The 71,630-nt window shown below is 44.0% G+C and overlaps 1 protein-coding gene and 1 long non-coding RNA gene across 5 annotated transcripts; both read left to right on the top strand.

Moving 5' to 3' along the window:
• The first annotated feature begins 14,001 nt into the window (after positions 1 to 14,001).
• LOC308188361 lies at positions 14,002 to 20,311 on the top strand. Of its 3 annotated transcripts, none has more exons than XR_013945447.1 (4): positions 14,002 to 15,828; positions 16,251 to 16,327; positions 16,642 to 16,760; positions 20,105 to 20,311. It is a non-coding gene; the product is annotated as an uncharacterized lncRNA (long non-coding RNA). The 3 variants fall into 3 exon arrangements; XR_013945448.1 differs by having other exon boundaries at positions 15,704 to 15,714; XR_013945449.1 differs by lacking the exon at positions 14,002 to 15,828 and having other exon boundaries at positions 16,164 to 16,327.
• A 15,047-nt stretch (positions 20,312 to 35,358) lies between these two features.
• Positions 35,359 to 48,048, top strand: SHOX (SHOX homeobox). 2 transcript variants are annotated; one of them, XM_080590260.1, is made up of 6 exons: positions 35,359 to 37,009; positions 37,522 to 37,890; positions 40,669 to 40,877; positions 45,138 to 45,195; positions 45,285 to 45,373; positions 46,267 to 48,048. In XM_080590260.1, the coding sequence occupies exons 2-6, from the start codon at positions 37,617 to 37,619 to the stop codon at positions 46,510 to 46,512; spliced, it is 876 nt and encodes a 291-aa protein (XP_080446386.1). In that variant the 5' UTR covers positions 35,359 to 37,009; positions 37,522 to 37,616; the 3' UTR covers positions 46,513 to 48,048. The 2 variants fall into 2 exon arrangements, with proteins under 2 accessions (XP_080446386.1, XP_080446385.1); XM_080590259.1 differs by having other exon boundaries at positions 35,359 to 37,890.
• The last annotated feature ends 23,582 nt before the right edge of the window (positions 48,049 to 71,630 follow it).

The following is a 71,630-nucleotide window of genomic DNA, read 5'->3' as shown; positions in this document are numbered from 1 at the left end:
TTATTTGCAAGCAGTTTTATTGGCCCCATGAAGTCAATAGCATTCAATAAGCAGAATCGTCTGTCTTCTCTCCTGACAGCTGAATTTTTGCCCATCAAACATTATTATTATTTTGCAATTGGCAAATGGAACAATGTAGGTTTGACCACAACATATTTTTTTGCTTATGTATTGGGAGAAGTATGCAGGAGGTCTGGCTGAGATATTTATTTCTAATGCAGTTGCTTCCTACTGCAAAAGAAATGTCTTTAGTAGAAAACTTGCCATTCAATAAAATGCATGTTTTCGCATTAGTTGATACCTCGAATTAAGGGTGAATGGAGAAAATTGCATAATGTTATAGAGGTCAGAAAGGGACAGGCTGGATTTATGCAGCACTTTGTTAGCAACTCTGAGAAAATTGATGACCAAGAACATAATAAATAACAATAATAGCATTTAATAAAACAAACAAAAAGAAACTTGTCTGTTCATTTTCAGTTTATGGCAGCACTCCATAATCTCATAGCACCCAATTATTATTCTGGCAAGAAGCGATGTGCCTTTCGCTCCCCAGACTCTCATGCACCAAAAAGAGCCAAACCCTGATCTCACTGTAGGCAGTAATGATTTCCCCCTGATACAGTGGCTCTCATGTTAGATGGAAGCCTCTTAGCATTGATGCATATAGGCTGTTAACGCTGTAAGGCAGTGTTGCATATGTGAGCAGAAGGTCAATGTTTTCACTTGCCAGTTTTCATCGGCACACTGGGATTCTGTATGACATTATCATAAGCTAATTAAATAAAACCAAAATCTCATGATGATTGATCAGTCAGAGATGATACAAAATCATCAATATATTAATTATTATGCTTAGCTTTTCCTTCATTTCACTCCTTTTTTTTTTCCCTCTCTTTAATGTTTCCTCACAATATGTGCAAAATGGGAAATGATTTTAATTTAGCATTACTGTATTAATTGCAGCTAATGGAAAAACACTCTCTCAGACACATAATGGTAATTATTCCACTTAGCCCTCCTTTTTTTTTTTTTTTAAATGAGAATTTATTCTGTAAGTGTATTTGCAACAGTGAACTATAATGGATGGTCATTTCAGTGTTGTATTCTTTTTTATTGTGCACATAGATAATATGTTCTTTCCTTCTGCACTCTTTCTTCTTATGTTGATAATGCATGTCTTGCCTAGTTGATTCAAAGGATTATGAGAACCAGGAAAACCTCCAAATTACCTCATTTTAAAGTGACATATTGGCAATTTGGGACTTTTTATTTTATTTTATTTTATTTTTTTTCTGGTGAGGAAACCTACCATATCTGGAAGCACTTTCTAAATTCTGAGCAATATCTACAGTGTTCACACTGGGCTTCTTTGTTTCCCTATTTTCCTGTTTTCCCTATTAAAAACAGCAGATTAAAAAAAAAAAAAAAAAAGAGAGAGAGAGATTTATGAGGCTTTATGAGATTCCAAATTACTGAATCAGTGGAAAAGAGGCCCCTAGGTGTCTGTGGGGATCTGGTCCTAATCCGTACATGCTGGCCACCCTGGCTCCAACTCTTGTTCTCCAGTTTCTGTTAGAGATGGGTTTCTACTTGGTTCACTTGGTTCCTGCCCAGTCCCCTTCTCCGGGCTACCTGGATGTCCATATGTGCAGCAGTTCCTTTAGAAGATGACAAAAGGCAGTCTTCAGTTTCCCCAGCTGACATCTACTTTGCTCTTGTTTTTGTCTTTGCAGGCATAAACACTACCTGTTTGCCTCTCCTTTACCCTTCAGTCTGCGAACAGTCCAAGGTATCTTCTCAAGGTCTACTGGTTAGAAAGCAAGACAAAACAAAATCAATTTCTGACATTCTTTTCCACCACCAGGATGTACATCCTGCAGGCAGCTTCCGCCCTTGCACCAAAGTCAGCAAACAGAAGCTGCAGCGCCGCACCTGACTGATGAGACTATTTTGCCTGAAATATAAATTCATTGCCCCTCTTCTCCTAGCCCTGTTTTTGAAAGTGTCAAATATATTTTCTCTGCATATCGTGGTTTATGGACAAGTCATTTTTGTTATTTCTACTAAGCTTGGTTCTTCCAGGCACCAACATTTCCTTGACACTGTAAGTACAGTAGAAACAGCTTTTCTAAATTTCAGTCTCATACAGGACTTTTGTTAGCTACATCACCCAACAGTTTCTTGTTTTATCAGTTTTGCCAGCTTGGAAACACTCAGCCCCCTGGGAATAAACACAATTTTTCCATGGAATTCAAAAAAACCCAAAACAATACAAAAACATCCTCGTAGGTAACTCAACCTAATTTCCCTCCATTTTTGTTATCCAAACACATGCCTTATTTTTCAGATGCTGAAGTTCATTTCAGTTATCTGGGTGGGCTGTTTTTTTTGCTCATCTTGAGGGGTCATGACTATGGGTAAACACAGAAACAGATATTTAACAGGGGTCTCTTGGCTGATGCTCCTCAAATGACACATGCAGCTTTACCCCTTTGGCCATGTGCAGAGCTGACAATAGGTTTGGGCATTTAAATAGTACAAACATTAAATAATGCAATTTGGCAAAATTATGGCACAGTAGGGAACCTGGGAAATTGAAATTATATTTTTGGCTCAGTTGTAAAAAGTGTAGAAGATTCTGTAGCTTCCCACGGCCTCAGTTTCTCCATCTGTAAAATGTTCATGTGAAAGCCCTGAGTAGACCACCTTGGTAAAAGCAGGTGAAAGTATATGTAAGAGACAGGTGTTACAGCATTACTGCTGATCTCTGTGTGATTGGGTCTAAGCCCTACTGGCCGTGGGCTGGTGCATTCTGGCTTCAATTCCTGTGGTATTGAAGTGCTCGGGGGTCAGATTTGTGGCTGGCACCGGGTAAGGGTTGCGCAGAGAATATTCCCCTTTGCTAGCAGTGGTCAGCCAGCTGTGTTAAAAGGAGACACTGTAGTTATTTTTTCCCAAGAACATCTATGGGCACTCGTCACTCTGCAAAGTGTTGGAGGAGGAGGAGACCTGTTTTTGTTTGTTTGTTTGCTTGCTTGTTTGTTTATTTATTTTTGTTTGTTTGTTTTTCCGGTAACTTTTTGCTGAGTATTTAGCAGTATTTGGGAAAGAAACACTTTCATGGTTTCTTTTCCTGAAGCCTCCTCCTGTCCCAGTCCTCATTTCCTATTTAAAAAGAGACAGAGCAGCAGTTTTTAATGTCTAAAGGGACTTGCCCCATGAGTAAGCAGGGCTTGTCAGTCTTTGGATTGCAAAATCACCCCTTCTGTCCTTGGGAGCTGGCTATGCTGTGCAGTTTCTGGAAAGAAATGACTAAACAAAACTGAAAGCTGAAACATTATTATGATCGTCTTATCAAGCACTAAAAAAAACCCCAAACACATCATGTTGAGACAGAGGAGCCACACTGCAGACCACCCTGCAATTGCCATACCCAGGAAATTGGTAACCATCCCAAGAATAAAAGAAAGGAGTCTAACCCTAATAAAGAACACAAATCACCAACATCCCAATTGCAGGATAAAACAGTAGATGGACAAGATATGCAGAAACTATTTCTGGACCACATAAAATATACAGATTCAACAAATGATGCATTAAAAATGACAGCACAAATATAAGTTGACTTCCCTTCCAATGCCTCCCTTACCACACTGTCTCTCCCTGTAATACTTTCCTTCACTCTACTGATATAATAAATGTATAAAACAAAACAAAACAAAAAAACAGAGAGGGCAAAATGAATCTGGGATTCAGCTCTGCTTAGCAGGAAAGTTAGTGGTGACCAGCAGAACCAAGCAATTCTGAGTGGCACAAAGATGACGGTATGGGAAATGCTAAGCAGATAAATAGCAGAAAGAAGACAAATACAACTAGAGTGATCTTAAAGTATAGACTGACTGTTGTGTAGGTGAACAGACAGTGAAGAAAACTTTCTGCACACTAAGGAAGGTCTCATTTGGACTTGCTGTGCTCCATATGTGCCTACCAAAGAAAGCCCTTAGTTCCAGTGTGAGCTGTAAGGCTGCAAAGGCAGTGAGAAGGGATGGCCTTGTGGCCACTCTTCTCTCTGAGGGTTGCAATGAGCAGCCTGGTGTCCATCTGTCTCAGCTGAGCCCTGGTTGCCCCCCAAACCTTCAATCTCCCCTAGTCCAGCACAATAGATAGAGTCGGTAATCCCAAATGGCAGTAGTTCTTAATGGTCAGGCCATTAAGTCTTGTCTTTATACTCTTAGGAAAACGGGGGGTGCAAAACCCAACTTTTTTCTTTTTTCTTTTTTTTCCCCAAAAGAGACAGATTTCAAAAAAATCTAGGCTGGATGGGTTGGATGTCACTGGAGGAGAGTGTGCTGGTGGAGGGGTAGCCCTCCCTGATGACTGTGCTGTGATTAGCATTAGAGAACCAGGGCTTCGTGGTGCCCCACCAGTTGGCAACAGCTCCAGAGATCATGGATGGACTAAAGATGCACCCAAAAGAGGAACCAAAATGGAAGTGGTAAAATATGAAAGATCGAACTCTTTAAAAATGTTTTATGAATAATCCAAGATCTAAAAACCTAAAGTCAAGAAAGACGGTTTAAAAACAGCCAGGTGCATATGAAAAAAAAAGAAAGCATGCATAACAATTAAAACCCCGTACGTAATATATGGAATAAAGAAATGTGGATAGCAGTGTAGATAAATTATGAAATGTGAAAAGTTGCTGAAGAAAAAAGATACAAAGGGAAAGCTACAGCCAGAAGAATTTAAGACAGTAGAAGGATTTTTGGGCATCTAAAGAGCAAAAGGAATCCCAATAAAAGTGTTGCTTCACTAGTTAATCATGGCAGAACTGTCAATAATAAGCTGAAATATTCAATAAATCTTTCTGCAATGGGGCTGGAGGAAGAGAGAAGGAGAAAATGGAAAGTGTATTAAAGTCATGCAATAATGATAAAATATATCCCCCTTCCACAGTAACTATATATGGTCTTAAATTACAGATACTAAACAGGACCCTTTCAAATCATCATGTTGGTGAGTTTCAGTCTGTGAGCTGAGAAGCTTTTGGTGGATCATTAATAATGAGTTTCAGTAAATTCTGGGAAATGAGAAGACTTAATAAAAAAGCAGATGCACCCATATTTAGAAAAAGCAGAAGAGATACCTCAAGTAACCAAAGCCAACTGATAACATTCCCTGACAAAGTAGCAAAATAGCAGATGTGGGACCAGATTAATAACAATTTAAAGGAAGGAAATATTGCTAATAATTATTTGTAGAAAAGAATCTTGTTGAACTAGCTTAGAATAAATTTTAATGTGATTACAACTTTGGTTGATAGAAGTAGTAGTATTTGCAATGCAATAAAATCCTGACATTATTGCATATGGGGCCACACATCTTGAATAACAAAGCAGAATGTTATAAAATCAATGTCACATTAAAAAGACTGAGAATGTGTTCAATGGTCTGTTCAAATCTGATTATAGACAGGGAGTCTCCATCAAGATGGTCCAACAGTGATTTTTCTTCCCGTTTTCCATTTTAGCAATAACTTAAGGGGCTAGGATGGAGTTCCTCACAGCTGAGACAACAGTTTCTCACTGAAACAGAGAGAAAACACGGGACCTGGTCAAATAAGTATTTTAGGGTGGCTGAATACAAAATGAACCAGTCTGGGAACAACACATGTAGGTTGCATTTCCATGGGCTCTCTGCTTGTGGAAGGAGAAAATTTGGGAAACAAATCTAGTGGTCAGGATGAAAATCACCTGAGCACGACCTTCTAGCATGTCACTATGGCCAGAATTCAGTCTTTGCCTGTATAAAAAAAGAATGAAGAGTTTGTGAGAGTATTTCTATAGTTGTCAGTACTGGCACTGTGGTCTCTGGTGTCCCATGTCCAGATCTGGCACCCAAACTTCAGGAAGGATGCAAAAAAAATTGGACTGAGTTCAGAGAGGAGCTCTGAGAATAATTAAAATATAACTAAGAGTAAAAGATTTAAGTAATGGCTAAGAAAGAAGGTTAACAGTGACTTGATCATACCCTGTGAGTATCTCCACAAGGAAAAGATTTAGGTAATACAGAGCTTTTCAGTCTGCCAGACAAAGGTACAATGACTAATAAGACCAGTGGCTGGAAAGTGCACTGAGGCAAATTCAGACCAAAAAAGAAGGCACATGTTCTTAACAGCAAGGATAATTAATCATTTGGAATGATTTACACAGGGTTGTGCTGGATTCTCCATTACTGGAATTTTTTCAATCAAAATGAAACACTCTTTTAAAAGAGCTGCTCTGCTGCAAGCACAGCTTTTAATCTTAGGGCATAAATTAATATAAGAAAGTTGTAGAGTTGTATGGAAAGTAATGAAACTAGTGAGACAATCACAACAATCTTGTTTGGCTCTAATATTGATCAGTTTAAGAATCTACATCAGTAAGGGGTTTATATGTTCCTTTGCGTAACACTTGGAGGGTTTTCTTCCTTTCCTTTCCTTTCCTTTCCTTTCCTTTCCTTTCCTTTCCTTTCCTTTCCTTTCCTTTCCTTTCCTTTCCTTTCCTTTCCTTTCCTTTCCTTTCCTTTCCTTTCCTTTCCTTTCCTTTCCTTTCCTTTCCTTTCCTTTCCTTTCCTTTCCTTTCCTTTCCTTTCCTTTCCTTTCCTTTCCTTTCCTTTCCTTTCCTTTCCTTTCCTTTCCTTTCCTTTCCTTTCCTTTCCTTTCCTTTCCTTTCCTTTCCTTTCCTTTCCTTTCCTTTCCTTTCCTTTCCTTTCCTTTCCTTTCCTTTCCTTTCCTTTCCTTTCCTTTCCTTTCCTTTCCTTTCCTTTTTTTTTTTTTTTTGTGATGAAATCTGATTTCTTACATATTCACAGGATTCCAGGTGTCAGAGCTTTAAGAGCCATAGTGCAGCAGAGGCAAATGGTTGTATTTTCAAAAGCAGAAAAAGTTGAGATCAGTCACAGGATGAGATTCAGTTTTAAAAAACAAATCTATCCAGACCTGAAGCACTTGTTATAGCCTTTCATTATAAGATTTTATTAGTTTAAGCCCCTTAGGAATGAATATTCCTCATTGGCCTGATAAAAATTCATAGCAACAAAGTTAATAAAATATCTCTTCACCTGACAAATACAGCAGGGAGTATTTTTTAAAAAACTTCTGTTACAAAATAATCCTCCCAAACCCTTGTGTACATTGTCAAAGAGTTAACTTTAAATAGCCAGAAGTGGTGACCCATCTTTTGGTCATCCTGTGTGCCAAAGGTGACCCATTAGACTTCAGAAGAAGGGAAAAAGATAGGAAAATGGTTGTTGATAAGTGAAATGACAAGAGAAAGAGAACTCTGTGCCTCTGATTCTCTGAATCTATGATTTCATTTCCTAAAAATCTTTTTCCTTTCACTAGCACTTATTAGTCAAAATATCTCCTAATTTCAGTGCTGTCAAAAAAGGCCAGATGCCACCACTAGACCCAGAATTTTCCTTAAATTAAACTTGTCCTCTCTTGTTTCACCCAAGAGTCTTTACCATCAGTTGGATGTAACACCAAGTTCCAGCTCAGGGATTGTTCCCTCTGTGCTCTGACAGACATTTAGGGACCTGTGTGGCTGAGACCTTTGTGGAAGAGACCATTTACCTGCACACTCACATTTACATTTGCAGATCCTATAGATTTGCAGGCACACTGGGTCATCCAATGTACCACCAATGCCAGGCTGAATGTGTGGCTGTGCACCCCAGGGATGGGTTATGTGTGCACCAAGTCTACCTAAGCACACGTGTTTCCCAACACAAGAGACCCCTTACATCTTGCCTTGCATGTGGGACAGCGAGGCACAGTGAACAGAGGATTTATGACATGCAGGCTCTGCAAAGGACTTTTCCTTAGATGTGCCTGAATTTATTCCACTCTTCATTGGTGAGCATTCTTTACTGCTGGGGCTGTCCTGCTCTTGTAGCTTGCACACAGAGGAAGCTCCCAGAAAGTTTCAGACTGAGCTGAAAATTTCTCCCTTGTAAAAAGAAGTGTCTGGCTGAAGAATACTGAAAAATATCATCTGTGGGATTATGTAGAAACTGTCTTTTCCTGAAGATCTGAGAGGGTCATTTTCCTTCATTCCGTACTGCACTGTAGTGAGTCATGAGTTCTTTATTCATTTTTTTGTTAATACAAAAATGATTGTGTAATTAACTTTACAACATCTGGGAGTAAAAAAAAAAAAAAGACTATATCAAAAAAACCTTGCAAATGGGAAATAACCAGGAACATGAGATCATCTTTATATCACTGCAGACTTTTATTAATGTTTGACTCAAAGGGATCATTTTCTCTAGATTCTTTGGAATCCAATTCTTCATTTTCATCAACATTCTGGTAATATATTAAGCATTTTCATGCACTTAGTTCTAAAGTTAACTGTTTTCTCCCTCAACCCCCCCCCCCCCCCCTTTTATCAGTGACTTGTTCTTAAATTAAAAGAACAGAGTTCTTCCTTTTACCTCTGTACAGAGCATCTCAGATGTGACACTTGGATGCATTAACTGGCTTGGCATAATTCTCTGGTGGTGCAGAGCTGGGCTGCCTGTTCCCTCCCACATCTTCTCCTGCTTGGGTGGAAGGGAGGAGAATAGGAAAATGCATTTTGGGACAGGGTGGGGCATACCTGAACTTGCCTAACACTCAGCTGTCACACAGCTTCTTACAGTTTGAAACCACCTGATATAAATTACAGCTGTTCCTCCTTAGATGCAGGGGGGAAATCTATGTCAAAAGGTACAGATTTTGTGTTATTTTAAATTCTATGATCTGATGGTTAATGGGGATCATCACAAGAAGAGGAGAGGAACAGATCATGTCCCATAGTAACATGAAGTTTTGATTTGTGTCAGTCTGGAATGGCCACTTAACTCTTGAGTGATGAAATCATGGTAAAGGTATGAAGCTCTTCTCACCAATAGTTTATACCATATGAGGACATGTTTTGCCCATGCCACTATCTCAGAAATGGCATTAATTTATTTTGCTAAGGAGGTGTTGAAACTTTCTCTTTGTATATTCTGTATCTCTGCAGATAGAGCCCTGCAATCCTGCTCAGCAAGGTTTTTCAATGTATTAAAATCTGCTTTGCCACAGAATCGAGTACATTTGTCAGCCGAGAAGTATTCAGAGCTTTTCAATCGAAAGGCATGCTTTGGAGGGCAGATGAGGCAGTCATTCAATAGCAGGGGCTATGCTTGTCCAGAAAACCTCTGCTGACTCTTAAAGTCTCCTTGGTTTTGCATTTTTCAGCCCCAGACCCAGCCTCTCTGACCACCTCTGGAAGTTCCTGGACCTCTTGGGCATTGTACATCCTGTTACCATCCTTGTTCCCCTTGAAAGGGGCAAGGTCATGAGGGAGCCATCAGGGAGCTGCAAGGGGAATAGGTGCACCTCAGTGTAGCCTCTGACAGAGCCCAACAGAGCCCCACTTCAGGACCTAACTCTGCTGCTGTCTTTGCACACTGATACCTATGTTTTTTCTTTCAGCAAGACAGAGGGCAACTGTTTATAACAAAAGCTATGGCTGCTGCTCTATCCTGTTGTAGTAAGCAAAGGGTGTATGTTTTTCAGCTTCCTGAGCCCATTCATGCAGAGACAGCACTAAAGATGAATAGACTCCAAGGTACTGCAACAAGACCGAAAACTAGGAGCTTTTTCTACTTAACTGCAATGTTGTTGGAGTGACAAATATGTGGTGGACCAACTTGCACACCTGGAGTGACTGTGGTGGACAGGTACAGGCTCTTCATGAGAAGACAGAGAAGATGAGGGAGCAAGGGGCTTGTTTGTGCAAAGTAACAGCTTGGGTATAAGGAGCTTCTCAGTGGGGTGGATGATCAGCTGGTCGAGAGCTTGGAGGTCAGAGAAAAGACAAGTAAAGGCAACATTATGGTGGGGATGTGTTAGAGGCATCCCATCAGGGTGAGCAAGTGAAATAAGCCCTCTTCAAAGCCTCTGAATCACAGACCCTGGTTCTCATGGAGGAGTTTTTAACCATCCTTGATAGCTGCTGGAAGATCAGCGTGGTGGGACATGAGCAGTCTAGGAGGTTTCTAGAGGGTGTCAGGAATAACTTCTTGAAACAGGTACTGGCTGGGCCAACCAAGGGTGACCCACACCTGCATCTGTTCTTCACTGATATGGAAGAATAAGTTGAAGACGTGGAAATCAGCAACAGTCCTGACTATGATAACCATGAAATGGCGGGGTGTAAGATCCTGAGTGCAGTGAGGAAGGAGAGCAGCAGAGGGCAGACCCAGGTCTTTGAAAGAGTGCAAATAAGTGGGATGCCAGGGGAAGAAGCTTTGAAGTGCAAAGTTGCTCAGGAAAGCTGGCAGACCTTTAAGGACTTGCATGCCCAAAACACAAGAACAGCCCGTTCCAGTACTCATGAAGACAAGCAGATGTATCAGGAGAGTGCTTTGGCTGAGCAAAGAGCTCATGATGGAGCTCCAATGCAAAAAGGTATCATGCAGTGGGTGGAAGCAGGGACATGCTACACCTACATTTAGAAATATTGCCCAGGCATGTCAGGATGGTGTCAGGGAAGCTGAAGCATGCCTAGACCTAACGCTTCCAAGTGACATCAAGGGTAATAGGAAGGGCTTCTACAGCTCCATCCATTTTCCTTGTTGAACGAGGAAAATATGGGTCATTGTTGAATGGGAGGGGTAGATTAGTGACAGTGGACACACACAAGACTGAGCTAGGTGTCCTCTTTGCCTCTTTGCTAAATGTGACCCTTGTGCTACTATCTATGCTAATAAAATAGGTTGCTATGAAGTAAGCTGTCACATTCATGAATTGTGTTATTGTTAAAACATTTATGTTTACCATTTTTAAAAGTTCTTGTGTACTCATAAATGTAACTTCTGGAAACAGGAGGAGAAGAAATGGAAAAAAAAATTGCTATTTTTATTTTTACTCCAGTTCTTATTCTCTCAACTTAGATAATAATAGGAGTGGACTGAAGTTCAAGCTGTATTTCTGCATTGACAGAAAAAAAGTACAAACATGCAGGGGCTTCCTGGTGATGGCTGAAACTCTCCCGCTTGTGGAGATCAATTTTCCACTGAAATGTTTTATCGAGGGCAGAACCCTTTACACAACAACACCTCATTGTTTCTCTACCAAGATCCAACCCTGCAGCCATAAGTGACTGCAAGCCCACTGAATTCCTTCCACAGAGTTCAACGGGCTTCGAAGTAGACCCTGGAGCTTTAAGTAATTACAGTTGGCTTTCCTGAAAAGTTAGATGCTCCTCTTCCCCTCTCTGAGCCTCCCACTTCTCCTACGCGGATGCTGGAGGATCCCAGTTCAAGCACTGTGGGCCAGTCCTGAAAGCAGGCATACTCCGGGATAATGCGAGGCGTTCCTGCTCTGGCTACAGTGAGGCATTGACCCAGCACTGCACATCTGTGCACACCTCATGGGCTTTGTGGGGTGACTGCAGTGGGTGACCCTGAGTGCATTGTCCCTACTCTGTGCACGGGAGCTTTGCAGGGGGAGAATGGAGTCCCTCAGATTCAAGAATTCAGGAGGAAGCAAATTAGGGAATTAAAGGAGATTTTGCAAAGGAGAAGGGGAAATATTTGGCAGATAGGAAAAGGCAGAAGTACTCCTCCAGGTGCGAGGTATGGGATGAGAAGCGATGCAAAAATGAGTGGGACAAAGTGTGAGAGGCCATGAGCCTTGCAAGCTGCTTGCTCTGATGTCCCATGGATGTGTCTTGCCTTTAAATCTCTTTCCACTTCCTGAGCTGCGAGGAGTGAGGTCACTTTCTTAGAAAATTTCCTAGGACTACAGCCCAGCACATGAAAGTCCTGTTAAAATATACAAGCTTGCTGCACTAAGACCATAATTTTAACAGGTCGGTTGGTTTAACAAGACCTATTTCAGAGTGCAGACCTATGTTCTGAAATATGTTTTGGATTAGTGCGGTGGAAATGCGTTGGTTTTATAGGTCAATTCTCTACTGTAAATTGCTTCTCACTTGTAATGGATTTTTATCCTCTAGCAGGTTTAGTCTTTTAACAGGAATTCATTGGACGGACACACAAGTCATTCAGTCTCATAATAAAAGCTGCTTCACGATACTAACAATAATAGAGGACTTTATGCTAAGGGCTGGATCCTCAGCATCAGTAGAGGGGTTATTCTCACTGCATTGCCACCCTACCTCCAGTCACATGCCAAGCCTGTGGCTGGTGGACCCTTGCGGTTGCTCTGCATTACGGTTATCTGGAAAAGCCCTCAGAGGAGGTGCTCTGCATCAGGGCATAGCAGGTATATATTTGCCCATGCCCCTTTCTTCCCTATGTAGCTGTATTAAGACCTTATATATCCCTTGGAGGATGTGCTTGCTTCCTTAGGGCTCCCCACTTTGCTGGTCACAGCTGCTCTGGGCTGCAGGAAATGGGTGAAACAAGGTTGAGGGAACTTCATCCTAAATACTTAGCTCTGGGCCAACACGGTCCTTGCTAAAGTTTTCCAGGCTGCAGGTGGATGGGGATGACATCACCTAGCTCAAGTAACCTGCATGTGAGATGCTGCCTCGTGGCAGCAGCAGGGACCCCAGTAGGTGACTGACCCTCCCCACCTGCCTTAGGCTCCTGCCTTGCGGTATGGAGTGGCTTGTTCTCAGGAGGAGCTTTATTTTTCTCCGTGGTCTACAAAACACAACTTGATCTGGACATCCAACCATAAGTAGTCTAACGTTAACCAAAACGAACCCCATCCTCTGCTGTTGGCCTCTCACTCCCTTTTTTTTGTCAGGGACTTTGGCATCTGTCATACGAGGGGTGGATTTTTCTGTCTGTGGTAGAATTGCAACTGGGAATTCGTTGAGGAACAATATTGTATGGACAAGTGGTTCACAGGCAGTTCCTTTACCTCTTCAAAACTCTTGCAAAGTGTATGATTTGATATGGGAGCATTTTACGCAGACACCTTTCAATTATGTCTTTATCCCTTTACATTGTGTTTACTGTACATCACTAATGTTTTCCTGCAAGTACAGATTCTCTGTGTGAGTGGAATGTTTTTGTGGACTAATGAAATTGTTCCAAAAGCCCAGATGCAGGGGACTGAAACTATTTACTCAATTAAGACAAAGCAAACAACCTCCCCACCCCCAAAATATAAAGTGCTAGTTTCTACCACTTTGGAAGCAAGATATTTCAGCTTCTCATTAGGAAATGACATTTGGAATGTTGGCTAGTATTTATTAAGAATGGAAAAAAAAAAAACAAACAAAAAAACAACAGCTTCAGAACCAGGAAAAAAAGTTTTAATTGCAGGTTAGATGGAGCATTCTGCATTGATACAAAATAAGCTTTCTGTTTTGGTTAGAAGATTTTTTTTTCTCTTTCTTTCCTACTTTTTTTCTGATTTGGCCACTGAACCAAAAAAAAAAATCTGTTGTGCCCTGAGCTCAAGTTTATATGTCATGAATGCTAATGGCCGCAGGAAGAATAGCTCAATGTAAATAAGTTACGTTTTCAAAATTAATGAGGTCTGCTAATTGAGTTTATCCAGGTAATAAAATCCATCTAATAAAATGTATCCATCAAATATAATTCTTCCAGTTCTATAAAAAATATATGTTTCTTTGCCTGTATATCATCTGTGTGGAGATAATGAATACCTTGTGACATTGGGGTCATAGGTCAAATCCCAGACCTTATTACAAATCTAGGGAAAATTACCTTTTTGCTGACCTATAGTACGACCTAATAGTCTAGGAGGAGTTAAAGGCCAATTGTTCATTCAGCATTGCCAAATAATATATATATAAGTGTATATATATATTTAATAACACTGATGCAATGAAAACTTACTGCTGTAGATATGGATTTACAGCACGTCCACAGGGATTTCTCATGCAGATCTCAAGATGTCAAAAAACAACATAACAGCAACACTCTGAAGTGCATGTTTGAAATGAATGATGACAGACCTTGGCGTGTGGGGTAGGGTTTTATTGTTCCTCCAGTGATTTGCAATAGACCCGAGAAGTGCATCTTTAACAGCTCAAGACGACAAGCCTCTCTCACACGTTTAAGGATGTGGGTTAATTGCAGCTACTTTTGCTGGCTGCAGGGAGAGGAGGTGCTCAGGGGTGCCGCTACATGCAGCAATGCCAAAAGCCCTTCCAGGATATCCCAGCTCTCCCTTGCTGCAGCTTCCAGGTGGTGCTGGAGCTGGGACCGGGCTGCAAGGCTGAGCCAGGGTTCTTCAAAAACCCTTGGAAAGGAGGACCTGGAGCTGTGTGTGTTCCTTACTCTGCTTTACAGCAAGGGCCCTGTGGTGGTTTTACTCGGGTGGGTGGCCGAGCTTCACCACAACCGCTCTCACACTCCCCCTCCTCAAAGAGGAACGGGGAGAAAATACGACGAAAAGGGCTCAAGGGTTGAGATAAGGACAGGGAGATCACGCAGTAATTATTGTGACAGGCAAAACAGACTCAGCATAGGGAGATAGTAAGATTTATTACCTATTACTAACAAGCTAGAGAAGTGAGAAACAAAGGAAAGAAACCAAAAGCACCTTTCCCCCCATCCACCCTCTTCCACCTCCTCCCCCCAAGCGGCACAGGGGAACGGGGGAATGGGGGTTATGGTCAGTCTATAGCACTTCTTCGCCGCCGCTCCTCCTCAGTCACTCTCGTCCCCTGTGCTGTGGGGTCCCTCCCACGGGATGCAGTCCTTGCTGAACTGGTCTGGCGTGGGCTGCCCATAGGCAGCAGCTCTTCAAGAACTGCTCCAGATATGGGTCCGCACCACGGGGTCCATCCCTCAGGAGCAAACTGCTCCAACCTGGATCCGCCATGGGCAGCAGCTCCTGCCAGGTCACCTGCTCCTGCGTGGTCTCCTCTCCACGGGCTACAGGTCTGGCCCAGAATCTGCTCCGGCAGGGGTCTTCCACAGGCCGCAGCCTCCGTCGGTGCAGGTCCACCTGCTCCACCGTGGTCTCCTCCACGGGCTGCAGCGTGGAACCCTGCTCCACCGTGGTACTCCATGGGCTGCAGGGGGACAGCCTGCTTCACCATGGTCCTCACCACAGGCCGCAGGGGACTTCTGCTCTGGCACCTGGAGCACCTCTCCCCCTCCTTCTTCACTGACCTTGGCGCCTGCAAGGCTGTTCCTCACTCCTCTCACTCTCCCAGCTGCTGTGTGGCACAGCGTTTTTTTTTTTTTCCCTGTCTTAAGTATGCTCTCACAGAGGCACAAAACTACATTTCTTATTGGCTCGGCTCTGGTCAGCAGCGGGGCCCTTACCTAACATGGGGCAGCTTCTAGATTCTTCTCACAGAAGCCACCCCTATGGCCCCCTGCTACCAAAATCTTGCCATGTAAACCCACTACAGCCCCTCAAAAAACTGCATCAGTGGAAAGTAGGAGAGAGCAAGGTGACCTGTGTGGTGTGCAGGACCAAGCTATGCCCTAAGAGGTTTTTCAGCTCTCTGGCCAAAGATTTCGGCTTCCATATGAAGAAGAGGGAGAGCGCTGCCTTTTCTGTGGCTGAAAACACTGTCCAGTATCAATTATTATGAGGCCTTTCATAACAGCCTCATGCAGTCAGAATGGGGGAGTTTTAAATAGTCACAGCTGTTCTCCGCATTCATTTGCTCACTTCTTTAAAGGCTCAGCCCCATTCCCAGCATGTAGGTCATTCACACGTCTTTCTCGGTGAGCTTTTCTCCTGATTCCTTTCCAGCCAGCCACACGGTCACATCTCCCATACTTCCCTGCATGGTCATGTTGAACAGCATCCTGCGTGCTTGAGCCAGCCTTGATTTGCAGGTCTGCTGCCCAGTAATGACTGACAAACAGGCCACAGATTACTTCCATTTTATGACTTGAATTTAGGGAAATTGAGCATCCTAATTAAGCACAGATGTAAGGTTAAAGTGTAGAACAATCTGGACTGGTTTTCATTTAAGTCCCTTTCTGATTAATTTGGTTCCACAAGAGAGTCACAATTAGAAAAAAATATTTTGTCAATGTTGAAAGACATGTGATGTAGAACTGATTGGATTAAATCTGAGTTCATGTGAATTTTGGCAAATTCAATTAGGAGAGGCCCTTGCAAGTACTCTGTGGAAAACCTCCAATGGCTTTGCAAACTGTATTTGGATTTTCCTGTCCATAATGTTGCATGTGTTGACAGCGTGCCATCCCCGCATAATGTGCGAGCATTACAAAAAAGTTCCTTTGCTTTGCAGGAACTGTAAGGTCAGAAATGGAGCGAGACTGCAAACCCAGCTGCCTGTGAGGCTTCCCAGACCATGCAAAATGCCAGGTGAGCATGCTTCGGGGGGCAATGTGAGGACAGATCGTGGTGGGCTGCATCGAATGGGGCTGGTTTCTGGTGCAACAGAAGTCCAAGGCTAGGTGGGAGAATTTTCTGAAGCAGGGGGTCCTTCTTGTGCCATCGTTTGTCTTGTGGCTGGTGCAGAGGGACCCTAATTTCTGGCTGCAATCTCTGTTTGCAACCACTGTGACCTGGTTTTTGTACCTGGTACTAAAATGTCTCATGTAATGCATTTCTGGGTCTGAAAGCTGTGGGTCTGATCCTGCTGCTTTTTGACAGTTCTCTTATTGCTCTTATTGCAGAAGTTCCTGTGTCAAGCCAGATCTACTCTGGGGGAGAACTGGCTGAGTTTTGTCCAAACCCAACCTTGCTCTCCCCAGCCTCTCCTCCCCACACAGACACATATGTATCCCTGCTAGAGGTAATGAGCCTGAAACAGTTTTATTTTCTGACTTTGTTCAAGATAAAATCCAGCTCCTGGCTTTCCCCACAATAGGCAGGAATGTGCATCAATTTTAATACCGGTAACATATGTCGTAGGCTTATACTATTTTTAATAACCCTTTGTTCTGTCTGTGCTGGCAAAGCATGATCACCAGGGCTCCTTTGGCTTGATAACTGCTCTGAACAAGCCAACAGGCAAGCAGGCACAGCCTTGTTTGTGAAAAGCAGTTATTTTCCTTTCCTTAGAAATGCGATGTTTTGTTATTGATGCAAAATGGATTTGCTTCTCCCTGTTCTCTCTCTCTCTTCTTCAGTCATGCGCTGGATAGCACGGCAAACAACAGCAGCAACAACAAAAACCATCAACAAAACAATAAAAACAGCATGTAAAAATGGACCCCTGCAATACAGTCAAAATAGAAAGCAGGGAGAAATCTTGATGAGAGAACCATGAATTTTGTTGGCCGTTTCCCATCTCTCCCCGTAGCGGGGGATTGTCCCATGTGTCTGACAGGGGTAAAGTCCCTTTTTGCTGTGGCTTTCTGAGAAGCCCCTAGCTGTGTCAGCTTTGCCTAAGAGCTTGAAGTGTTTTCAGAAGCTTTAGAAATACTTGCTGCTTTTTGATGCAATTTACAGAGCCCCTTCTTCTTTCTTTTTCTTGTGTAAAATATTTTAAGAACAAAGTCACTTCATGAGTGTCCTGAAAACAAAGAAAACAAAGCACACACACACACACACACACACATACCAAAATGAGAACCCCCTGAAACCAGCAGCCAAGGATATCTGAGCCCTGACGTAGCAGCCATGTGGGCTAGAGCAGCTGTGGCTGCAGATCTAGCTTCCCTGTGACATGAACAAGATTCAGACAAGCCCAAATCCATGGTTGAGGCTCCTGGGCAGGCTGGGTGTATTCACAGTGTTACCTCCCATCTCCTAAAGTCCTAGCAGCTGGCAGTGAGGACAAACTTGTGCCTTGTCCCCACTCAGAGTCCCCCAAATCAAAGCTGTTTCTGTTTATATCTTTTGTTGAAATGTTACACTGGGTGATTCTGCCAGAAGCAAGAGCTGTTTACGTTGACCCTTTCCACTGCAGGTCTCTTCTTCCGCACGTATACTGGTGTTGGCTCGTGGCACTGCAGTTCATGAGAAAGTGTGGTAGTTAGCATGCTGGTGCATCTCAGACTCCTGCTCTTTAATGGAAGTTCTCCCTCTCAGCACAACTTTCCCTCTTGGAGGAAATTCTTGGCTCCACCGAGTCAGTGGGAATTTTTCCTTTTCCTTTCATCCAGCCAAGATTTCCTTCATCATCTTCTGATAGCATCGTGAATTTGCTCCCCCTTTCATCATCTCTGCCTGTTCTGGAACTTGCTTCCTGTGCTCCTCAAGTCCTATTGTCGAACTGTTCCAATGCCCTTCCCCTTAAATGCCGTACTGTGGTCAAAAGTCCTTGTAGGAAAGCCCGGGGAAATTTTCTCTGGATAACCTTAAAATAACACATGCAATCTTCTGCAATCTGGTATACCACAAGGCAGAAGAGGAAATTATACTTGGGTCTTCTGTACCATTAGAATTGACATAGGGATTAATCCTTCAGACTTAGGTGGAATCTAATCTCTCTCTTCCACCTCTCTACGTTTTGGATGCATAATTATGTCTCTGTGGGGAGACCAGGGATAGATTCTGTATGACACAATTATTCTTCCCCTTGTCTGGCCATCATGAACAATGAGGCCAACTTTCTTGATACTTCTTTGGAAGTGTGCACGCAAATCCCATTAGCAAATTAAACGCTACAAGGAAAATCATCTTGAAGCCTTGCTGTAGTTGTTGAGGAGCCAAGCCGGGTCATATTGCAAACTTGAAAAGAAAATGACTAAGCTAGTGATCTCTGTTTTGGAAATAAACTTTTCCTTGGAGGTACTTTGGAGGCATGTGGGAGTGTTTGTTTGTCTGGTATATGTGAATTATTCAATTATGTCTTACTGAACTGTGGGTCGTTAAGTTATTTTGTTTTGAGGTACTTTTACAAACCCTCTGTAGACAAACCAGTTTATATTGGTATAGTCTTAATATGTTATTGTTAAAATGGTACATGAAATGTTACCCAATTTTTTTCTTCTTTTCTTATAGTGCAGTTGTGGGATTCTATAGAAGTAGCAAATATGAAGCCACTGCTTGCCTCTCCCGTAGTTTAAGGAGCTAGATTTTGGAGTTACTTACCCAAAAAGACAGCAATGCTATATCTTCCACAAATCAGTTTCTGCATCAGACACCTGAGTTTTATGAACCTAATATCTATTAAGTCAATGGACTGTAGGATATTGCTTCTGAAGCAAGGCTGAGACACTCAAGTGTACTGACAACATCCGCTTCTCAAAACCAACTTAAGCACTTGACCTTAAACTTAGCACCATCCGCGAACCACTGGTGGGCAGGAGGAACCCCTGAAGCACAGCTCTGTTCAGCAGCATGGGGGGAACTTACCTAGGTCAACAACCTTCCCTCCCTCCTTCCCTCCACCCCTGTGAGCTGTTACATAGTGCTTTCCAAATATCTTGTATCTGGCTTTGGCTTCCTTCACTGTGCAGAATGTGGCTTCTGGAAAATGTGCCTTTCAGAGACACTGAGATGGATATCCATCCAAATTGCATGGGTTTTACGTGGTTATGAAGTCCACACGCAAAATTTGTCAAGGAGGACCTGATCCTAATCCTGTTTGGAAATGACAGAGGAAAGAAAATAACCATTGTTATTACCATAAACACACAAAACTTGTGCCACAGCTGGCATGCCAACAGACTTCAACACTTTCAGTGTTGAATCCTTGTATATTGGGCTTGTTCACTTATTTATGCCCAAAATCATGCATCTCCCTGCTTGTAGCATGACTTGGGTGCAATTCTGCTATACTAATTTCAGACTCATTAAGAAAAACTCCAAGCATCATATTACTCTGTGCACTGCATATGTACATGGTAGCAGCTGATGAAATCTTCCAGGAAGGAAGGGGAAATCTGCAGCCTTGTTAACTAATATTTTTGAAATGAGAGGGAGAAAAAATCTTAGCTGGAAGCATGGATCTGTCTACTTACCACCATAAAACAGATCCTTCCCAGTGCCTTTGCAAACATGCAAAGAAGCAGGGCAAAATCTCTCCTAAAAATAGCTTGGATTAACTAGTTTGGAGATTTACCGACCTTGTTAATTCCAGGGAACTGGTAAGAAATTTTCCATATAAATTGGAAATTATCTGAATGGAATGAAAATGTTGCCAAAATGTTAGCAAATTCTTCATGCTCAGCCTCTGTTTTCCTGTAGTTCTCCTTGGGCCTGACTCACCTCCTCCTGGAATCACTGGACATCTTTCTCCTGGATTTGTTGGAAGCTTATCTGGTCGTGTACATTTTATTTTGAATTTCTGAGAAATTTATGTACAATGCTGTGAGTTGATGTAGAAGTAAACATTTATTGTACAGAGAATAAATACTGAAAAGCGATGTTATTTAATGGAAAAATCATTCTGCTGGGGACACTATACACAAAATCTAATAAAACTCTTAGGAACACATGAGAGAAACGTGGGGTTCCTTCACTTTGGGGTGAATTTCACATGTAAGACCTCAGCTACACTGACATCATACTATGAAGCAACCTATTGTAAACATTTTGCATTGAAAACAAAAGGTAGAACTTCATTGAAATAATCATAAAACTATTTTTCCTATACTAACTACAGCTGTGGGGCATGTTTCTATGGAAACAGTTTTCCTTATGTGCTTCTCTATAGCTAAAGGTCTCAAATGGACCTTCTGTCTACTCATTGCCTGTATAAACTGCAGATTCTGTACAATAATCTCTAACACAGATCAGCTGAATCTCCTGATATGTGTCAGAAAACATTATCAGGAGGCAAACACCAGTTATTGCAGGTTCCCATAAATTTATAGATAATCAGGTCCTTAGTGGCAAGTTGGCATCTTCAGTGTAAGGACTGTATTGAGGAGTTCTGATTAGAGGTCATTGTCCTACCCAAAGATGTAACACAGCCAGGAATTCTGTGGCTTCACCTTTGCTGTACAAAGATTTATGTTGCTTTGATTTGAATAATTTATGCTGCATACTGCATTCTAGATACCAGAAGCTGAAAACAATTTGTTCTTTGTTGACATAAGTAAAACACTCGCAAAATAAGTGATTAAATGAACCACACACTTTTAATATTTTTTATTGTAAACCATCCTTGTAGGAAGAGAAGGCATAAGTAAAGCTGATACTTGTTCGGTGATACCTGACAGCATGAGCTAGTTGGTAGATAAAGCCACGTAGATTGTGAAACAGCTTCTATTTAAAAATACAGGATAAATTTTTTAGGTATGCTCAGGTTATAAACTACTAATCCGTACAGTGTAAGCGATCTCTTTATATTTTTCACATTCAGAGATACCTCAGTGTGAAGGTATACATATGCAGTTGTTTTTATATGCATATGTACACATAGTATTCTATGTAAGAATAATGCAGATGCAGTTGGGGTGTACAGACTGTGATACCTACATGACTGGGTATTACTGAGTTCAGCAGAAGGCAATAAGTACATCCACATTTATTACAACCAAAAGGGTTTCTTTTCAAACTGTGGGATGTTATTGTTGATAGAACATGGGCCATGGCCACGCATTTGGTTTCCAGAATACAAGTGTGTTATAACTACTCCTAATCAGTTTTGAAGTCAGCAGGGGGTAACTTTAGAGTCCTTTGTATTGCACAGGAGGGTAAGACCCATCTTACCCTGCATTGGAGTTAAGCATGATGCCAGAAGAGTTGCTTGGGATTATTCTGGAGTCAGCAAAGAAGGACCTCAGAAAGGGAGAGCTCTCTCTGAGGCATGCAACATGGGAGGAGATGGGTGGGATAAATGAAACAGGACAATTTCCCTCGTAAGGGAGACAGCCTCTGTGTGCAGCATAGAAGAGGCAGCCCACACCACTAGCTTTAACTGGGCACCTGACTCTTGGGTAAGTATATTTAGCTGACATGCATAGTCATGCAGCTACTTCTCATTACCTGATACCTCCAACGTCACATTATAAAATGTGATTCATTTATGCATTTAATTTTAAATCAACTTCACTTTTCATCAGATACATTCTCAGTTTACACTCCACTCAGTTCAGACAAAATAAACTGGCAAGTCTGTTATTTTACATCAAAATTTCCTCTTTCTGGTTTCATTCTGTGCCACAGTGTTTTTGGACACTGATGGGAGACTTACAGTGTGTGTTTTACACATAGTAAAAAGCTGACAAGTCTGTATCCTATCCGAGTAAGTGTGGTTGGGTTAACCTTCATGGCTGGGCATGCTGCATTTGGGTAAGGGGTGGCAGAAGGACATGAGAAAGAATGAAATCAGGGTGAGCTCCAGCCTGGCTCTTGCCCCTTTATGGGAACATTTGGGGATTGAAAACAATGTCCTGGCTTAATACCTCCTGTGCAGCCCCAACATGCATGCAGTTCCTGTTGCCATCACTGAGTATTATCAACCATGGACTGGGAGGAGAAATTCATGCTATAAAAATGGCTATGGATTTCCTGAACTCACCACTGTTATGACTGTTTATACTAGACCAAAGTGTGCCCAAAATAACCAGGGGTTCCTGTAAGCATTTTGGGATCAGTCTGTGGTCTCTTAAAGGATTTTGGGTGTGCATTAATTCCATTTATTCTCATGGAATTTCATTAGATTTTTACCTGGGTCCTCAAACCATTTTTTTCCACCTTTCTTCCATAAAATTAATTCCATTGCTTTTGCTATTGTTTGGATAGCTAGGGTTACCAGATGAACATTCTGAAGTGTGTGGAGCCCTGAAAGAGCACATTCAGATCAGGGAAATGCTGCAGAGCAAATCAAGGGTGGTGGACCACGTTGGCCCAAATAAAGGAAAAGCTGTTGAAAAGGGAAGCCTGCTTAAGAGGATTTTGGTCAGGAAGACAGAAGAAACTTAAATAGACAGACAATTAAAAAAAAAAAATCCTCTTGCCTTCTCAGTTTATCTTCTTTGGTTCAGTACCAGATATTTTTCAAGCACTAGACACCAGCTATCTGAGAATACCTCAGCCCATTGAAACATCTCAGAACCGTGTTACAGGTGGGCTGTATTGAAATGTTAAGTACTCATTCATTATTTTTTATTAGGGATTACTGGCTGGTGAGATACAAGTACAGACAGATTATAGACAATCATTACAAATACACATCACATCAATACACAATACACAATACACATTGTTAGGTCTCACTTGTTTCACCATCAGGCTCAGGAGTCCAATACTCTTATCTCCAGACTTGTGCAAGAGGTATATTAAGGAGATATGGCCTAACACTAAAACATTTGCTATCCTGCAGGGTGCTTTTTTATTGATTTTTTTTTCTCATTATTGTTAACATATCCTTATATAGCCAAGCCTAATGAAACTGTAGCTAAGCTTCATGCACCTGCTTGGGCTTACTTCCTTTCTCCCAACAGTCAGAGTAAATTTCTGTTAGGGTTAAATGCAAAGAAAATGAATAAACAAGGAAGACTGCATTAAAAAGAAGGTTCTCTGGAGCTGAGCAGTGAGAGCCAAAACCACCTCTGCTCCATAGCCCTCTTTGTCCTTGACAAAAGCCAATTTTGCAGGACAGACTTCTAAATCTGAGCACCAGCATGTGGGGTCACTGAGCACTGCACACAAACTCTCTTTCCCTTAACCCACATGATATGAAGCCTGCTCAGCTCTTGAGCTGTGTCTCCTCTGGTTCCCATTCTCTTTAATATTGGTGTTTTACCACAATTGCAGATCTGCCTTTTTCACTCTAAAGAAGAGACACTTTGCTGAAATTGTTTGTTTCCATCATTTATAAGTTCTCCTTTCCACTATCGCTTTAGCACCAACCATGTCAGCATGCGTTTAAGCCATCAACACCTGTGTCTCAACTCACCCTTTGAATTATGGAAGAGTTGTAAGGGCTGCCTATCAGAATGGCATCTTCGTTAATCAGCCTTTTAATTTCACAGTATATTGCTGCTACAAGTGAAGAGAAGCCTGATTTGGGTTTGGCTAAACCTATTCTAACTGCAATGTTTACAAAGGAAAGCATCACACAAAAATATAAGTATTGGACAAGAAATAATAATATTTACTTTTAAGGACTGTGTTTTCCATTCCAAATACATCCAGCCCTTTCCTTTCTCTTTGTAGTGACATGCAGCTTTTAGGTGGTTGCTCTCACTGAAGCTGTTTGCTTTCTGTGGGATGGAGGAACCTGAACAAATTTCCCTTTAAAACCTCTGTCCCAAATTTTGGTCTATTTGTTCTCTTCTCCACCAATTAAGGTAGTATGGTGTTGTAGCCTTGTAGCACCAACATAGAAGAGCTCAGGGCGAGACCTTACAGGGTAGGGAGGTGATTTTACCTCGGAGCAGCAGTTTTGCTGGCTCACACTCCCACACCTGCACACTGCCATGCCCCAAGTCACACATCCACGTGGCCCAGCTAGCAACCCTGTGGCAACAAACAGGGCAAGAGATACTGCCTGGAGACTCCTCTTCACATCTCTTAGGGCTTTAGACTGGTGATCATGTTCTGCTTTTGGATGTACCCCCTTTTATGCATTGTCATCAATTACCCTCTTTTCTCTTTCCTTCTCATCCCACCACAGTGGTCATTAGGATTTATTCTCCCTCTTTTGTCACTTTCTGGATGTTTTGAGGCTTTGGTCCCATTCTGGCCCCTGCTGTGTTCATTTGTCTTATGGCTGGAGGGGATGGAGAGGACCTGGTTATAGGGGATACCTAATTCGGGTACTGACATCAGGCGGCTGATAGCTGTAGGCTTTCTGTATAAAGGTATTCTCCATTAGGGGGAGATTCAGGAAAAGACCATAAATTAGACGCTCAGAATTTACTGCTTGAGGCACCTGTCCCAGCCACTGGGTGAGGTTGTGAGGCAGTGAGTCTAGCCTCAGAAGGGAAGGATGGGAGCTTGGTGTTAAACTCATGCAGCATGGATGTCTGTCCAGGCTCTCAGCTTGGACTCCTGAACATAAATGGGGAGAATGGCATATGAACCCACCTGAAAATTAATTCTTAATGTCAGGACTTTGAAAATATCTAGTAAGGCAGGCAGGCAAATACTAAGTATTTCAGATGTGGCAATGCACCTAAATTCATTTTCCACAGACAAGTGTTGGGCAGCTCCACCATGAGCATCTCACCCAGGCCTGCTGTGTACTCTTGGCTCTGGTCTGAGGGTGGTGGTGGCACTGGTGGCTTTGACATTTTGCACCAGGGATTTATGGCCTGTGCATGCATCAGAAGCATGGTAAATTCTGAGCTGTGATTTTTAGGATGGTAGGATATTTCAGGTAGGAAAGGACTGTAGGTCACCTAGTCCAACTCTAAGCAGGGTCAGGTCTGCAACTGAGATATATACTTTTACAGATGTATATGCTTTCTAAGACTCATTTTGTTTCTTTTGGAGAACATGATTATGGAGACTATATATGTATTTTCCTAGTGAATATTGATTTTTCCCCCTGTACAATACACTTGTACATTACACTAAAGGTTGATGTGAATTAAGGAGTCCATATAAGTTATTATTTATAAAATTATAATTTTAGCAAACTGAGAGAGAATTACTGATGTATAAATAGCTTTGTTTGGCAAACAAATTTCAAAGGTTTTGATGATCATTTTGGAAAGTCATTCTTTGTCATTCTTTACATTGAAAAAGGCTTCCAGTAGCAGAGCTGAGTCTAACATCTTCCTTTCAACTTGGCAAGCAGGGTAACCACATGAGGTCACCTGGCTTGCAGCACACGTCTAACTTGGAGGCAGAAAAAACTGGTGACTGTTGAGCCTTGTTACTGATCGATTGTCTAATAAAAAAATAAAACTGAAGCAATGTTAAGAAATGTATGTTCAACCACCCCTGCCAAAAATCTTTCTTAAACTACGGTTTAGGATTAGCAAATATACTAATGCAACTTTTCTCCCAGTGGACCTGTTTTATTTTAAAATCACTTTAGAGGTAATAGAAATTCAAAGTGTGCACAATTTACATTTGACATTTCATCCAATCTATCTATTATATAAGGATGATGTATCTGCATATGAAGGAACATGAGGCACAGGAAGGTTGCTTGGTAATGCACAAATAGACCACAAAGGAAGCTTTCTTTTCTCTCTCTCACATTATGATTCTCTGAAGGACGGTATCATTTTTATATCTCCTCCCTCAAGCAGCATGAAGTCTGTGTCCACAGAGCCTGAATATTTGCCATGGGAAAACAAAACAGCAAATGGAAAAAAAAAACAACAAAGCCTAGTTTGAAAAATCTTAGAAAGTAAGGGACAAAAACACAGCCATGCTTAGTGGCTGTTACTAGTAAGTTATTTTTAAAATTAATTGCATCTGTGTGCTTCTGGAAAAACAATCACATGAGCTATTACGTAAAAATTTAAATAAGGAAAATTATTCAGAACCCTCCAATGCATTTCACTCGCGTGTTCGTAAAAAAAATAAGGATTAGTCAGTCCCGAGCATTTACGTGTACATGTAACCGTCCAAACCATGACTGCAGCAGTGCTCAGCGCAGCTCCCCACATGGGGTGCTACGTGTGTGTACAAGGCAAAGCCAGCCAGGGTCCAGCAGCCGAGGTGAGGACTCTCTTTTTTGCTGCGAGTGGGAGGAGGAGGTAACCTCTGGCAGAGGCACGGCAATAAACAGCTGGTGATGGCGACTCCTTAAAGTGTTCCAGCTAGGTCTGCCAGGTTTAATCTGATCATACCCCTCTTTTGCTGTAATGGAAAAAAAAAAAAAAACCACATCAATTTGTAATTGCTTAAACCTTCCATCTCAAATACACTCTCCAGTTTGGGGTGCCTCACCTCTTGGTGATTTATGAGATATATGGGACATGATTTTTTGAAGAGAATGGTGCTTAACTTGCAAGTGTTGAAGACAACAGGACTTGACAACACACACCATGGCTTTAAATCCGGACATGTCTCAAATTAAAGAGGAAACACCGGCGTGTGAAATGACCAGCCACTTCTCAAGCCTGGCCTCCGCTCTCCCCAGCCACCCTGGGGCAGGATCTGTGCATCTCCTCGGTGCAGGTGTGGAGTCCATGTCCCACACAGGTCCTCTCCTTCCACGTGTCATCCCGCTGAGAATCACAGCACTGCTCAGTGCTTCAGCCTGATGAAGAACCATTGTTTTTGGCTGGCTGGTGAGCACGGCGGGTGAGCTGGGTTAGTGTACTGGATCTGCCCCCAGTTGTTTGGTGAGAGGCAGGGAGCTCACAGAGACGCTGTGAGATGGTGCCCTGCCTGTGGCTCATGGGAACAAGATGTGGTGAGCACTGAGGCCAAAGGAGTGAAAAGGAAAGAACCTGTTAAACTTATCATCTGTGTTATGGAAAATGCCTACGGGTCCCAGGGAACATGACACTGCCAAGTGCACAGACACAACAGAAACAAAAGTAATGCCCTAAACTGTAAACAAGGCAAGTAAGTGAAGAGAAGGCAAGATGCTCTGTTATAACTCCCTTTTTGCAGGTGGGAAACCGAGGCAGGGAAAGATTAAAAAGCAACTTGCTTAACAGCACATGGGTGATGCATGGCAAAGCCCCATACCCCCTCATGCTCGCAAACCCCAAGTATTCCTGCACCCCAGCAGCACAACCACCCAGACCCCTTTTGTACCCCACTCCTTTACTCCTGCCTTCCCCTTTCATCCTCACCACGGCCTTTGTGTTATAGCAATACTGGCCTCCTGTTTTCTTTTTTTCTTCACTGATGCTTGTACATAGCATGATATGTTAGGCTTGATGCTGCACCTTAGACTGAAACGTGTCCTCTCTCAAAGACAAACAGTGTCACTCTGGGTGGGAGAGGCTGACCCCTCTCCTGCCCCGGTGTCCCTTCCTAGGCACCTCACCAAGTCACGGGAAGGACGGACGTAGCTCGGAGAAAGGCCGCGGCGACCTCTGCTAATGCTAACAAGTCTCTCTCCCCGAGAACACAGCGAGGATTCATTAGCACAGGGAGGAACCAAAAATATATAGGATGAAGAAAATTAGTCAAATTAAGGATGCACTCAGTTTCGCCTCCTCTCACGTGGGTCCCCGGAGGAGCGCAGTCAGTTTAAGCACTTGAAAAAGCCGCGGGGTCTGGAGGCAATGTGCTTAACTGCACGGGGAGCACCTGGCCCTTTGTCTTCTGCTCGTTGCCGGGAGGGTTCATGCAGGGCTTTTCCCACACAGCCCAACACCAGCTCCCGGCATGTTTTTCCAGGCCTGTGGCCCCCATCCCCAGGCTCACCTCCATGGGTGGGTGGCCAGCCCTCCACAACCCTCAGTGGTGTGGCTGTGGCAGGCTGCTTCACCACCTTCCCGAGCCTGGAAAGGCACTGAGGGACTCTGTGGCCTTTCCTACCCCTCCAGTCTCTCTTTACCGTCCCACCATGGCCATCAGCTGGCACCCTCCGTACCTAGGAACCTCCCTGCCACAGTCAGCCTAACTGTGCAGAGCTGATAATCTTCTAATTAATAACATGGAGTTAGTGAATAACTCATGCTTTACAAATAAGTCAGCACACGGAGGTCTCAAGACCCCGGTGCATCCAAAGGAAGCCCGAGAGAAACTAATTGACATCTGTGGGGGCTACAAGGTCTGTTGGCTAGCCTTGCAGCTCTCCACAGCTGCTCACACATACCCAGAGGAGCTACGGGGAGGCTGCAGGCAGCCAATTTTTAAACAAAAACAGAAATCTCCACAGTGTCATGGATGGGTGAATGCTTGCACGCGTGGGTGCGTGGTGAGGAGTTTAAGTGGGAGTGGATCCACAAGGAACGCGTGGCTTCATTTGGGTGCATGGTAGCACAAGTCCTGCTTATTTAGTGATGTCGAGGACTTACTTCCTTCTTTAAGTAAAAATCAATGAATAAGCACTCTTCTCCCTGATAGTGACTCCCACCCCCTGCCCCAAAAGGAGTAGCATGACTGTGCCATTAAGCCTTTTCCTTCCCACAGCTTTTCCTCGCTCAGCATTAAATGAAGAGCTGGTGCAGCAGAAGGACCTGCTGCAAATGTCAGCCCTGGGTCTCTGCTTCCTTGGGCCTGACATCAGGGGACCCATCTCTTTCCGAAGTCTACCGAGCAGCTGAGCCCTAGGGAGTAAACCCAGGGCAAACCACTGGTGTGGCATTTCTTGCTACAGAGGTGGTGGTGGGGAAAGGAAAGAAGAAAAGACGAGCATCAGTTGGGAAAATAAAGCCCAAAGCCCCTCAAAGTAGTGTGAAGAGGGAAAATACTCCAATTTTCTCCCTCTGGTGCCAGCAGCCCCACCAGTGTCACCTGTCCCACTGGTACAGCACCCCCCTGGGACTGGAAGGAGGCCCCACCACTCCCCAGGTGCCCCAGGCACCACAGGCACCACAGGCACCATTGCCACCTCCAGGGGTTGCTGGAGGCCAGCACTGGCCCAGGGCCCCCGGCACAGTGCAGGACCTGGTGGTCTCCATCAGTGCTTTCAGAAGATGGTCACTCACCTGGCAGGTGAAGGGAACCTTTGAAACAACACTAAAATGTGTGGCAGAGTTTTGATTTCCCTTGCATGTCTGAGTCTAGTCAAGTCTCTTCAAGCATCACTAAATCCAATTTGTCCCCAGAAAGCCTGTGTGCTTGCAGGTAATTAGCCTTGGAGATGTACTTGTTGCCTCCGCCTGCCTCTGTGCTCTGGGGAGCTGGAGACTTCAGTCCGCTTGGAATGGGGTTGTGTAAGAAACAAGCTCAAAATCCTCAGAGTGCCTCAGTCACTGAAAAAGTAAACCCTGCTCTTTCAGGTGTTACGTACGGCGATGCAGTGCGAGCACCCTTGGGTGCCTTGTGACCACTGCGTGTGCTGGGTGCTCGCAGGGCTGTGTCTTTCTGGCCACCAGCAGCTGCTGACAGCAAGCGAAGCCAAGGGTGAGCTGCGGGCACAATCCAGGGGAAAACCACAAGGACGGGATGTTCCCGCAGTAAGGAAATGTTAGGGAAATTAGCAGTGTGCTGCAAATATCAGGGAGAGATTTGGCTGTGCCATTCAAAGGCTGAGCGTGCTAAATGAAGTTTGTCGTATCGCTCATCCCACTGGCCTTCCCCTGACGGGGCATATCTTCCTGGCTGCTTCCACTCTTCCTTTTCTGTGCTAGGCACCAGGCTGTGCTGCAGTGAAGAACAGCAGCGAAGGAGAAGCCGAGGGTGTCTGGTCTGGGTAAACACCCCTCCCTACAGTGGGTTTTGCTCCACTGAAAGCCGAGGATGTTTGAGGGGAGACAGCACCCTGCAGGGCTGGGGGCATGAAGGGGCTGGGGAGTGAGCCTGCAGTGGGGAATTAGGAGCCTTTTCACACTGCTAACCCCTTCTTCCCCCGAACCCCGAGGAGCAGGAGGAGAGGGCAGGGGTAGGAGGAGAGGACAAGCCTCTTGCCTTTCAGCCTCCACACTCTGCTCACCACTGACCCCTTAGAGCCTCGCTTGTGCTTGGGGCTTGGAAGCCCAGCAGACCGCCCTCGTGTAACTTCATCGCAGTGCTCGTTTGCTTCTACCTAGAGCTACTGTTCCTGGGCTTCCCACCTCCCCGAGTCTCACCTACAGTAATCCCTACCATAAGCACCTCTGCACAGCCCCCCTCTGCGCGGCGCGGGGAGCCCGGCCTGCTGCCGGCGCTAGAATGTCTCCATTGTGGCCCCGTGCAGGCGCTGTATATAATCCTTCTCTGCCAATATATGTCTTGGTGAGCTGCCCCCTTCCCCCCGCCGAAAAGAAAACGACTATTCTTTTCTGTTTTAAGTAGATTTCGTGCAATAAAAAACATTTTATTGCTTCCAGTAATTGGTATTTAATTTGCAGGCCTTTACAACTTGCAAAGAACAGACTGCTTTAGCCGGGGAGCTGGTATGTGTGTGCACTTTGTGGATTTTATTCCACTGGCACTTGCTTAGTTGACTGGTGTAAAATGATACAATTATGGTTTTGCAATCAGAAAGGCTGCAGATAAAGACCCGGAGAGACATTATAGGGTCCTGGGTCCAATTTGAAGCAGCAGGCAGGACAATATAATTTTAGGGGGCGCTGCCAGCCTCAGACATCAAAACTTGACTCCTGTTAAGCGTTTTCCATTTTACTGTCAGAAAATCAAAGGCTGTTATTTAAACCTGAGTCTCCCGAAGTTGATTTTCTGCCCCCCTCCCTTTTTTTTTATTTTTAACTGTCCTGGTAAAGCCGAGCCAACCTTGCACCCCCTGTCCCTTCGGGGGCAGGCCAGCACCCGGAGCCAGCTCTGCCTCTGCCCGTGGGGTCTGCAGCCGGCCCCGCTCGCCCACCCGCGGCCGTGAGGCCGTGGGGCTGCTGCAAATCCGCAGCGGGGATGTGCACGCGTGTGCACCGGGTGGGGGGGCGGGGGAATGGAGCTGGGACGGGCGAGGACAAGCCCCGAAGGGACATTTCGCGGACACCCGTGGGGCTTCCACGCAGCCCCGTGGCGCCGGGGGGGAGCGCGGGTGGGCCGGGTGCCCACGCACGGCTCCAGGCGGCTGCAGGTAAGCGAAGGGGGCAGGCGGCGGCAGCTGCCGCTCTGCAAAAACCGGGGCAAAGCCCCGGGCTTCTGCTCGTAATAAAGTCGCAAATGAATTACTCCGTCCCATGAGGCTCGAGCCGGTTCGTGATTTAAGCTCGCTCGAACGTTTCGCCGGTTTCATCCTGGGAAGGGGCGAGAAGGAGGGAAGAGAGAGTTGCGCCCTTGGCAGGGTAAATAAATAAATACCTAAACAGTCTTCTGTAGGAGAGAAGTTAATATACTCAATTATTTTTTCTGAAAAAGATCATAACATCTGGAAATTGATATCAAATGGTGTACAATCCCTGAGAGACGATAAACTTCCACTGTATAATATTTCCACTAGAAATCTTAATAATCCCATAAATCTTCCCTGTGAATTGGGAAAATGTAACAGTTCATTGAAATACTCATTGGGAAATAATTGAAAAAATGTAATAGTTCACTGAAATATTCGTGGGTTTTTTCCTTTCTTTGGTGCTGTTGCTAACTCTGTGCATGTGTGTAAATATTCCTACTTCGTTTTAAAGACATACGCAGAATATTCCCCTGAGCGCTGCATACCATAAAAGAAAAATATGCCCTTTTGACTTATTAATCATTATTACAGAGTTCAAAATCGCAGCGTCCCTAGCACATTACTGGAGGAGGCAAACAATTCTCTCGGCGTGCTTTTTGTGTCCCTACCGTCGGTACAAACTTTGCAGCTCAGAACTTTTTCCCTCCTTTCCTGCAGTTATTTATTTATTTGTTTGTTTGTTTTTTCCCTTCTGCCGGACTCTTCCGATTCTGCTCGAGTTATCCAGGGCGAGCGAAATCCAGGGGACGGCTCACCCATCCTCCTCGCCCACTAAATTGTAATTAATTACACACACAAAGGCTACGGCTTATTGCGATTCACCACGCGACTGTTTTCTTTTCCAGAAGTAAAAGTAGACGAGGGTCTGAAGGGGTCTGGGCTCCGTGTAATGAATGTATGAGTAATTAACGTGGCTGGAAAGATGCAGCTTCTTCAAAAATAGCTGGAGCGGAGAAGGGACGGGGTGCGAGTGTGAGCGTGTGCCTCTGCGCAGGAGAGAGGGGAGCGTTTGTGTGTGTTTTTTGCCTCGAATTAATTTACCCCTTTGGTTACGTTTCGAGAAGTCGGACTAAAGACAATTAAGCCCTTAGCATTTCTGTCACACTCCATTAATTACTGCAGCCCCTCCTGTCCGGAACGCTTCGTAACATATTCATCAGGTACGGCACCCGCACGGCAGCCTCCGCCTGGGAGGCAGCCTATTGTTAGCCTCAACTGCAGCCTTGCCTCTCTTCCTTATTTTACTTTTCGTCCAAGGTTGTTTGCCTCTCCTTCTAAACTGTTTTTCTAAAAATAAAACTCAACGTAAATGTTTTAAGATTAGATTTGCGGGGAAACGGTTTAATTTTCACCATATGTCTCCACAGCGGATCGCGGATTAAAAAGAAAAAAAAATATCTTTCCACTGAAGCTACCCCCCCCCCAAAAAAAAAAAAAAAAGATCTAATATAAAAATGTATTCTTCCCAATGCGTTTCCCTCCTGTGGGCCATTTTACGGCCCCCAAATAAATCTTTAAGATTTCAGGGAGGAAAAAAAATAAAAAGTCCACTGACGACGGAAAAACAAGTCCTGCCATGGTAATGTCCTTTATTAATATTATAGATGTGTAGTGTGCTGGAAGGATCAATCATATCCATTCACAATCAGGATTAAGAGAGCCTATTTTAATGAAAATCTATTAGTCTCTCATTTGAGACACGGATGTTGCTTAAATCAATAAACAGCATAAAAGAGAATACGACGCAGGTTTCTAAATTAAAAAAAATCCCATCTATGAAATGTGTTAAGACGTCTGTAAAATCCTGAAACCCTCGATCGATACTTATAAATATTTAATTAAAAAAAAAAAACACAACACAAATTGAAAACCATTAACACTGCATCCATTCTTATTATTAAAACAAATTGTCCTTGGAATTATGTGCTGTGGAAATGGAGCCAGATTGAAAGGGCATCCTCTGAAATATGTTTACTCGCTTTCATGTAAACCAATAAAAATCTGCAGGAGTCTGTAGCATGAGCAGAAAGGTTTGATGTACAATATCCATGATTACAGTCTCCGAATTAATCACGGGAGAGAGGGAGAGGGGGGAGAGAGAGTGTTGGCGGTGGAGAGAGGGGACTCCGTTATCTACTCAAATCTTGCTCCTCGGGTCAGCGCTTATTAAAGCGTGAATTAAGACGATGATTTTTCTGTTTGCTTATTTGCCCCATTTCGCCCAAAATAAGCTGAAGCGGGGGGAGGGAGGGAGGGAGGAAATTGGTCTCGCTCTACGTCATCCCGTGAGTCAATGTACAAATGTAAATTCCTCTTATAAATATGAAATCCAATCCTTCGCCTTGGAAATGCTTAAAGCCAATGCAACGCTCGAACTCATTCACAATTATTCCTCTCGTTTAATTCGGAGAAAGCCCCCGATGGTCAAGAGGTCCCTCTGCGAGCGGAACGGAGAATAACAAAACTATTGATATTACGAGGAAAAAAAAAATAATTAAAAAAATCGCTCTTCTGTGGTACTTGGTCCGGAGCTGCTCCCCGGCAGGGCGAGGTTTCCCTGCTCACACTGCCGGCTTTATGGCCCCTCGGGCTCCTGCCCCGTGCGCTCCCGGCGCCGCTTTTCCCGCAGCTCGCACCCGGGGGGGGGCGGCACGGCCGGCGCCGTGCGGGGCCCCGGGACGGCCACCGGGGGGGTGACTTTGCAGGGGGGGGCGGCTTAGAGGGGGGTCCTCAGCCCCCTGGGGAAGGCACGGGGGTAGTTGGGGAGAGGGAGGAGAAGGGGCGAGGGGGTGCTTCGCCCTGCGGGAGGAGATGAGGGGGTCCTGCACGGTGCCCCAGGGAGGGCTGGGGGGAGAAGGGGGCTTTAGGAGCGCGGCCCCCCGCAGGTGACCCGGGGGCCGGGCAGCCCCTGGAGATGCTGCCTCGTCCTGCAGGGGATGGGGACGGGGAGAGGAAAGGGGGCCTTTTGCCTAACCGGGGGGGCGGGGTGCCGAGCGGGCCGGGGGCGCCGGGGAGTTGTCAGTTTTGCGACAGGGTCCCGGGAGCCCCGTGCCTGCGAGGGAACGGGGTTTGGACAGCAGCTCCCTCCCTCTTTTCCCCCTCCCTCCCTTTCTCCCTCCCTCCCTCCCTCTCTCCCTCCCTCTGCCCATCCCTCCTCCCCAGCCCGTTATCAGGCGCAGCAATGAGCGCAGCTCCCCGCCGGATGCGCGGCCAAAGTTTGCAGCGGGGACTAGCAGAAGCGCCCCCCACCTTTCCCCGCACCCTCGCCCCCCTGCCCTCGCTGGCCGCCCGGCTGCGGGCTACGAGGGGGGGCCGGGGGCGCTGCCCGCCTGCCCCCGCTCCCCGCAGCCCCCAGGGCCGGGCCGAGCCCCTCATCCCCGCGACCCCCTCGGGGCTGCGGCCGGATCCCCGGGGAGGGTTACGATTTGCACCGCTATTTTTTTTTTTAAATTCCCCCCCCCCTTTTTTTTTTTCTTTCCCCTTTCCCTTTCCGGTGCTTTGTTTCGCTTTTTTGCTTTCGGAGCCATCTGAGGCAAGTTCCCCCCGGCCCCGGGCTCCCTGCCCGGCTGGTGGCGGAGGGGCCGGGGGCTTTGCTGCGCCGTGTGCGCGCCCGCTGGCTGCCCCGGGGTCCCGCAGCCCCCCGAGGGCACCGGGACCCTGGGGGGCTTTGCGGGGGGGGTGCAACCGGCTCTCTCCACCGGGCGGGGAAGGAAGGCGGAAAGGGGAGGGGGGCTGTGTTTTTTTTTTGGGGGGGGGGGGCTTGGGTTCGCCCCGGTCCCCGGGGGCAGGAGCCCCGGGGGCGGCGGGAAGGGTCGGGGGGGCGCGGGGAGGGGATGGGGGACCCGGGAGTGCGAGCCCCAGCGGCTCCTGGGGATGGGGGGGGGGTGGGGGGGAAGAAGGGCCGGGATTGTCTGTCTGTCCTTCCCCCGCTGGCTGGAGGAGCTGCGGAGGGGCTGGGAGCGGAGGGGGGAGCCGATCCCGGCCGGGAAAGTTTCCCCGGCGGCGGGGTCGGTGCGTCTGGGTGTCCGTCCGTCTGTCCGTGCGTGCCCCTGTCCCCGGCAGCCCGGCCTTACACACGCAGGCACATGATAGAGGCAGAAGCAGCTTGTGTTTTTTTTTTTTTTTTTTTTTTTTAGACATACATCGCTTCCACGTCTATCGCTTGCCTTTATTATTTATGTGGTGCCGTGTGATATACATTAGAGCCTCGGATTTGATTGGCGTTTGCAATGACAAGACCTGTTTGTTAAGTTGTAAGGCTTCCTCGGCTCCCTCACTTGTTAAATGAACTCCGGAGGAAGGATGCCACCGAGACACAACAATATAATAAATGTCAGGGATATCCGCAGGGCCGAGATCAAATGATCAATCCTTGTCCCCTAGATAATCATTTTAAATTCGCACAGGGGGAGATTGATTTTTTAAAGCCCTTTATTAATTGCTTCCTCGATTATTATTTTTCCCCCTCCTCCTGTGGAGGTGTTAACTCTGGTGCTGGGGGCACCTTTGGCTTAATTAAACGTATTTTTAGGGTTTTGGCGTTCTGCTAATTATCGGAGCAGTCGCACGCTCCCCTAGAAAAAGAAACAATGGCCCCTCGCTCGGGCAAGAAGCCTCCTTTGGTTGCAATTGAGAGCAGAGGGCGGCGTGATTACGGGCTCCGATTATCGCAAAGTCGAGACGAGGAACTGACACGGGAAGTCAAAAGCTAAACGAATAGAGGACCAAATTCCGCCAAACGCCGAACCCGCTGCCTTACAGCCCCGGGAGAAGAGGGGGAAATAAAATAGCCAGAAAGTCAGCTCCGCATGCAGCTCGAGCCGGGCGGAGAAGTGCTAGGAATGCCATCGCCGTTATCTGGAGATTAATTTCAGGCAGCTATTCAGGCGCACAAAGTAATAATTATTAATCCGGGGCTACACCAAAACTAACGGCAGCCTAGGAAGACCGAGGCGGGGAAATTAGTGCCGAGTCCTATCTTAAATCAAGCAGGCTAGGTTTCGTTAGAAAGAATGAAGAAAAAAAAAAAAAAAAAAAAAAGGAAAAGAAAAGACAGACGATGTAATGCTCTATCTGTCGAGTACAAACTCCCGTGCTAACAAATTACCCCTCCGCTGCACGCAGCAGGGCAGCTCTCCAGCCAAAGACGCATTTCAGATCGTGATTTCCCCCATAGGTATCTCCAGCCAACGTACGAGCAGCAAGCACGAAAACGGACCCCGCGGTGCTCCCCCGCAGCTGGCGAGCCCCCCGCCCCACGCCCCCTCCGAGCCCCCCGAGCAGGACCATGGGGGCTCCTCGCCTCTCCCTTCCCCGCAGCCCTTGGTCCCCTCCGCGCACCCAGCCCGGGCCGCCACAAGCAGCGCTTTGCAAAGAGCATTTTTTTGTGGGGGGGTCGCCGATCATTCCGACCGCTCGGTTAAGCCAAATTAGCTAAGCAGCGAAGCCGGTCGGATTTGGAGGGATCGCAACAAAACGCACGTCTGCAGCTTTTTGTTCGTTACCTTTTTATTGAACAATCATTTTCCTTTCCTCTTGGTAGCGACACACTTAATGGCAGGAGCACAGTTATTTGGTTAGCTGGGTCCGCTTTTACTCACAGTGTTGCCGCGCACAGGATGTCCTTACAGTCAATTAAGTCTTCCTCGACTTTCATTTCTGCAGCCCCTTTATGGAATGCAGACCCCGATTTTTATGTTTTGCTCCTTTTCCCCTCCCTTTTATTCCTCTCTCTCCCTCTCCCTCTCCCCCTCTTTTTTCGCTCTCGCCTCTTTGCCTCCCCAAACCGAGGTGCGGAGATGCCAAACAGTGATGAAATGAAAAGAAAGCCAATTGCTGGACTGAGGTGGGGGAGATAGCTGCTAGGAGTCCGCCTGCGACTATGGAGCAGGCAGTAATTGCTGGAGACAGGGAGAGCTGGGGGTTGGGCTGAGGTAGCCATGTATAAATAGTGTGATCTCAAATTGAAAGGCATAAATAACAGCAGGAGTGATCTAACCCTATACAGCCCATCTTCTACGTGCAAAAACAGCGTGCGGAGAGGACGGCCACATCTCCTACTGAAAACAAGTGGATCTCTGTGGATAAGATCACCGGGCAGCCATGGAAGAACTTACAGCTTTTGTATCCAAATCTTTTGACCAGAAAAGCAAAGAGAGCAGCAGCGGCAGTGGCAGCAGCAACAAGAAGGAGACGATCACGTACAGGGAAGTTTTGGAGAGTGGGTTGGCTCGCTCCAGGGAGCTTGGAAACTCTGACTCTAACCTGCAGGACATGACCGAGAGCAGCAACCACTGCCCGGTGCACCTTTTCAAAGACCACGTAGAGAGCGACAAGGACAAACTGAAGGAGTTCGCCGCGGGCAGGACGGCCGAAGGTAAGAGCGAGGCCGGCCGCCCTCCGCCCCGGCCCCCTCCCCGGCCGCCCCCGGCGCTGCGCAGCGGGTCCGAGCCCCGAGCCCGGCATTGCGGAGCTTTGCGGGGCTTTGCGGGCAGCCCCCCGGCCCCTGCCCCCGTAGGCGCTTAGCAGCACCCGGCCGTGCGTGTGCAAGGCGCGCCCCGGCGTGCAAAAGGAGCCGCAGCCTCGGGCCTCCCCCCCCTCCCCGCCGCCCCCCGGCCCGCCGCCGGTGCGGTGCCCTGGGCGATCTCTCGCACGGGGAAAGGGGGCAGATGTTTTTAGGATATATATATATATATATTTTTTTTTTTTTTTGCCAGTCCGCGCCTTTAGGGACGAGGCAGCCTCGTCCGGGAGGCTCGCAGCCTCCGCAGACCTGCTCTTCCTGCTTCCGGGAGGCTGCCTCTCCCCCCGGGGGGGGATGGCCGATGTGCGGGGGGCTCCCCGCGACCCCCGTGCTCCGAGCCCCGGGCAGCAACCCGGGCCGGGCCGAGCCGAGCCGGGCCGGGCCGGGGCGAGGCGGAGCCTCCCCAAACAGGGGCCCTCGGGACCCTGCCCGCCCCTCTCACCTGGGCCGGGGGGCGGCCCGGAGGGGCTCGGAGCGGCGGCCCCGCTGCTGGCAGGAGGGAGGTGAAATAAAAGGCGATTTTCCAGCAGGCTGGCTCAGCACCGTGCCCAGGCTCGCGGGGAAAGGGGAGCACCGAAGGGCGGGGGGGATGAGAAAGTTGAGAAAGTGTCTCCAGGCGAGTTGGACAGGTGGACCTGCCTGGGGAGCTACTGGCCAGCCCGGGGTAATAAAAAGCGGTTAATAGGTTGGGGAACAACAGCCAGCCTTTCAGCTGTTTCCTCCCGTTTGATCTTGTTTAATAATAACGTTGGGTGAACGGCGATTTAATTTACAGCCCCGACGCTTGTGCAATATCCTTCTCCCTTCCACCCCCTCCCCAAATGGAAGGACCGGGTGCGATCGGGTCGGGTACCCGCATTTCTGCGCAAGCCGCTTCCACGCAGCCCTGCTGCTTGCGCTGCCCGGGTCGCGGGTTAGCAGAGGGAGAGGGATCAGCGGAGCGGAATTATCCGCATGGAAGATATTAAGAAAAAAACAAACAAAAACAAACAAACAAAAACCTAACAGGGCACGCTCCAGGAAAAAAAATAATCTTAAAAAAAAAAAAAAAGAAAAGCGAACGAACGAAAAAAATCTCTCTGCTACTCCCCCTTTTCCCCGTGTATCGAAATTCTGGCTTGTATGTTTAGCTAATCTAATCTATGGAGAGGGGCTGGGGGTGGGGATGGAAGGGAGGAGTTGGAAAGAACTGAGATGCTTGTGACAGTTTAAATTCATGCCAGGTTTCAGTCTAATTTCAACTGATTCCAGCGTGTGATTTCAGTCCCACCGATATGCTAGTTAATATTTTATACCTATCACGGACATGCTGTAGCCCCGTATCTCCGAAAGGAGACAGAGCTTTTGAACGCGGCTCATTTTCCCTAGGCATTTGCTGGGTTAGTCCCCTCGTCTTTTAATAGGGGTTCCCCTTACAGGAGAAGCGCGAACAAAATGCCATTAAAAACAAGCAGCTAACACCCCTCGGGAGGCCGGACCCTTCCCAAAGTTTTAGGCAGGCGGTCGCAAGCCTGGAGCCGGGGAGCCCGGAGGAGTGGTTACGGTCGGGGACAGTTTGCATTTCAGAAGTCAACACGAGCTTAGTCATATGAATTTCGGAATGCCTCCGATTATATAGGCTTAGATATACGTGCATGCGCAGAGATGCGTGTAGATAAAACACGTATGCATGTGGTGAGGAGGGAGAACCGGATTGAATTCGGCACCGTCTGCTGATGCGGCCGCCCCGGCCCGCGGCGGGGAAGCGGGACAAAATCCCGGTACCCCGCCGGTGCCTCGCTCCCGTTCCGCTAACCGGGCTGAAAGGGGCACGGTGCTTTAGGCCGCTGGGCAAAGTAAGGAAGAAGGAGAGAAAGGAAGCGAAAGCAAGACGCCCCCAAAATCACACGCGTAGGCAAGAAAGGGCAGTCGCTTTCCCTCACTGCCCCCCAGTCCTACTCCCCTCTGTCCCGGACACGCGTGGCCAGGCGGCTGTCTCCATCACCAGCCCTCCCCGAGCCCCCCATTGGGGCTGGGGGTGTTTGGAGGGGTTGGGGGCACCCCCGGTCCTTGAGCCCGCTGCCCCCCGACAGGCCGTGCGGCCGCGGGGTGCTTGGATCCGGGGGAAGGGGGTGATAACGGGGAGGGGGACGGGAGAGGACGCTCTCGGTCCCAGGCCCGCGGAAAGTTTCTTGTACGAGGCAAACATTTCCAGCCCAGCTTCACCATGACCCCAGCGGGGAGCTTCTTACACAACCTTGTTTATTTCGGGAGAAAACAGCAGCGGAGAAACCCCCTTCCCCCGCCGCGGGGTACCGGCAGTTCTCCTGCCAGCCCCTTCCCCGGCCTGCCCCTGCAAAGAACATAAAGTTAAAATAGTAATAATAACAACAATAATAATATCTACATTTTTTTTTCTGCCGGGGAATCGGCCGTGCTCAGCCCGACGCGGTGCTCCCCGGCCCTGCCCCGACGGCGCGGCCCTGCCCCGGGCTGCCCGGGCCCCCGGTGCCCAGCGGTGCCCCCACGGGCTGAGCTGAATTTGGGGAAGCGGAGACGGGAGGGGGGGGAGCGTCCGTGTGCTGCGAGAGAAACTTGGGAGCGGTGCTGCGGGGAGGCTCAGTGTCGTTTTCCCCTTCCCCCTCCCGGCAGGGATCTACGAGTGCAAAGAGAAGAGGGAAGACGTGAAGTCAGAAGATGAAGATGGACAGACCAAACTCAAACAAAGGAGAAGCAGAACCAATTTCACACTAGAGCAGCTGAATGAGCTGGAAAGACTTTTTGATGAGACTCACTATCCGGATGCCTTCATGAGGGAGGAACTAAGCCAGAGGCTGGGACTGTCTGAAGCTAGGGTTCAGGTAAGAGAAAGGCTCTGTTCCTGGAAACGTCCTCACCTCACCTCCTCCCTGCCAGCGGATCCTAGCGCAGTGCCCCGTTTCATCCCAAGCGGGGAGGTGAAGGCAGAGACGACACGTGTGATGGGGAAGCTGTTTGCGATGCCGGTGTACCTGTCCTGCCACACAATAAGGCTGCTCTGAGGGCGTCTGCCCGGTCCTTGCAATTCCTAGGAAGGTGGTTTGATTTTTATATTCGGGGTGGTGGTGATGAGGAGCCTCTAACAACTGTGCGATTTGCCTTTTCAAATTTTATTTTATTTATTATCGTATTTTTCCTTGCAAACGTGCCATTAACTCTCCCTTAATCCTCATTTCTTCTCCCCCTTCCTTTTATAGAGCCGTTTGTATAAGAAAAAAGGGAAGGGGGGTGGCAGAAAACAATCGCCGTGCATAAGGCTAGACGGTTCGGGTGCTCGGGGACGGGATTAGCCAGAGCCGGGGGAAAGGTGCCCCCTCTGCTTCGCACAGCAAGCGTATGAATGCATGGCACCCCATCTGCCGGAGTCTCCCCCCGGCCCTCCCATCCCGCTTCAGATGCAGCTAAATACCAATTAGCCTTCTAAACCTTGAAAATAGGTCCGGCTTGCTGTATTTCTAGGGCCATCGGAGCCGTCTGCTTCTGTGGCTTCGCATCGATTGTTTTTAAACTCGATTTGTGTCTTGCTGCAGGGGGAAAATACACCCCCTCCCCAAACCTGAAGCCAACTAGGGAACGCATCCCCAAACCAGATGTCTCATAGAAACAAACAAACAAACAAAATAACCCAGCACCCTAGAAATAATTAATATGATCAACCTGTGGCTCTCTGAGCAGGCCCGCAGAGCAGGAGAAACCTGCAGGAACCCCCTTGCTGGGTTAGGGCTCGGTGCTTGGCCTCAGAGACCCCAAAGCAAACCAAAACCCAGCCAGAAAAAGTCACCAAAGACCAAAGCAGCCTGGAGGCGATGGATGCGTGCACATGTACAGCTGCTGCCCGGGCGCCTGCGTGCCCATAGGTGCCCATAGGTGCCCGTGGGGGCATCGGCGGCTGCCCCCCGCCTCCGGCAGGGTCCCCGCGGTGCTTTTGGAAGGTGGTCGGTGCTCCCCGAGCCTGGCGGGGAGAGGCGGGGAGCGAGGGGCTGCTTTTTCCCGTGAGAGCCACGGGGGGAAGCCGAGGGGCAGGGTCCCGGACCCTTCAGCACGCCTCCATCCGAGCAGGCGAGCGAGCAGCTCGCTCCAAACAGCTGCCTCCCGGAGGCATTTCCCGAAATAAATAGCTTAGCGGGGTTGTTTTCTTTCTTCTTCTTCTTCTTCTTCTTCTTCTTTTTCTCCTTCTTCTTCTTTTTTATTATTTTATTTTTAAAGGCTCTTTTCAGCTCCTGCCTCTCTCGGTATAGGAGAGCAGGGTAGGGGATGGCGCCGGGCACTCGTCTTAGAGAGGGATGCTTGCAGGGGATATTGCAGGGGTTCAGAGTGCTGCTGGCCTGCACTCTCCCGGAAGATTGATCTAAGCACACCATATAAATTAATGAAAAGATTAAACTTTTGCTGAAGGGGACATCAACTCTTATGTCATCTTCCCAGATCTTCTTACTTGGGCTCTGTAATATCTTTCCAAGGCCTTGATGTACTGTTTCTATAAAAATAAATTACTTGTAATTGAATTCTGCACTCTTTCTTTCAAGTACTTTATTACTGAGCAGCACCTTAACAGGATGTTCATAGTTGCAGGAAAATTGGTGCTTCAAGTGCTTACAGATCTTAAAACAGCACACCAAAAAAGAGAGAGAGAGAGAGAGAGAGAGAAAAGCGCTACTGATTCCGGTGGAGACTATGAGAGAGACAAATATGTTATATATATATTTAATCATCTTACAAAAGAGGTTTGCACGAATGAAAATAATGCTAGAAATAAAAGAAACATCAAGAGGGAAAAGAGGAGAAATAGATAATTAATTAGGAAATAAACTGAGAGCTTGATATCCATCAAGAAATGGAAATGGAAAAAAAAGCAGAAGGGGAGGGAAAAAAGGGGAAGATTTTTTTTTAAATACTTTCAGAATTGTTCTCTAATTCCTATCTGAAGCGCTTGTCCCTTGCTGTTAAAGGATATAGTTTCAATTTAGTGTGGAAATTTGCTGTAAATAAATTGAAGCTCCTATGGTAGCTAGTCCTTATTAACCTTTTATTTTTAGTGTTGTACTGGAAACTCATATCACCCAGCTGTCAGGGTTATAATTGAAAGTTATGAGACCATAGTGAGGAGCAGGCAGTAATTCAATTACAACAAATATCTTTGGGTTTATGGTGCAGGGCTAAATTAAATGTCATTATTCACTGTCTCTAATGGAAATCAAAAGGAAATCAGATTAGAGCATTTGTGAAAGAAATCACTGAGTGATCCTTAATGAAGAAATAACTGTCTAAAACAGTGTACTGTGCTTTACTTAGCATATTCATGACTAATTGGAATTGATCGTGAATCACACCAAGCCTGATTTATTATCGCTTAACGCAGTGGCTAATTCATCACTTTTATTCCTCATAACCTTATTTTTTCATAGCTAAAGGGAAAGGGCACTTCGTTTTCCAGATTTAAATATAATTTCTGTTTGAAAGATGTTCTGATTTGCAAGAGAAGTTGTTTAAACGCTGCTTAAATTCCTCCTGACAATTTATACTCCTTTGGAGAGGGAGAGAGAGAGCAAGGGGGGCCGGAGGGGGTGGCGTGCGGGGGGAAACACACACGAGGAGATTTCCTGCAAGGATTTACAACTGTAAAAAAAAAAAGCATTATTGTCGCAACCGCCCGATGATATTTTGCGTGCTTATCTAAAAATCCCCAGCAGCCCGGCTTAAAGGCAGAGACGCTGCCGGTGCGCTGCGGCACGAAACGCAGCCGGTGCGGTGCGTGTCAGGATGCGGAGGGGCAGCCAGGGCTGCGGCGGCAGATGCGGGCTTGTCGCGGGGGGGCCGTGTCGGCGACAGGCGACAGTGGGCAGTCCGCAGCGCCCCGCAGCCGCCCGCTCTCCCCGGGCCACCCCTGGCAGGAAAAATGGTGCTGGAAATCAGAGAAGGCCAATTCCTACTTAAGAAAATCACTGAGGTACCCGAGGTAATTAATGCCTTTGGAAGCCTTTCTTTGCACTAATTACTCCGTTGTAAATGACCATCATTAAGGCAATTGAAGAAAGCTTGAAGGGAAAATTTGATGTAGGAAGTGCAGTTAGTATTAATTAACCGTATGATCTCTTGGCAAGTGCGAGAACATCAAAGGTGGAAGGTGTTTACTTAGCTCCAAGATTTTATCAGCCGTGAAAGTCAATGTTTGTCCACAAGCGGTGGCTTTGGTGTGCGGATCAGGGGCCGCGCAATGTTTCGGTCCTTGCCTCTGACGGTCCCCTTGGGGAGAGTCGCTAAACCGAGCACCCCGGGAAAGTGACCAACATCAGAAATGCCCTCGGAAAAGTCGCGGTGGCGACTGAAGGTCCCAAGCTTGTTCGAGTCAGGGAGCCCGGAATTAGGGCAGGATTACTGGTTTGCAGGCGTTTCTCGGGCAGGGGCATACGTACTTCTCTGAATCCCGGTCCGGGAGGATGTTGCTCTTCTCTGCTACAGAAGCGAGGTTTCTTTCACTCTAACGTTTTGGGGAACGGGAGTGACTCAGCCCCTTTGTTCAGCTCGGTGTCTCGCAGCTCCTCCGAGGTCGCCGGCATTCCCACGCCCGGCCCTGGGCGAGCAGGCGGGTGGCCCGGCCCCGTCTTTTAGGGGCCAGGTCCAGGGGCCAGACCCCATGCCGGCTGCTCCCTGGGCGCTGAGGTGCAATGGGATTGGGCAGCGGGTCGCCCCTGGACTTGGCGTGGGTAGATTTAGGGATTTGCCAGCGCAGCCCCCTGCTCCGGGCAGGGGGCGCAGGGACAGCCGCGGCTCTCCCCGGCTCCTGCCAGCCCGCCCCGGGGGGGGCTCAGTGCGAAGCCCCCGGGTCCCCAGACTGCGGGGCGGCTTCTCGCCTCCTGGATTCACCCCCCAAAAGCGGGACCCCCCCCCGCAGGCAGAGGGGTTGCCCCTCGGGCTGCGCTGTGCTCCCGGGGACGGAGCTGCGCGGAGCCTCCCGGCCCGGCTCCCCCCTCCGGCCCCGGCGCTAATCCGCTTTCTTAGCAGCTGCCCCAGTCTACCTCCAATTTCTTCTTCTTCTTTTTTTTTTTTTTGTTTTTGTTTTTGTTTGCCTTTTCTTTTTACAGGTCTGGTTCCAGAACAGGAGAGCAAAGTGCCGAAAGCAGGAAAACCAGATGCACAAAGGTGGGCAGGGGGCGCGGGCCGGCCGGGGGGCGGCGGGCTCGGACCCTGGGGCGCCTTCATTGCTCACCCGGCCCCGTGTCTCCCCGCAGGTGTGATCCTGGGGACCGCCAGCCATTTAGACGCCTGCAGAGTGGCCCCGTATGTGAATATGGGAGCCCTGAGGATGCCTTTCCAACAGGTAGTTAGCTCCGCTTTTCTTTCCCTTTCCCTTTCCCCCTCCCCTCCCGGCGAGCTCCGACCCCCTTTTCGTTTGCACGGGAGGAAGCCGGACACGTTTACAAGTGCCGTTTATACACAAGTTGGCACGTTTTAAAAACAGCCCGTAAAAAAACTTGGCGAAGGAGCCCCCGCCCTGCTGCCGACGGCTCAGCGCCCCTCGGGCCCCGGGGAGGGGGCTCCGCGACCCCCCCCCCGTGGGGGCACAAGGGGATGAGGGGGGCCTGGGTGTGGGGGAAACCCGGCCCTTAGCAGCCGGCTCTTGTCGCTTTCCCCCCCTCTTCTTCTTCTTCTTCTTCTTTTTTTTTTTTCGTCAATTAATCGGGGAATCGATTTTCCCGGCCCGAAGGGACCCTCCGCCACCTTCTCCTTCTCGGAGACACGTGGAGCTGACAGATTAATTGTATTGATTTTTAAAAGACATATTTGGACCAAAATAATTAAATACATAAATAAACTTCCCCCCCACCCCCCACCCCAAACTCCCCGGAGCTGAAATCTCTCAGTCAACCCAGCGTGTTTGCGCAGGTCGAGGGCTCTCCAAAGCAAACACCGCCCTGGCAGAAAGGCGGCGAGTTTTTTTAGCTAGGTTTAAAACAGAAGGAAAAAGGACAGAAAAAAGAGAAAGAAAAGAAGAAAGGTGTGTGTGTGTGGGGGGGGTGGAATTAGTTGTGTAGCGGTTGCGGCGCGGATTTGTCCTTCGACTTGCGGTGTTACGGCGGGGTGTGGGGTGGGTTTGTCCTTTGATTTGCGGTGTCCGGGCGGGGCGTGGGGTGGGTTTGTCCCTGTGTGTGCCGTGCCGTGCCGTGCCGAGCCGTGCCGTGACGCCGTGTCTCTTCTGCCGCCGCCGCCCAGGTCCAGGCGCAGCTGCAGCTGGAGGGGGTGGCCCACGCGCACCCGCACCTGCACCCGCACCTGGCGGCCCACGCGCCCTACCTGATGTTCCCGCCGCCGCCCTTCGGGCTGCCCATCGCCTCCCTGGCCGAGTCCGCCTCCGCCGCCGCCGTGGTGGCCGCCGCCGCCAAGAGCAACAGCAAGAACTCCAGCATCGCCGACCTGCGGCTCAAGGCCCGCAAGCACGCCGAGGCCCTGGGGCTCTGACACGCTTCGGCCCCGGCCCCCCTCCCGCGCACACACAGCCCCTTACTCGACCCCCCCCCACCCCACCCATCGCCCCGGGCCCCGGGCCGCCCCGCCTCCTGCTCTCCGTTTTTTTTTTAATTATTATTTTTAATTTTTGTCCTCTTTTATTTTATTTGTTTCTTTTTGATTTCTTTCCCCTCGCTTTCTTTCCAGTACTTTCCGGCAGCCTTCTCCGGCTGCTCTCCTTCGCTTCATCCCGCCCAGCAGAGACTTCGTGGCCGGGGGGAGCCGGGGCGAAGACGGCGACCGTTGACGGCCGTTGGAGGCCGTTAGTTGCCGTTGGGAGCCGTTGGCGGCCGTTGGTTGCCGTTGGCGGCCGTTAGCGGCCGTTGGGAGCCGTTGGTGGCCGTTGGCGTGTGGGGAAACTCTCCCGGCCCCGGGTTCCCGGGCACACTCACACACACGCACGCACACACACGCAAACACAAACCAGAGACTTTGAAGAGGAGAAAGTAGGTGGGAGGACAGACAGACAGACAGAGAGGAGGGAAAGAGGAGAGAGAAAAACAAAACACCGCCGCCACCACCACCACAACAACAGAGAAGGAAACGATCTCTAAATTATGTTAATCTGTGAACATTGGGGACCTTTGGATATTTTTTTTGACCCTGGCAAAAGTGATCGCTCCAGCATAACGTCATCCGCTGCTGTCAGTTTTGCTACCTTGTGCATGTGTCTAACTAAACACGTTTTGAGGATCAAAAGTATATTAGAACAAAACTAAACAAAACAAATAATAATAATAATAAATAATAAATCCTTGGGGCTGGTCTCCATTAAAGATGACATTTCTTTGTTGCCAACAGTATTATTTCACTGCCATGAATCTCTTCCATCACTGAGGAGCTGCTGCTGCAGAACTGGTTTGAATTTAAATGTGGAATTTCAGATCTGAGGCAAGGCAGTTTTTTCCTTTCTTTCCTATAAAAAAAAAAAAGCAGCAATAACAGAAAATGTGTGTCTCAAATGGCTATGTCCTTTGAAAGGAAAAAAAAGAGAGACTAGAATTTACTAATCTTTAATGATAACTTGAAAGATGGGAACACTAAGAAATGCACCTGTTTTGCCAGAATCACCTGAACTCAAAGAGATGTGTTGTGCCATAGAAACAGGTCAATTTTTCTATTTTTTTCCCAAATGTCTGGATCGTTGAATTGAAATCTTGCTGTTTTACAGGATGTAGAAAGAATGACTTATACGACAAAGATGGACATATGGTTTTAAGGCATAATACTGATGCAGTGTTAATTTTAGTGAAATGCAATTAAGTGCAGTAAAGTGCAATACTGTAAATATTATAGATTAAAAAGAAATAGCCGTACTTATTCTGTTAATAACCGATTCTGCAAGAACCATAACTTAAGTCCTTTATGCTCAGACTGGTGCATTGCAGCTCCTTGCCAAAATGACAGTCTGAGTCCTCTATGAATGGATAAAGTTATATGTATCACATATGGGAAAAGGTAGATGCCATGATTTCTAGTCGAGTCAACGTGCCATATTTCTGGGAAGTAAGCTGAAAAGTCTGTATGACATTTTTTTGCAATCATTTTAAGTAAAGAGAAAAACCAAACAAACAACAACCCACAGAAGTGTTTTGTAGAGGTGGACAAGTTTGATATTTGGTCATTTTAAATTTTGCCTGTGATTTAGTTACCAAGTCTAAAGGTAATGCTTAAACAAACTAATATAAATGCAGAAATGATGGGGACTACGAAAATCCTTTAAATTTTTTTACCAAAGTGTCTGAGTTTACTGGCCCTCTCCCTTTCCCTTTCCTCCATACTTCCTTCTACTTTTTATGCTATTCACCTCTAATGAGTTTATTATATATATATATATTTTTTTGGGGGGGGGAGGAAGCGAGAGGGAAGAGGAAGGTGCAAATATTGGTCTTGTCTACATCTAACAAGACAGCTATTTGTTGCCTTTGCTATCAAGGCCTGCATTGGTGGAAGGTTATCCTCTCAACAGTACTGTTAAGCCTGCTTTTTATGTCTCATTTAACAACTCATTACTAGTTTTGGCCTTTGATGATGTTTATCAAATCCAAATATTACTGTAGGACAAAAAATCATACTGTAGAAAAATTTTAGACACTTGTCTCTTTTTTTTTTTCTTTTCTCCTTCAAGTTTTGATATTTTCTAGCAAGCAAAATTTCTGAAATATCAAGGTTGTGCCATTTCCCTTCTATTTATGATGTGAGAAGTAGTTATATTATGGATTAGCAAGAGCTGAGAAATGTTACCTGCATTTTCTACCTCTCTGTGAAAGCCCTGTGCCTTTTTAAAACAAGGCCAATATATTAAGGTAGTATTACTTGTTGCTGAGAACTATGGACAAAAATCTCAAGCAATTAACATTTTCTTATTGAAAGAAAACATTACCTAGAAAGGAAAACATTATTCATGATGATGTATGAATTTGTGGCTAAAGTAAGAAATTTTTAGAATGGTTCCAGTACTTCTAACATGCAGATATTAAAAATGATAAACATTACCATAGAGATGTTTTAGGCTACCAGAAGTAATTTGTTATACTCGATACCTACAGCCACTGAAGGAGAATTTCATACAAATGGTTGAATACTGAAGGCAAGGGAGTTTCTGATTTGGTGAACCGTTAGTTATCTCTACCTGATATCCAACTATTCCCCTTTCAAGTCCTCTTTTGATAGTTTATGAGGGGCTTGTGTTATTTTTCAGTCCTGTGCTGGATTTTCACAAAACAGTGAGTTTCACCCCTAAATAATTCTACAGGATGAACTCATTTGAAGCGATAGGTTTGGGGTCTGAATTTTCTTGGATGTTTTCAAATGAGGTTGCCTGGTGCTCCCGATCTCACAGCGTTGCAAGATGCATGTGCTGTATGCATCCCTCTCACATTGGCAGGAATAACTGCTCCACTACTGCTGTTTTACTAGGTACCGACACAGCAAAAATGTTTTTAGGTTTCTCTCAGAAATTTTAATGCATATTTTCTTTCTTGTATTCAAAAAACTTTGGTAATACAAATGCAGTTCCCTGCTAGCTTAAAATAAGGATGGTAGTGTAGCATACTTCTTTACAGAATTAAAATTTTTTACAGAATGAAACATTTTTACAGTTTCTCTGGATTACTAGGACCTTTTAATGGCTGTCCCAAGGGCAGCCTTGCTCTCCATCGCAGAAGGGAGGAAGATGGCAAGAGTTATCAGTTTAGCCTGTTTTGAAGGAGGTACCATAGATCGTCCTGGGGAAAGGGTCTGGACGTCGCTGAGAATCTGCCAAGGTACTTTGTGCTGTTCTTGCATTTCATTTAACGTGAAAGGAAATGGAAAGGTGCACTGAGCAAGGGCTGTAGCCAAAACCGGTTCTGCTTTATTTCTAGAATGTGTCAGTTGCATCAGTGGTGGTATAAAAACTTTGCTGTGATTTGGATGGCTTCTTCTTGCCGTCCTCACGTCACTGGGAAGAAACGAGGAGTTCTACTTGGGCTACAGTGTTATGGGCTGTACTTTTTGCTGAGTGCAAGTCACTGTGGCTCTGTTTGCCTTGGAGCTCCAGTGATCCATACGAACTGAGAATCTGGACTGAAGTGTCTACTCTGTCACTGTTATCACGTGTTCTTTCCTTTGCATTTTTTTTTTTTTTACTAATTATTTCTCTTCAGGAGGTTGAAGATAAGATAGCCAGGGTCCCAAGGTGCTTGTTAAAGTTTAAAAGTATTGTAACTGCGTTAGATTCTCAGGCATGCCAAGCCTCATTTGTGGTCTGTCATCATCCAACCTGATCTTTGCGTTATCTTTCATGGAGAAGCATGAGTTTTCCAAGACCATGAAAACAGCAGGCGCTGGGCAGAACTCCTTTGGAGCAGGCCTTTGTTTAATGTGTGTGGATTGCTAAAGAATCTTCCTCAAACATTCGGTCCAGTATTTTGAAAAATAACTTGAGTGATTGCCAAATGAATAATGTTGTTTACAAACAAGCCTATAAAAAAAGCTTTGTGCATTACATGGGTCCCTTTATAATGAAAAAAAAAATAGCCTCTGATCTTTTTTTGAACTGTCAAATAAGCTTAAGTATTTCATCCATTTGTATCAAAAGAGCAAGCAGATTCCATGGTTCATTTTTATTGACTTGGAAATGTGTGAAAAAAATTATACTGGATTTTTTTTTTTTTTTGCTTAGTAGGGTCATATAGATGTAGTGACATTTTGGTTAATATCATAATACTTAGCACTTATATCATGTTTATTTGCAAAGAACTGTATAAATGTTTATTATTTAATCTCACCCATTATGAAGTAGATAAGAATTATTATCCCCATTTTTGTAGAAATTAAGGCATATAAATCAAAGACCAGTTTCCATCACCCATAGACAGCACCGAGTATTTTTACTTTTGATTTTGTAATGTAGCAGCATCCCCCGGATCATAATCTGACAAGAAGTTCATGGTGCCAGGCACCTTTCAAAACTGTGAGTAGCAGAGGCACAGCTCCAAGGCATTTGAACACCATACCTGACTTTATCAGAAGTCTGAAAGGGAACATTGAGCATGATTCAGAGTGGCAGCGTGTTCTCCACAGAACAAGAAGTTACTGCCCGATCCTCTGACCTTGGACATCAGTGGGAGTTTTGTTTGTGACTCAGCGGGGCCAAGTTGTGACAGTGCTAAGGCTAGAGCTGAAAATCGGAGTTCCCAACGGCATGCACAAATTGCTAGAAAACCCCAAATTTCCAGCTTCCCCTACTATAAATTTTTCACAAAGACCAACTGTGCTGATGTCAATTCTTTGCATGCTTTACCTGCTATATCTTTCAGTCTTATGTTTGCCTATAAAATAATAATAAGACATGATTTGGATTGACATAACACGTTGGGACTGTTGACTCAAATACAGTAGATATGTAGTCCTACAGAAATTCAGATCTCTAAGGCAAGTGCAGGTTATGATTTTTTTTTTAGTGACAAAAATACACATTCTTACTGCTCTTTTAAATGTGCTAGGCAAAATAAATTGTTTCTTTGTTTTTTTAAACAGATTTTTTTTTTTTTTGAGACATTCTTACTTTGGAGATGGCAGGCTTTTTCCCCCCTTAAGTTTGAGAAAAATTTTTGAAGTATGGTAAAGATAGATTACAAGTCTTTCTTAGAAATGTGTTTATTTTTGTAATGTCTAATAACTAATGATCCAGGTGACATCCTTGGAATTGTTAATGGTACTCAACTCTATAAAGTGCACACAACCAATATGGTTGGAAATTTTGTTGTGTTTAAGAAGGATTATCAAAGAGCCCCAGTTCTCATCTGTAAGCAGCCTACTGACCCCACTGTGGTGTTTTTTTCCCCTGATATGTCATAGTTCCCATAGTTAGCAAGTTTCAAATGAGCTGTGGCTAACATAGTCGCTTGAAAACTTCTACTGGTTGCAGTAAGATGCGGTGTACCTGGAGAAGGCCTGGTATTGGAAACAGTAAAAAGAAATGCGATGTGCTGCAGAGTGCGATCTCTCCTTAAGAGAATAATTGAGCCTTTTGGTTTATGACTCATGCTGTTTGTAAAATTACATCTCTAAGCTGCATCTTCTTTAAAAGGTGCACCATGGGTCTTATTGATGTAACCCAGTGGCTGTTATTATATTGGTTATTTCTGTTAATTGGCCTTTTGAGCTAGATCAGTGAAAGGCCATAGGCTTTGGCGTTTGAGGCATTCTTCAAAAGGGGTATGATACCGGGTATCCCTCAAATTTTGTTTGTCTGTTAGACAGATTTGATGCTAACAGTTGGTGCCTAATTTTAGTAAATCAGCCTAGAAATTTTCTGATTTCCAATAAACAATTGAAACTTGATGCAGTTCATACACCTTATATTGAAAATTGATATTTAACTAAAATCAGTTGAAGAATGTAGAAAATATCAGATTTTGAAGCTTAAGATATTTATTGAAAGGTATGCTTTCATGAATCTAGGCTTATGGTATGTATTAATTACATCAAAGACAGGCAAATATCTCTGTTCCTTTGTATTAATGTATGTGGATGTTTTATTTATTGTTTTGTTTGAAAATTTCTAAATGTGTATTATTTTAATTATGTTGAGTGTAAATTTGACAATGCTTTGCATTTATTTTTATATTTTTTAAACCTGTTGCTTTTGCAAAACTATGAGCAGCCAGTGCGATTTGCAGTACCATTGCGTTGTTTTGGTTATGTACACATAGTGTGTCTGAGTTTACAGACATTTCAGGGATTGCTAAAATGAAAAAAAATATTCCAAAACCAACTCGTCTTAAAAGTTTGTACCCCTTTGCTATTGTGGAAGAGAAAAACAAACAAACAACTTTTTAAGGTTTCGGTTATGCCAGCATGCTCCTACATGAATTCACCAGACATGTTGAGTTCCAGTTTCAGAGTGTATTATGTTGAATCACATGATATGAATGTACATCTTGTAAAAGTGAGATATGAATAAACTTATGAATATTTGTAATCATGTGTTAAAGAATACCCCAAAAATACTACCAAAGGGTCTATAAGTACTAAGGTATTTTCTCCTGTTAAAGCAGAACTTTTCTGTATTTAACACTTTATTTAACACTTATTTTATTTTATTTTTTAAACATCATACTCCCTTTCTCCTTGCAAGGAATGAATGCAGTGCATCTTAATCTGTAGTTGTAGTTCTTACAGATCTATCACTGGCTCCAAACTTAGTATTACAGAGCAAGTTATAGCTTAGTGAAGACTAATCAGAACCTAGCCTCTTGCATCCCATCTATGAATAATTTATTTATTTATTTATTTTAGATTGCTAAATTGTCCTTAGCATCAACTGAAATAAAGGACTCCACTTATTGGACTATTCTATAGATTGTAATTGATGGGTGTGATCTGTTGTCTGCTCAAATGAGTAGGAGAGGCATTAGATCAGGCCCTTATGTGTAAAGCAATTAAGGATTTTTGCACGTCCCTGATTATTAGTACATTAGATATCATTTTCTCCTATAGTTTTAATCTTTACAGTAGTGAACTGTTTTTTCTGGTGTTGAAAAGGATACCTAAGCCATTCTCCTATTCCAATGCACTGTGTTGTTTCATCAACGGCAAAAGCAAACTTGGTTTGTGGAAATTTAAGAGTCTGTGGGTCAGGTTCCAGTGTTGAGATCTAGTCACAAACATTAGTGTAGACTTATCTTGTTTGAAGGCCATCCCTTCTGACACATATGTTGCATTTAAACTTCATCAGCCTTGCATGAGGGGCAGCTCCCTGTCCCAGACATTCCCCCACATCCTCCAGGCAAGTCCTTTTCTTGTCTGCAGCTGGCTGTGTAAACTGAAGTAAGAATTTGTACCTGGCTTTTCTAAATCCACATTTTCTGCAAGTATTTGCATTTTCTGGAGGATCTGACCTGGAACATAACTGGAAAGCAATTGGTACAATATTCGCATATCATGATTGCTGTTTCTCTCTAAGTGAACGCCACAAACTGACATCCTGTTTTTCCTGTCATTAACTATGTAAGAGACAGGCTATTATAAAAAAATTAATCCTTCCTTTCTGTCTCTTAAAGGTACGTGGGCAGTGAATGCTTGTCAGTAGCATGTACTGTACGAGCAATCAGAAAAAATATAAAGTGATAACAGCATGTGCTGAAAGATTAGCTTCACCAGAAGACTATTAGCAATATAAAATAAATGTTTAAGCACATTTTTTTTTATACTCATTTTCAGTTCAGATTTTGGAGTGAGAGAAATTCTTTTGGCAATTAGTTTTTTAGGGAGATTTTTTTTCCTTCTTTATTTTTGTTAATAAGCATGCTTTTCAATGGCTACAAGTTCAATTCACTTCTGAATTCACTGGCATTTCTGAGGGAGGTTTCCTCTCTCTTGTCTTTGGGTGTATTTTTCTTCTTTGCATGAGAATTTATTTTTAATTCAAAAAATACTTTAACTCAATTGTCATCAGCATTTTTGGCTACTGTCTCTAGTTCTCTCTGTAGGATCAAAATTGAATTGGATAAGAATAAACACAGTAAGAAAATAAATGCCTTATGAATTGTCAGTAAAATTTTCCTCTCTTTCTTGAGTAGCTCCTCTTTTAGACTTATTTTTTGTGTTGCATACATCTGAAAAGAAAATTATGAGGAGCTGCACAGGAAACAGGACTGAGTATCTGTAGGCAGGTATACCCACGAACTGTGGAAAAACTACCAGTATGTGTGGTTGAGTCCTATACTGCCTGCATATCTAAAACTCTAGTTAAAAATAAAAAGAAACCTATATACTCAAGTCTGCAGAGGCAGCCACAGAAAGACAGATCTAAACTCATGGACCACATGTAAATGACTAGCAATTGCACAACAAAACAAAAGGAAACACATGTAATTTAATTTCCCCAAATCAAATACTCAGACTTTGTTAACAATATGATTAAGAGTAATGACACTAATCTTACATTTAATTGCTGGTTTATAATTGCTACCAAGAGGATGTAAAAATACAAGGTCAGAAAGCTGTATCCAAAGAAGGGTCTTTATGTCTCACTCTAAAGTTAGACTTCAGAGGAATTTAAACCCTTAGTTCCAAAACCTTAACACAGGACTCTTGGCTGCTTCTCAAACTCTATTGAAGCCTGGGGGCTGCAGGTCCTCTAGTTTCACACATTAAATTTCTCCACGAGCCTAATGTTCTGCTTTTGTGCATGCCTGGCACCTGTCAGATCTCTGCGGCTGGGAGGCTTTCTCCTCCATTAGACTGACTGAATTACAGAAGCTGGGCATCTGCTTCATCTTGCTTAACTTCAGATATTTACAGTGCAGTCATCCACAGCAGAACTTGTCAGTGGAAACAAACGGACTCTTTTAGCAAATAGGTGAGTGTATTAAGGATAAACTTTAGAAGCAGCCTGGCTCAGATGTAGCCATCTACCCTGTAGACACCTCTCTTTGGACAAAAAAATTCCATGGCAGGTGTCTTCCACATACTTCCTTTGTGTGTCCTCCACTGCGGAAATGATGTTCCACCACTTGGGTTTCTTCAGAGGAGATTTCCTTTTACACAACAACTCAGTAGCTATTAGATTCACCTAGGAATCTACAATTTGGGATTTCCTGCTTTCTTTTGTCTGAATAGATGGGGTAGCTGAAAAGCTAGAACTCTTGATACTGGAGAAATACTTTACAGGACAAGCTAGACAGGGATCTGTTGGGAAAAAGTTGACTGTAGCTATGCCATTTGGATAGCATAGCAGGCAAATGCTATGATTGCAGCTCTAGCTGGTTTCACTAGCACTTTTTTTTTCTTTTCCCTGATGTAATAGTCAACCAAAGCACGAATTGATTTTCTACAGGTACTTGGGAAAAAGAACTATCATAGTTTTCCCTAGGTGTGGCTCAATATGATAAGATTTGAACATTTCCTAAATATATCATCTTTACACAGCAAAGTTCCTAGATTTCATGAAGTTTTCAATTTTCCTCTCTTCCTGGTTGTAAAAAGACCTCTTGAGGGGAGTGATATAGAGGTACATATACATATAAACATTGATAAACAAATCCATCAAAGCCTAACAGAATTTCAAGTACCGCGTATACAGACTTAGGATCTTTAGTGAAGCAATCTCATATGGTTCCATCTTATGTTATCATATGATTTTTTACCACAAGACCGCTGTCTTAGTTAGTACATGAAGTAAGCTGTGCTCAAGGACTGAATCAAGACTGTGAAGAGAATGAACCTTTTTTCTAGGAGTGCACCTCACTTGCTTGATGTACTTGTAGCTGTCCATATGTAGACAAGGGGGCAAAACACTGCAAAAAGAGTAAGTTCGGCTTTGTCGCTAGCACAGTTAATGATCATGGAGGAGAAGTAGATCTATCCAGCTATGGGCTGATACTACTAGGTACTTCAAAGGTAGTAAGGCATTTCCAGGATATCCATTAATGTGTGCTTTTTGTGTTTTAGGGGTTACAGTCATGAGACTGGGAGTCTCATGTACTGAAATGCTCAGTTTTGGCTGTCACAACTTTAATTAACAGAGGCTTGGGACTCTGAGGAAGTGAGAAGCATTATGTAGCAGTGTAGATTTGTTCAGTCAATGTACCATTGACTTTTTAGGTAGGTCGTTATGTCTTTCTACTTCATTCTATGAAATGGGTTTAAGGACACTTTCCTAGCATGTGCATAGGAGTGACACTCTCCTAGTGTCTACATAGAGGGATTGTGACCATAAATTCATTAATCTTTATAGTATATTGATATACTAGATTTGCAAGCATCAGCACAAAACCCATGAGTCAAGAAGAAACTTTGTATTCAATGCAATGCAATGCAATGTTCGGAGGATGTGCAGTAAATAAAGCATGTGGATGAAGAGAAATATTGAGCAGCTGCTGTATTCACTGAACACTTTGCAGAGAATAAAGCTGGGGTCCTGTGGAAAAAAAAAAGAAGAAAGAAAAGACATCTTATAATTAAAGTACGTATCATAGTGTGTATACACATGGGAGCAGAATTCAATTGCACAGTAAATGCCAGTAATGGCACTTCCTGACTTTTGGGTGTTTAATGAATTAATGACCACTTATTTTTTAGCCTTAAGTATAATTTCCTTCAACATTTACATATCTGATTGCCTAGTTATTCTTTTTCAAATTAAAAATTTAAAAAGCCAGACTGTATTCACTGTAGAACGATTAGGTCTGGGTCGCTGGACTATCTGCTGAAGTCTAGAGATGACTTGATCCACAAAAGAGCCTATGTTAATAGAAGAGAAGATAGTTATGGTGTCATAAGCTTACATAAGACTTGGTAAAATCAGCTACCTGAAGGAGTATTGAACTTATTGACACAAAATGTACGGAAGGCTTCATTTTATGGACATTGGAGCCCTCTGATTTGAGGTTAAGAGTTTGGGGCCTCTTGTGATTAGAGATCAGAAAGATGAAGGTTCTCAGTTTACATAAGATTTCAGCACAGTGTGTCTCTGCTTAACAGTAAAGGATATGAAAGGCTCACAGAAATTAACTGGTGAGCGATCTGTACTTTTACTTTAGGCCAAATGATACTTCGACTTGGGAAAAAGAGTCCCAGTCTCCTTTTGTTCTCATCCCATCCAGATGGATCCTAGTCCATCCTATGCAAAGTGTGCTCCATCGTCACTTGTGATGTGGTGCTGGTGCTGCTGGATATATAATTGTTCAGAATGTAGAAAGCTTCAGCTGTGAACTGAAGCTACACTAGATTAAAGCAAGGGGAACAGCTGGGAAGTGCAGAAGCTGGCCAAGTCTGTAGTGGTTTCACTGGGAAATGCACAAGCTTTAACCTGGTGTAGGGGGTGAGATAAATGACTGCTTTGACAAATGAGGTCTTTCTTCAAGGGCTAATTCAATTTAGAGTATGCCATGTTTGCCAAAGACTGTGAACATGTATATGGATATTTGCAGTTGAACAGAATTTTTTGTATATCTGAGCCCTAGGAGTATTGATCAAGACAAAAAGTTTGCCGGAGATGCCAGCCATCATTAATATAGAAGGATTGCTACTGCTCCTCCTATAGTTACTAACTTTGCTATAAAGGAAAAGATGTAGTATTGGTAAAATGTTGAACCACTTTTCAGTGTGGTAGGATTAGAATAGTCTGATTTTCTGGAAACGTTTTTTTATGGACCTCATGTAGTTTTTTTCTAGTGTTTGAGACTTCAACTGTTGCAGGGACGCATAACTTTTCTTGGCCAGTGATGGGCAGAAATATGTTTGCTGCTATAAATAGATTTCAGTGGCTTCGGAAAGTCCAGTTTAAGATTGACACAGATTGGAAGGCAGGGTTTGGACTAGTGTTGTGCACAAGGGAACCTTTTTTCTTAACAGAGAGGCACTTAATTCATTTATCTGTACCTTGGAATTGCTTCTCACTTTATCCTTGTTACTAAATAATTGGGTAGTTCAGTTTGGAAATGGAGCATGTCTAAGCCTTGAATGGTGTCTAATATCGTTTCTTTGAGGAGTGTTCAGTGTTTTATTCATGGAGAAGCATAAGGAGATTTTTTTTAAATTATTTTTTATTTTTCATAATGGACACTCTTCCTGAGCTAATGATAAAATAGATCATACCTTAAGGTCTGGAGTCATTTTGATGAACAATAATCTAATAGGGAAGCATAAAGCAGGACAAGGAGCTGGTGAGTTCAAATCACTTGTCTTTTTAAAATGTTCAGATTCTGTTTCCTTATCTGCTAAATCCCACCAAAACTACATGCATGTCAAGAACCGGGAAAATCACGTTTTCAGACCCATTACTGTAAAGGTCTGTTTCTGGGCTTCATGCACTTTACATTGGACCCTATGACTTTTGCTGTTACAGAAAGGCATAGCTTTTATTGGTGAGTGATGGTTTCTCTCAGATTGTTTTAATTATTTTAATTTATCTTCTGTCTTAGTTACTCAGTGTTCCTTTATTCCTTTTATCTGAATGTTTGCTACATCCAACCTTCCTCTTTAGTCCACAGTGGTCTTTCTATAAATAGGCTAAAATCAGATTGCATGAGTTTTCACAAGTTTTCTGAAAAAAAAATATGGTGGGGGTCCCTTATTGCCAGACCAATGCCAAATTTTGAAAGAGTAACAGCATAGTGTTATCATGCAGCACAGCACAGCCAGCTCACAAACTTAGTTTAGTCTCAGCCTTTCACTTGGGTTGTAATCTGTGAAGTTTATAGGGTCTTGCAAATTATATCTTCTTGAGCTAAGTGACTTTATGCTGACATGAGGAAGAGTAATGCTAGCTATGATCTGTAAACCATTGTAAAATATCATAATATATTGCTAGTAGAGCTACATCTTATATTGACTCAGATGTTGGAGTATCTTTCTGGGAACCACCCTTCTGAGCTAAGCAGTGGCTGATTGCTTGTTTTCTGGTGATACTGAATATGTTGCTTTCAGTATCTGAAGACATGAGTGGCTTAGGTCTTATCTACCTAAAAGGCCATGTCTCTCTTGATGTTTCCATCGGTCAATAAAGAACATTTACTTTGAAGACCTTCCAGCATATAAAGGAGGCTGCTGTCAAGGTATTCCCTTTGGAATCTACTTCCTCAGCAGTCCAAAATAGCTTTAATCCCCTGTCCCTTAAGGTATGCTGCAAGGCATATCTGTCTACTTGGGCTCTTGGGGATTGGTATGGCCTACTTTTCTCTGTGTTGAGTATACTTTGAGGAAGTGATCTTAAAAAAAAAAAAAGGCAAATGTTTGCAATATCCACATATCTTTTACAACACTACGAGGGCTTGAATACCGCTTGCATACTTGAGAATGGTTCTGCTGAGGGTACAGGACAACTACTGATTTATATCCTTTACACTTCTGGCCCCTGCTTCAGGTCTGAGTTATAAGAATCTGTTTGTATCTTTGTCTTTCTCCCTGACCTTAGTTGGAAGTGGGCCTGGACGAAAATTGTATGTGCATTTGTGCTTTCTCTTCTGGGATGTCATTTTATTGTGGCTTTATTTTTATTGCAAAGTCACCTGCTTTACACCCATAATAGGTGACAGAAAAGCAATCTCTGAAAATTTAGTTTCTTCCCTACTTCCAGAAGTTTGATATGTTTTTTCTGATTGTGTGTTTCCTTCAGGTCTGTTGCATGAGGCAACCTTAGCATGGACATGACATGATTAAGCCTCATGGACAGCTTCCCAAGTTTCTTGAACTGAGTGTTATTTCTGGAAATTGTAAATGAGACATTTGAAGAATACACAAACTCTCTGTGCTGCAGGAGGACGAGGTTAAAAATGACTGTCCAACTCATCAAGCAGAATTGCCCCAAACTCCACTCAGCCATGGAATAGTGTTTTTCTTCCAAGGCTCTAGAGACCACAAGGCTAGAACCCAAGAGTTAGAAAAAGCACACATTGGGGAACTTCTTTTTTATTTAAACCTTTCCCCCTTCTCCAAGATCTTGTTAGTTAAACTCCTCCTCCTCATGTTTTAAATATTTACAGGAGTCCCAAAAAGGTTACTCCTTCTTTAAAGGTTGTAAAAGTATATGCCATGTTGTGTTTATAAACTTTGAGAATTACCATCTTTCATGCCACTTAAATGTCTGCATTTTGACATAATACATTTTTTCATCTTTAATAAGATTACTATTCAAATTGGTTGTTGTACCTACCTACAATGAATGAAAAAGATGACAGAGTTTAGCTTTTTGCATGTGGACATAGGAATGAGAAAGAAGTAATGTTTATTTCAGAAACAAACTGTAGCTATGGCAACAGATACATGCTGTATTTCATCTGGGAAACATAAGCAGCCATGTTAGAAAAGAAGAGGTTATTTCAATAATGGCTTTTCAATAATTCATTGCACGAATTTTACAAGCCAAATTAAGATGTACCGTCATAGTCCAACTAACGAGTATTAAGTTCATTTTGATACTCAACGGTTATTATTGCTGCAAATAAACACTCTTCTCAGGTTATGATTAAAAAACTGCCCAAGAAATATTTCTCAGAGAGTCATTAACAATAAAAAAAGAAAGTTTGACATTTTCCAAGTGGAAATAGGATGCAACCTTTTAATAGCTATCCTTGTTACTGTTTGATATCCATGGTGTCTACAGCAGGGTAACAAAGATTTCTCACTACATGTCCGCAGGCAGAATGGGTTATAGCTGAATATTTATTTAACTAGTACTTAAATACTTACCTAATTCGTAAACATTTGTGTTAGCGTATGTGTTTCCTACAGGCATATTAGCAGAGTTTCTAATTTAGGTTGTTTTTAATAATTCAAACTAGTGCCATCTTTCCAAAGCCGTAGGTGTTGTCCCTGGCTGCTGCTTTGCTTGTACTCTATCTGTCTGAAGCTGTAAGTCTCTTACCCTCTTGCAGTATCGCTGTCTCTGAAATCGCAGTAAGAAATATGAGAAAGCACTTTATGTCTTTGTTTATAGCAGTTACAGAGAGCCCAGGCTGTGTGCTAATGATCTCAATAGTGACTAATGAGTATAGAAGTTTTACAAGCAAGAAAGAGAAAGAGACATGTTGAAAGAGACTAAACGGCAGAAGCCAGAGGAAAAAAAGTCTTTGAACACTAAATCAGACCACCAACATTAAAAACTGACAGTAGCAACCTGGAATTTTCAGGTGAAACTCACACCCATCCAGTGGATCAATATAGGACACACACACCAATTTATATTTTTTAACATTATTTTAATGGCTGTTAATTTTCAAATTATCAGTTAGAGGGAATTAATCATGAATTAAAAGGACGTATATCGTTCGTACCAATTACTTGTAAAGGGGTTAATTTTATCATTAAGGAAACATGCAGAGAAATCACGTGCAAAGTGAACACAGATCTGGCTCAGACACATATTTTGGCAGCAATTCCAAAACTAAATCCTTGACTGGCTACTTTCTTTGCACATGCACATTTTATGACGTTTAACATAAAATTTATGTACAAAAATGGTTTGTGCAGACCTGGGAAGATTGCACTCATGTTCCTGAGTAGCTACTCTAGATTAGTGATCCTTCCTCTTTGTCATCCCCTCTGGAAAATGGAAGTCCATTTTATATGCTGGACATGCTTCATGGAGAGCATGGTGAAATGCAGCTTTTCTTTTTTTGTGTGAGTGCCCAGACAGTCTGTAAAGGCCTGAAGTCACTAGGAATGTAATTTCTCACCTTATGAAGGATTACACAAAACTGATCCTTCAAGCATCTGTCCCCAGTGAGTGTTATAATAAAGAGCGTTTTCATTCTGAAGAGATTCACCATTGTAGGGAATTTAATATATTCTTTTTATTTTTTTTTCTCCCAAAGACATAATTTTACCTCCACTTTCCCTCCAATAACCCAGAGCTAAATGTTTGTTTACATTTGTGAACACAGTATTTTTTTTTTTCTGTGATTTTTGGTAGGCCATATTTAGATTTTTTTCAAATGTTTTGTTATGACAGGAAATTACATTTTATGTTTTAAATTTGCTATTTCAGAAATAAACACTGAAGACAAAATTTTCCACCCTGACCTACACAGCAGCACTCAACTCCAATAGTCTGTTCTTCCTACATGAGGGAACTCCCATTGATGTGTGGATCTGAGAGGAGAATTCTGCCCTAAGGGCTCAATTTTGCTCTGAGATTGACATATGCATATCATCAAAAATAGAATAATCTATGCATTTGAGGAGCTATCAGCAGCTCCTGTGCAATGCTGTTGCTCTTGGAGATTTCTGACATTCCACTAAGATGTGTGATAGACTGAGAAGTATCTTGGGTCTAATGTTTGTGTTAACAACCCCTCCTCCAAATAGATGAGGTTTAAACAAAAGGGAGATCTTTCTTTGTTACTGTAATTGTTCATATTATGGCATCTCAGGCAAATTTAACAACTGTTTTTTGTCTGATATCACTTCCTTGAGTAGTTCTCATTCTAGGGCCTCCTCAGACAGGTACTCCACCAGGAGCTGTATGGCTGTGTGCAGTTTTTCACATCCTTTGACATTCTCTGAGAGCCATTGGCAAAATATGGCATTTGTGACCCTTAAAGGAAAGAGTGGGCTAGGCTGGTCGTAAGAATTGTAGTTTCACTGGGGGCAGAAGAGTACTACAGTGCCTTCTTGCTCCTTGGTGTTTGTAAATCTAGAAAAAAAATCTGAAGAGCAGAAATCATCTCCACTTTTCCTTCTTGTACAACAACCCTCACAAGCCTCTGCTTTTTATTTTTTATTTTTATATTTTATTTATTTTTTATTTTTTATATTTTTTATTTGTTTATTCTTTATTTTTTATTTTTTTATTTTTTATTTTTTATTTTTTTTTCCTCCAGGTTTTCCTGGTGGCCTGAAAAATATTGTCACTTACCACCGTTGAGCACCAGTTTGGATAGAAATCATTAGGAATTCCAGACCATTTCCCTTACCACAGCTTATCTCACCCTTCCTTTCCCATTTGTGCTGGTGGTGAAGCTTATCTCAGCTACAATTTGCTTTGGGTAACGTTAGCCATCTAACAAGCAAATTCTTAGTCTAAACAGTGACATAGTGCTATCATGGCAACAACTCCTGAACCACTTTATAGCTGTGTGATGCTCAAGATTCAGACTTGCCACCCCTTCGGTAGAGAAGGTCTTTATTACAAAAGAAGTTTTTAGAGACTGTCCAAAAGGGCACAAATTAACGCTGTTTGTATTGTACTAACAAACATAAGCGTCAGCAGTCAGGAGACAGTGTCATATCAAAATAAGCTTTCATCCTGCTTTATAACTCTACCTATGCTATGACCTGGGCCCCTATTTGAAGTTGCAACAGGAAAGGGGTTCTTCTTCTTGCCATATAATAAGAAGAACGGCATGAGCTGTCTGCCCCCTAGTCTCTTTTTTTTTTTTTCCTTTATTTTTTCTTTTTCCTTTGCTGTAGTACAGAAAGAACCCTTTCTTGAAAATAGCAGGAACAGCACAAGTCTTTTTCTCTGGAGGAAAACTTGTTTGTCTAGAGGAAGACATTGAAAAGCAGTTCTCAGCACTGCTCACTGGGCTCCCTGCACTCTCCCTACATCACACAATTCTTCTAAGGGTTATTTGGAGCAATTGGTTAAAACACCTTTACTATAAATGGGATGTCTTGTAACTCTTGGGAACAGTGCTCATATCCACTAGTTCTTTAACAAAAGTCAAATGTCCATAGTCTGGAACAAACTGGTTTACGCAAACAATAATGTGCTTCAGCCTCAGGGGCTGGTTACAGCTTGGAGTGGGATACAACTTGACTTCCATACAGGTGTAGACAATGTAGGTTTCTGTTAGCTCAGTGTCTGAGACTCTCGCTGAAGTGATTGGAGGTCTAGTTAATTCAGTAAATGGAGTTTTGAGCAGATACTTAGGGACTTACTCATCTATGTATGGGAGATAGTCTATGGTATCTGAGACCTCCAATTAAGGCTGTCAGTTTTGGTGTAATACATATGAGGGACCTTCTGGAGATGTAGCTGGTACCAAACAGGATACACTAGAGCACCTGAAATGGCTGCTGACTGAATCATCGATCTTCCCTCTGAGTAGGTTGACACATAACACTTTCTTTTTTAGCCATCTACATTGTTAACACGCAAGTTTAGGTATCTGAATCTTGAGCAAAATTCCCACTCCACAGTCAATGATTAATTCGTAGAATTTGGTCATGTTGACTATAGTGTATGATATGGGATTAGTAAAAAAAAAGAAAAAAAAAGTGGTATTCTTTCTGATTTAGTAATTGATGTTAGTCAAAGGCATAGGGAGCTAAATAAATACAATAAAATTACTTTGTGAATAAGGGTAATGTATTATACTTAAGAATAATAAATTTTACTTGTTTGGAATTTTATAATACTTTGTGTTTCAAGAAAATTTCTCTTATAAAAAACATGAATATTTGCATACAATGCACTAAAGTGATTCCAAATGTCATGAAAATATATTTCCAGCTATTATTTGAATTTATGTTCAGGGATGTGCTCTCTCACTATATCACCTCCCTCTCCTCATGACTATTTTAAGTGCTTCCTCGCTGCTCCTTGGAGCTACAACATACTTTCTCTACGATCTCACTTTTGCTTAAGGTAAACTTTAGCCAGAAACTACTGCTCCAAACCTTTCAACTTCAGGATGCCTCACAAACATTTAAAACTAATCATAACACCTTTCAGTAGGAAATATAACACATTTTGCAGGTGGGGAAACTGAAACAGAGAGAGAAAATAGCATCCCAGGAGAACACAAGAAATCCTCAATCTGCTTCAGGCCACTCAGCTTGCTGCCAGGCAAAATAGAAATGCGGAACAGCAACAAAACAATTTGTAGGGTTCTCATAATCCATGACTATCAGAGGTAGCTCTTACAGTATGCTCACTGTGGATATGGTTGGTGACACAGCTACAGAAACCTCCTGTGTTGTACAGGTGGACAGGTGTGATGGTAGGGCTCTGATAAAACACTGACTGATTGTCACACTTTTCATATGAGCCTGCTGCAATGAAAAGTGTGTGTCTGAAGGTTATACACAAACCATTAATTTTTGGAAATAATGTCTCAAGATCGTCAGATCAGCATATGTATGGCTGAAATATGATGTGGTTCCTGGAAATGACATAAAAGCCAGACTGCAGTTGTTTCTGTAGCAGAGACACCTTAAATCTTTCACACTAATAGACATAACCCTCTGAAGGTAGAAATCCCACCTCCTCAAGCTGGTGAGACCAGTAATGAAGCATCTGTCATACTTTTGATAGACACAAGAAAATTTTGATATTAAAAAAATAAAAATTTATAGGAATTAACTTCATATAAAAGAAAGAAAAGAACACATTAAGGAACAAATTCAGACTCTCTGAAACAGCAGAAACCCGCACTAAGAAAATCTAACAGGCTGAGAAAAAAACCTAAAGCAAAATAAAGCACAAAAATCCAGAGTCTTTCCTTACAATTTATGTGATGCAGCTGAGTGCATCTGTAGTGGGTACTCCAGAAATCACTTTTCATTAAATCATACTTTTCCTGCCTTTAGTTTTTTCCATATGTCGTAGAATATTATAGCCTTGCTCTACCAGTCAGATGAGCCAAATAGCTTCTCCTAGTGGCAGAAGAGACTGCAGGCTGCATCCTGTCTTCCATCATAATGGGATCCACTGTACAGGAGCACTGGAGCTGGCATTACTTGGTAAAATTGGATTTACTGCATATGGCTAATAGATTGATGCTTCCCGGAATTGTTGTGCTGGTTGAGCCTGTGCTGACCTCCATATCTGCCTCACACTTACATGCTTCAGAAGGGTCCAGGAAAGAAGGTGAGGGAGGGCAGACAACCACGACCAGAAAAATGCCAGATGCTTATAAGCACCTTCTTAGGCCATTCCCTGTTTGCTTGTAAGGAATTAGGGGCAAACAAGGCTGAATATATTGTCTAGCAAGGCTATTGAGCTGGGTGTCCCATAAATGCAGGGCACTTTTTTTTTTTTTTTTTTTTCAGGTCAGATTGTCAGCTGCAGACCATCAACATCTTTACTAAGAAAACCTGTTACTTTGCATCCTGTTTTAGGGCTGGATTGTGGCTCTGCTGATGGTGATATGAATGTGACGTGATTCAAGAGGAGACAATTTAGTCAATGGAAGTAAATTTCTATCTGTGGGCCTCAGGTCTACCATATGCTTCTTTCTCATGCTGGCACACACTGCAATGGGGTGGCCTATGTCCCCAGCCTCATTAGGAATAACTTGACTTCCCTTCCTGGAGATAACACTTCTGATCATGATATTCAGAAAAAAATACCTAGAGGGCAGAATAGAAACCTAAGACTAATTTTTCAGGCATTGTTTCAGTACTGGAAGGCTGATTATCTTCCCTTGTAATGTCATATATCTTTAATTTTAGCATATCTTGATCTGAGGGCAAGAGAGGCAGCTTTACTCTCCTGATAGAAAATATGCTTTCCAAACCTTAAAGATAATAAAACTTGCAATGCTCATGTTCATTTATCTTATTTGCCAACATTAGAAAGCACGATTCTATTTCTTCTTTCAGATGTCTTTTCAATAAGCTTTTTTTCTACCCTCCCTTCTCTTTCTCTATCTCCTTTTCCTTCCCTCTTGGGGCTCAACCTTGTCAGTGTTCTAGTTCATTCACATTTCACATTGCTGGTCAAGGTAATGTGCTTAGGGTTATGAAATGTTGATGGATGGCCAAATTAAGCTGTAATGCCATAGACCTCCTAATCTATTGTATTTAATTAGAAATTTCTCAGGAACTCTCAATCCTTTAAATCTTTTCTTGAGTGAAAGCTATAGGGAAACACAGTATTTTGCTTTCTGTAAGAATACTAGCAAGCATAGAGAAAGTACTTGGTGTTGATCATAACTATTTCCATGAATTTGGTCTCATCTGAAGGAGGATTTTTCAATGAGCTAAGGCCTGTGCTGCATGGGCATTTATCTCTATATGTGAGTGTGATCACAGGACTTCAGGCTAGTAAGTGTTTTCTACATGCTATAATTACCAACATTGATGGTCAATAATAATTTCTATGTTTTAGGTATTTGTAGAAGAAATGACTCCACAACAGTATTGTTGACGATACTGCATTGTGTGATGAGAAGGATCAGATGATATGGCATCATTATTTCTAAAATTGCTGAACTGTCATTCTCTAAAGCTAGTAATAAGAATGATAATAGCATGACTGATGAGATCCCCTCTTCCCTCCTCACATCAGACTATATATAGGATTTTCCATAGCATGTAGCTCAATATTTATACTGTTAAAAATTCTTTTAAAGCCAAACTCAGAGAAATCTTTCAGAGTGAAAGTAAATGACAAGCCACTAAACTTACTTTTTGGTGTCTCTAGCCTTTAGCTCCAAACTTTTGAGAAGCTTTTCTGATAACCAAGAAGGGAACACATTATCCTTACATTTGACTGCTTACAGTAGATTAAAAAATCTCCATAATAATCCCATTTTCACTCAGATTTTCTTTCATATGGTCCATTGGAAATAACAATGATCATGTGTCATCCCAGTTTAATGACAAATCTTTTATGAAACTAAAACTGATACCAGGAAGATTTGTTTAGTTATTTTGCAATCGTGCATGTGTGACCAGAAAGAGCAATTTTCAAACTGAAAAAAAAAAATAATTGCAAGCAAGTTTTTATTACTTCAAAAAGTGCTAAATATATGTCTATAGCTTCAGCTGGTGAAACCACAATGTACCTTCAATGATGTAAGCAAAACCACTCTCTTTTGATTTTGTTCAGGACACAATGACCTATGAAGGTTCAACTTGAAACAATCATCTTTCTCACTGCTTCAGGAGAATCTTTCCAAGTTCAAAAGTAAGAAAAACTATTAATATTTTAAGTTGTGAGGGTTTAAAGTGATGGATTTACACGGGGTCAGGAGGAAAAATTTAATCTGACTTCTTGTTTTGGGTTAAGAAAAGTGCTTCCAAAGGTCTGAATCTGAATAAATCTGAGTTGGCCTTTTGCTGGTCCTTAGTAGCAGCACTCCTCTTGGAATCTGAAGCTCTGCAGGGATTATGAGAACATGGAATTTGGAGGAGGATAGTTTGGCTATGTCAAATAGCTTATTCCCCTGAAAGTGTTGAATATTCCATAAACAGATGATAGACCAGACTTTATGTGAAAATCCTACTGAATTTACACAGTGGGAAGACCAAAACTGTAGTAGCAGTTATTTAAAAAACATATGAAGTGTTAACGCAGAAGATGAAAACTTTTCTGTAAATTCTTGCACTGTTCTATAGCATTTTGCTGCTGGATTGTAAGGATTTCAGTCAAACCGAGGTGTCTTGAGAAAGTGGAAAAAATATGTTATAGTGTTATTAATACATTGGGTCTTTCCATAAAGTTGATATTATCTTCATTTAATTTCAGATTCAGCTTTGCTTGTTAAGTGCTTTATACTCCTATTTAATTTAACAAAACCTAAGAGTACATCCTACCTCTTGACAGGAGCTCATGGGCTGCTGATGCATCTTTTTCAGTTACCCTGATATTGTTATTGTAAAGATACAGAGTTGTTTATGTGTCTGAGAGAGAAACAGACAATAATTTGCAGCATTACTCACTGGATCAGTTTTTACAGCAGCCTCAGAACTCTCACAAATTTATAGGTATGCCTACATGTGATATTTATATGGAAGATGTTTCATTATCACCTGGCATATTATTGAAATGTACAACACATTCAAACTCTGCCTTTCATCAGAAAAAAAGGTAATTTTGACATTTTTTTTTTTAATGTCTCTGCTTAAACCTACCCTGTGTTGAGGTATTTCCGGACGATGTCCTTTTGTATTTCGGCAATTCCAGCCACATGGGATCTGAAAGACTGTCCTTATTTACAAGGGATTTCCAGATGTTTGACCACCTGCTTGGGCCTAGCATGTAGATTGATCCTTTCTCACCATGTTCAGAGATGAGCATGGGTAAGCTAGTGTATGAAGCAGCAAGCCTTGTGTTTCCATGGTGTTTCCATGAAGTACCTGATAAAGATGTAGTCAAGGACAAACAGAAGGAAATGATGCTTTCCCAGTTCACTTTATCTGTTGTGGCATTTGCCTGTTTCTCTTATATACCCAAGGTGTGAGTTTATTTGCTTTTATTTATTTATTTATTACGGTACCACTGATTCTGGACCAGATGTACTAAGTCCTATGCATTTTGAGGGCAGCAGACCATCTGCACCCTGAATGTGTAACAGGTCCAGTCCTTCCAAGAACTGCTAGATTTACCGAACATGTGCTACATGACTTGCACACCTAGGAAATGATGAGAGGAATTGTGCCAGTCCTAGTTCTATGGAGAGCTTAGAAAGAAGAGGAGAAACATCTTCTACTATAGGAAAACTGACTTTAGGGAAGCAGTTCTTTCCCATTCAGGAAACTTGTTCTGTGAGCTTTGGGCAGAAGATAAATTCAGTGTCTGTGAGAAACCTTAGTATCTGAGAGAGAAATCTGTTCAACATTTAATATGGCTTCAGGCTCTGTAATCCCCTGAGGCAGCGAAGCAACCTCAGTGCCTTAGAAACTCCTTCAGGGTGTCAGCCTTGTCAATGTGGCACTTGTGAACCACTGTTACAGGCAAGCCACAGGGCATGGATTGGATCTCTGGCCTGTAAAGATAAGGGATCCCTGATGGTTGATGTGGTTGAGGACCATGGAGCTGGGATGGCTATGCACAGAAATGGAAAATGGGTGGGCTTCCAGGTCAACTTCTTGTGCACAAATTGAGCACCAAGATGTACCTGATGGTGCTAGGAATAAAAAGGAAGGCAGAAAGTATCCTGAGCAGAAGTGTGAAATTATAGAAAATTTCACTGCAGAGAAAACTCTGGACGTATAGAGGACAACAGTAAAAGATCTGAATGACCCCATACTTTTTATCTGTTTATGAAAGTGAAGACAGATAGAAAATAATGTCTCTCTTGGACCAGTGGTCCTGAAGTTCCAAGCAGAAAAGTGGCTGATACACCAGAGGGCTATGCCTGGCACCTGGACAGGCTAGAGAGTTGGGTGGAGAGGAACCTCGTGAAGTGAACCTAGGGAGGAATAACCCCATGAACCAGTAGAAGTTGGGAGCTGATCTGCTGGAAAGCAGCTCTGTGGAGAAGAACTGGGGAGTCCTGGTGGACAGCAGGCTGACCATGAGCCAGCAATGTGCCCTTGTGACCAAGAAGGCCAATGGTGTCCTGGGGTGCATTTGGAAGAGTGCTGCCAGCAGGTTGAGGGAGGTGATCCTCCCCCTCTACTCAGCTCTGGTGAGGCCATGCCTGGAGTATTGTGTCCAGTTCTGGGCTCCCCAGTATAAGAGGGACATAGAACTGCTGGGGTGAGTCCAGGGGAGGGCTACGAAGATGACTGTGGCACTGGAGCATCTGTGATATGAGGAGAGGCTGAGAGAGCTGGGTCTGTTTATCTTGGAGGACAGAAGACTGAGAGGGTATCTTTTCAACATGTATAAATACCTGAAGGGAGGATGTCAAGAAGATGGGCACAAGCAGTTTTCAGTGGTGCCCAGTGGCAGGATGAGATGCAACAATCACAAACAGAAACACGGGAAGTTGTATTTGAGTATGAGAAAACACTTCTTTATTGTGAGGGTGACAGAGCACTGGAACAGGTTGCCCGGAGAAGCTGTGGAGTCTCTGTGTCTGGAGATATTCAAAACCTGTCTGCATGCCATCCTGCACAATGTGCTCCAGGTGACCCTGCTCAGCAGTGGGGTTGGACTAGATGATCTTCAGAGGTCCCCTCTAACCTCTGCCGCTCTGTGATTCTGTGAGTTAGACTTTGTCAAACTAGCAAATTCCCTAGTTCAGAATGAAAGGGAGGACATAATGAAGAAACCAAAATAGTGCAAAGAAAGGTGTTTGAGGAATTTATAATTTGAATCCTACATGAGCAGCATCTGGGACTACAGATGGTGTGGAAAACAACACAAGCCATAAGCTGGAAAAAGGTATGTGTTGGATTACATCACTGTGAAATAGTTTGTAAGAAGCAGCATAGAGGAGATCAATGACAGTACCATT

Source organism: Anser brachyrhynchus (genome assembly GCF_964034855.1).
Source record: "Anser brachyrhynchus genome assembly, chromosome: 1".
NCBI classification, from domain to species: Eukaryota; Metazoa; Chordata; class Aves; order Anseriformes; family Anatidae; genus Anser; species Anser brachyrhynchus.
Note: the sequence above shows the minus strand (reverse complement) of the source record. Positions and strands in the feature narration are given on the sequence as shown.

Coding starts and splice junctions, on each gene's coding strand:
- SHOX (XM_080590260.1), top strand. CDS start 37,617: ATGGAAGAACTTACAGCTTTTGTATCCAAATCTTTTGACCAGAAAAGC. Junction 45,196..45,284: donor GGAAAACCAGATGCACAAAG/GTGGGCAGGGGG, acceptor GTCTCCCCGCAG/GTGTGATCCTGGGGACCGCC. Junction 45,374..46,266: donor TGAGGATGCCTTTCCAACAG/GTAGTTAGCTCC, acceptor GCCGCCGCCCAG/GTCCAGGCGCAGCTGCAGCT.